This window comes from Nicotiana tabacum, chromosome 10, assembly GCF_000715075.1.
Source record: "Nicotiana tabacum cultivar K326 chromosome 10, ASM71507v2, whole genome shotgun sequence".
Taxonomy (NCBI): Eukaryota; Viridiplantae; Streptophyta; class Magnoliopsida; order Solanales; family Solanaceae; genus Nicotiana; species Nicotiana tabacum.
Genome location: NC_134089.1, coordinates 81193842 through 81259465, shown reverse-complemented (window position 1 = coordinate 81259465; position 65624 = coordinate 81193842). Strand labels below are relative to the sequence as shown.

Below are 65624 nucleotides of genomic sequence, written 5' to 3'. Positions count from 1 at the left end.
ACATGTAGCGCATACACTGAGGATGGCGGCACAAGTGTTCGATCATCCACATCTGTAATAACAAGTTGCATCCTTCGAAGAAATCTGCCCCGGCCTTACAAGCCGTGAGGGCTCGGTATATTTCCGACACTATCATAGGAGCAAGGATGCTTTTATCATTGGTAATCAGGACTTTGACGATTCCAACCACCTTCAGATTGATATTTCTGTCTTTTCGGGGAAACACCACAATGCCCAAAAATGCCACCATGAAAGCGAACCGCCTATGCTCATTCCATTTTGCCAGATTTCCTCTACTGCAGATACCACTTTCTGGATCATTGAATCCTCCTACGTATCCGTACCTCTGGTATATGAATTGCAGGGTAGAAAAACCTCTATCCAGTTCAGCGTATGGGACTCCCTTGCTTATTTTCAACAGATCCATGAATTTGTGTGAATTCACAGCTCTTGGGGCGATCAGGTATTTGTGTCTCAAACCTTCAGTGACGTCCATATAACCTGCCACTTCTTCTAAGGTTGGGGTGAGTTCAAAATCCGAGAAGCGGAATACGTTGTGGGCCGGATCCCAAAATGTAACCAAAGCCTTTATGATGTCGCATCGAGGCCTGACGTTCAACAAATTAACCAGACCTCCCAGGTGTAGTTTGATCTTGTCTTGCTCTGACTTTTCCAGATCCTCCCACCATAATCGCACCTCCAGAGGGATTTTGCTCCTAACCGTTACTGGCAAACTTGGACTTATGCTCATTCTGCATGTTTATTGGGGTGATTAAGCAAAGATCCAGACTCATTGGACTCAAATACCAAATTGACACACCTTTTTTTCCTAAAAACGAAATTTGGTTGTTTCTGAAAAGCATGATGTCACCTTGACTATTTAAAACTTTTGTTCTTTTGGATTGTACCTATATTTTGAAAAATAAGTTGAGCCCGATGGGGGTTGCCTACGTATCTCGCACCCCGCGAGAATCAAACTGACGTAGTTCGGGCATAAGCCGAACTTTGGAGACACACTATTTTTCCTCTTCTATTTGAAAATAAAACAAAGACTCTTATTTTTTCTCTTACTTTCTAAAACAAATTAATAAGACACACATTTTCTCTTTTTCTGTTTGTTTTTTTTTTCAAAATTTTGGCAGAGTTTTAACTGTTTTCTGGGTATTGGTTTTTTTTTCAAAAATAAATAATTAACTCCCTAACCGTTATTCTTCCTCTTTTTTTTTCACAACATTCCCGATATTCAGAAACCGGTCAGCATGCAAGCCTTGAAACAAGTAAATGCATAAAGCAAACAGGATGTAGCAGGATGGTCTTTATTCTCAGGTTGCTTGTCCTAGACGGACCCAACCCCTGTGTTCAGTTCCCTAAGTCAAATGCACATGATGCAAATAAACGTTCCTACTAGGGATCCAGCATGTGGCTTTGTTATACTAAGTTCATAACCTGGGTATTTGTTCTAAACCTGGCTTACCCGAGCAGACAACTCGAGCCGAGGATGGGAGCTGTGTACCGGTAACCAAAAGGCCATCCGATTTTGCAACTCCTCCGAATCCTCGTTCTATTTTGGTATATGACACTAACAGAAAGAAGCCACGACCAACGTGCACTCCTCAAGAGAGAGAAAAGAGGGGTTTCGGCACAGTTTATATGTACAGTTCAAATAATATCAAAGCAGTAAAAGCAGCACTTAGCACATTAGGCTCAAACACGTAAAAATTAGATAATAAATAAAGCCAAATAATAACAATTATTTTAAGCTCGAATTCTTAACCCTGAACAAGTGGTTCTGGGTAAAATCCCCAGCGGAGTCGCCAGAGCTGTCACACCTCCTTTTTACGCACCCGAGGGGGTGCAAGGGAGTTTTTTCCAATTAAAGGACAATCGAAACGGGATTGGTTTATTTATTTCAGAGTCGCCACTTGGGAGATTTAGGGTGTCCCAAGTCACCTATTTTAATCCCGAATCGAGGAAAAGAATGACTCCATATTACAGTCTGTGTACCAGAAATCCGGATAAGGAATTTTGTTAACCCGGGAGAAGGTGTTAGGCATTCCCGGGTTCCGTGGTTCTAGCACGGTCGCTCAACTGTCATATTCGGCTTATTTATCTGATTTTAAACACAATTATAAACCAATGTACCAATTTTAACTTTTTACCACTTTATTATTATTATTTTTAAAAGAATGTGAACATCGCTTAAGACATGTCTTCGGACTGCGTCACATGAAATGCACCCACAATCCGAAACATATTTTATTTGATGTTTTGGGATTTGGATTTGGGTTGCATGAAATGCACACCCAAGTTTAAGAATGTAGATTATTAAACATGCGCCTAAAGAGACTATCGTGTTATTTTTTTGGGAAGGCCACGAAATTCGCTAAGCGGCCCTCCTGAATTCTAAGTAAATTTAAAACAAGTATTCACTAAGGGCCCCGCAATTTGCATTTTTTGTTTGTCGAGGCTCGCCTCATTTATTATTTTTTTTAAAAAAAAGAATTCGCAACGTCATGGAAATGCATCTCGGGCCACGCCACAATCAATGTGCCCGTGATTAGAGACGTATTTCGATCCCGTTGAGATTTGGATTTGGGTCACATAAATGTGCACCCGAGTTTAGGGAAATAACATTATTAAAGGCGCGCCTAAAGCCACTAGCGCATTATTATTTTGGGGTAGGGCCGTGAAATTTGCTAAACGGCCCGTCCCGGAATCTAAGTATTTAATACATATATTTTGTGAGGGCCCCGCAATTTGTCCCTTTTATTTGGCGAGGCTCGTCTCATTTTATTTTTTATTATTATTTATTTTTTTAAATTTTTTTATATTTTTAAAAGGATGCCATTTTTACGCCTTTAACAATACTAAACCTTACGGCTTCTTTACCACTAAAATCTCATAACTTGTCAAAATTTAATAAAATGAGTCTAGTGAATGAGTGTTTCGGGAGTAGTAAGAGCATGTACTAATAATAATTTTGTCCGAATGACCTAAGCAAAGGAAAGGACGAACAGATTAACGTCAAACTTGTGTCATAGAACAACTAGTCCAACTTAATTAAATGACATCGGATAAATAAGAATCGCGTAACGCAAAATGAGCAAAAATGCATACGATGAAAATATAAGCAGAAAATTATCATACCAATTTCTATATTGCATCTTCGAACATTTAACGTAACATTTCCTTATCTAATACTTGAGGTTTACTAACCTTTGAACCTCGGCAAACTCGGGACGACAAACACGACCCCGACGGGACTCAAGCCGGACCTCTCTGAACGAAGAACAATGACGGAACCTCGGACAAACACCTCGACGTACCGGACCTCGATGAACCAAAGACGACCTCGATGGAAATAGAAAGCTCGGACCCACAACTGTCAACAACCAAGGATTGTTTGGTTGTTGCTGTATTTTTCCGGCGCAACACCTAGTACGTGAAGCTGCAGCAGGAGGGGGTCGTTTGGGCAGTTGAAGAAGAAGTCGATAGGATCTTTCTCTTCATGTGGTTTTGGGCGATAGGGAAGGTGACGAGATGGAGGGAGCTGGGCGACGGTGGACGTGGGACGGAGAGGGAGCTGGGCAAGGGTGGTTGCTGGTGGGTTCGGACGTGGGTGAGCAGCTGTGGAGATCGGAGGGTCGTTTGGGCAGTGGTCGATAGGGCTGAACGACGAGCAGCAGGGGTTGTGGGGAAGCTGGAAGGGTCGTTTGGTGATGGTCGATAAAACAGTAATGGAGGACTGCTGGTGGTTGTAGGCGATGGGGAAGGCGACGGTGGGAGGTGCGACTGGAGGTGGTCGCAGGTTTCAAGCGGTGGTTATGGCGTTGGGGAAGTGGGGGCAGTGACGACGAAGACTAAGCAGCAGTGTTCGTCGGATTTAATGGAGGAAGAAGGCGATGGTCGTTCGGACGTGAGGGGGGGCATCGCGACTGGTTTTTATTGGTGTTTGGACGTGGTCGACGGATAGCGACGACGCAGCAGCAACAGCTGCTGCTCGACGGCTTTAATGGAGGTTCGCCGGCAAATGGTTTGACGGAGCTAGGAGGAGGATGAGTGGTCTGTTTATGGTGGTTTCACGGTAGGGGACGATAGGGTTTTGCTTAGGGTTTTCGATCCTGAGCTAAGGAGGAAGACGATGGTGGTTTTTGTTTGCTGTTTCGGACGTGAAGGCGTGAAGGTTTTGGAGTAGGGTTTTTATCGTTTTTGTTCTTCTCCTTTTAGGAAGAAGATGGAGGAACAGTGCCAATCCTCTCAAAATTTTCAAAAGTCCTCCTCTTCAAAATCCTTGTCCGTGTATTAATGCCCATTTGTCCAGAAAAATGAGCCCCACGCGTGGTGGGGTTCGACGCTTGTGTTCCCCACGCGTGGTGGGGTTCCCCGTGTATGGGATTCCGTCCGTGTTCCCCACGTGTGTCCCCTCATGTGTGGTGGACTCGGATTATTATGGGCTAGGTCCGAAAATTAGGCCTAACAACGGGTAGTTTGAACCCGAATATTATTCTTTTGCCCGGGCCCGATTAAGAACACGACGTTGTTCGACTAATCCTATGTAAGCAAAATAACTACCAAAATAAGACTAATATTTAAACAAAACTATATCTTTTTTTAATATTTTTCAAGATTAAAATAGCTAAGAAATATTAATAAAACTATTTTTTTTTGTAATTTTCGTTTTTATATAAAGATAGAATATAAAGTAACATTTTTGTATTTTTCAAAATTTAAAATGACTACAAAACATTAATAGAACTATATTTTCTTGGTAATTTTTGAAATTATGTAAAGTACCGAAATAAAGTACAATTTTTGTATTTTTTCAAGTTTATGAGAAATACATAAACTAAAATTTATATATATATTTTTTGTAATTTTTTCCTTTTGCAACGAAATATGGTAAAAATAGTCAAAATGGCTATATTAGACCCAATTTCACATATCCACGCTAAAAATGTGAAAATTCTCGGGGAGGGTCAAAAATCCGGTGTCTACAATAAGGATATATACATGTATAACAATAACGAGATAAAAGTAATATCTATTTTTAAAAAACAAAAGATAAAGATACCATATGGTTTAAAGTAATTAATTTTTTTAAAAACAAATCCTAAAGTAAGCAATATCTGCATAAGAATTCTTACATTATTATTTACGGCATATCAATATCTAATCTCATCATAAATAGTATGTAAACCAAACAACCCCTAATTTTACTAAAATACAGATGTAACGATGTAAGTATTGCATAAGCATGTAGAAACGAACTAAACCAAGTACTATATAAAAGCAACGGAAAAGGGAGGCTAGCTAGAAACTAATAAACGGATTTTATTTGGTTATCTGCACGGTCTTTGATGATCATGTTGTTGGTATAGTTCTTGAAACGAAAGTCAAGAAAAAGTAGCAAAAGTGAGGTATTAAAGGTCATATTAAAGCACAAAGTTCCAACCCAAGAGCACCCAATCTCAGTTGTGAGGTGATAATACATTGTTGTCACTGCACATAGGAAGTTAAGGATGAATTGAAAAATTTGGCAGTTTGTGACCAACCTCTTCCACCGTGTCCTCTTTCCCATTGTACAAAGGAAGTAATAAGCGTACATTATAACATGAACTGAAGAATTTGTAATCACCCCTACATGGATCATCGACTGTGAATTCGCACTAGAAAGAGTGAGGTAACAGATAACAGGCACCGTCGCATGGTGGTACACGTGGAGGAACGTGAGCCTTCGTGATCGAGAATTACTGAGGATGATCAAAAGGGTGTCTATGAATTCAAAATTCTTGGAAAGGTAAAAGAATTTAGCCCAGAAGAACAAAGGTCCACGTGGAAGAGTATGATTGGCAGGGAAGCAGACTATTCATTTCCAATCATGACGTGGCATTCGATGAATGACGGAGAGGCTGCAGCCGACAGCCATGATGAGAGAGAGGAGGCAGAGAATGAGGCTGTGCACGGTAGTGATGCGGTGGCGGAGAAGGTGGGAAGAAATGGCGTGAAGCAAAGAGCTAATAGATTGAGAATGTGAAATAAGGATATATGCATGTATTAACAATAACGAGATAAAAGTAATATCTTTTTTTTAAACAAATGATACAGTACCCTGGTTTAAAGTAATTAAAAATTAAAAAAAAAAACTTAAAGTAAGCAATATCTGCATAAGAATTCTTACATTATTATTCACGGCATATCAATATCTAATCTCATCATAAATAGTATGTAAACCAAACAACCCCTAATTTTACTAAAATACAGATGTAACTTTATAGGCAGTGAATTTCTCCAAACTTCTCTTCCTTAGAGAAGCGTTTTACCTTTAATTCTTTTGATTAGCATTTTCATACTTTTGTCACTCAAATCATTGTCTGAATCCGAAGAAATATCACCAATCTCATTAAGCTTTTACGGATCAGACTTGGAAGAAAGTTGAGAATAAAACTTCCTTTCGTCTTTGTCATCACAGAGGCTTATGATCCCCGTTTTATGGGAACTGCCATGAGCAACAGACAGCTTTCCATTACCATCAACCTTGTCACTCTCAATTAAACTTCTTTTCCTCTTGGAAAATGAAGTAGAGAATTCCTCTATAACCTCTTCTTTTATCTGCTTAGGAATGTTAAATTCGTACCTACACCATCACTGTTTGAAACACATGTCATTGCCTTCTCATTATCATTATCGCTAATGAGAACAACAATTAAAGACTCACTCTGCCAGGTACTGTATCTAAGTTATTCTTGGTGGAAGTTCCATTGCATGTCTAATAAAGTCATCAACCCCTTCTATAAAATCCTCCCGCAGTCCCCACCGATTAGGATAATTCATATTGTACATCCAAGTACGATGTTCCATCTATACAAATAAAATAAGAACAAATTAATTTAGTTAATTCACATCCTAATCTTTTTTAGTTAATTAATTCCATATCTTAAAGGTTCAACTCATATCCTAAAAAGTTCAATTTATATCCTAAAATTTCAATTTATAAACTAAAATTCCAATATATAAACTAAAAGTCCAATTCATATCCTAAAAGTCCAATTCATATCCTAAAGGCTCAATTCATATCCTAAAAGTTCAATTCATACACAAAAATTTCAATTCATATCCTAAAAGTTCAATTCATATCCACAAAAATTTCAATTCATATCCTAAAGGTACAATTTATAAACTAAAATTCCAATACATAAACTAAAAGTCCAATTCATATCCTAAAGGTTCCATTCATATCCTAAATGCTCAATTCATATCCTAAAAGTTCAATTCATACACAAAAATTTCAATTCATATCCTAAAGGTTCAATTCATATCCTAAAATTTTAATTTATAAACTAAAATTCCAATACATAAACTAAAAGTCCAATTCATATCCTAAAGGTTCAATTCATATCCTAAAGGCTCAATTCATATCCTAAAGGTTCAATTCATATTCTAAAAGTTCAATTTATACACAAAAATTTCAATTCATATCCTAAAGGTTCAATTCATATCCTAAATTTCAATTCATATCCACAAAAGTTCAATTCATATCCTAAAATTTCAATTTATAAACTAAAATTCAAATACATAATCCTAAAGATGCAACTCTTAGGGTTTCTTCTCTTCAAACAATTTCTTCCCCAAATTAGTAGGTAAAACTAAATATTTTGGACTGAATGTATTAATAAGAACCCTAAAAATTGCAAATAATATATAACTTTTAACCCTAACATGGTTGAGCTAACTTTGAACCCTAACATGGAGAAATTAAACCCTAACATAGAGAAATTAACTTTAAACCCTAACATGGTTGAACAAATAATATATAACATTGAATCATCACTAGGTTATAAGACGATGAATCAATTATAACAGATTAATTGATATAAGTCGAGAGTTTTGTTTTTAATATTCAACAATGCATCTGAGTAGGTTATAAGTCAATGAATCAATTTACACACAGATATATTTGATGAAAAATTATATATACTACTTAGGATCTTGACAAATCTATCAATCCCTAAAAGAACCTCGAGAGCAATTGTATCTTCTCTTCTTGTTCATTGACACTTATCTTGCATAGTACTAACACATACAGGTCCTTTCAAGACTTCTTCAAGAAGTTTTTGTAAATCCCAAGACTACTTTTAAATAAAAGACAACACATTAATTTTGAAAAGAAAAGGCTACAGATTGAATGCCATAAGCAGTGAGACTTTTTCTCTGACCAATAGTCTTTTCTTGTCAAAAATAATATATGCGTATATTTCTTTAAATAGTATATAATATAATTTAAAAGCAGTCAAGACACTTTGATTTGTCAAAACTAGAAACTTTGATTTGCACACATAGGGTCCTTTGGTTTCCAGTTAGATTTATGCAGGTATTAGTTATTCATGTATTAGTTATGTATGTATTAGTTATGCAAGAATAAATAATACAGGGATTAGTTATGCATATATTAGTTGTATATGGATTAGTTATGCAAGGATTATTTTTTTGAATATTAGTTGTATATGGTCGGGTTCTTTTAGGGATTGATAGACTTGTCAAGATCCTAATTAGTATATATAATTTTTCATCAAATATATCTGTGTGTAAATTGATTCATCGACTTATAACCTACTTAGATGCATCGTTGAATATTAAACTCTCTCTCTCTCTCTCTCTCTCTCTCTCTCTCTCTCTCTCTCTCTCTCTATATATATATATATATATATATATATATATATATATATATATATATATAACACGCTTCGTTGTACTACTTTAACTACATATATAGCATGTTAGAGTATATTTTAGTGTATTCATCCCTTACAAAAGTGTTAATGGTTTACATTTATATTATTTAGATAGTAAATACAAAAGTGATTTTTAATTTTGACCAATATTGACACTACTAGAATTCCTGTAAAAAGCGACCAAAAAATAGCGACCAAATTTGGTCTATGGGAAAAGATCAAAGTTGGTTGCTAAACTAGCAAAAATAATAAAATAAATTGTGGAAACAAAATAGCGACCAAAGTTGGTCACTAAACTAGCAAAAATAATAAAATAAATTGTGGAAACAAAATAGCGACCAAGGTTGGTCGCTAAAGTAGTCAAAATATTGACTCGATTGGTCAGACTTGCTTGGTCAAACGTTTACTGAGATTAACGACCAATATTGGTCGCTAAAGTGGGACCCGCTTACAAAATTTTAATAATTATATTATTATTTTGAAAAAACTATAAAATATAAATATATATAATATAAAATTGGCGACCAACGTTGGTCGCTACATAAAGGCAAGAAAGGTAGCGACCAATTTTGGTCGCTTAACTGGGTCCCAGTTATTCAATTTTAATAATTATATTATTAATTTAATTATTATATGAAATATAATTAAATCTGATTTAAATTTAGCGACCAACTTTGGTCGCTAAACTAAATTCATGAATAAATAGCGACCATAATTGGTCACTATTCTGGTCAACAATGGTCAAAATTAAAAATCACTTTTGTATTTACTATGTAAATAATATAAATGTAAGTCGTTAATACTTTTGTAATACAAGGGATGAATAGTACTACGAAGCGGGCGTGTGTGTCTATATATACAATATATGTACTTACGCTATACTATGCACTAAGTATAAGTGTATGAGGTAATACCGTATCGAATATAGCTTATATATATACATAATATGTACTTACGCTATATTATGCACTAAGTATTAGTGTATTAGATATTACCGTATCGAATACAGCTTATATATATATAATATATGTACTTACGCTATACTATGCACTAAGTATAAGTGTATGAGGCAATACCGTATCGAATACAGCTTATATATATAATATATGTACTTACGCTATACTATGCACTAAGTATAAGTGTATGAGGTAATACCGTATCGAATACAGCTTATATATATATATAATATATATGTACTTACGCTATACTATTCATTAAGTATAAGTGTATTAGGTATTACCGTATCGAATACAGCTTATATATATATATATATATATATATATATATATATATATACTTACGCTATACTATGCACTGAGTATAAGTGTACGAGGTAATACCGTATCGAATACAACTTATATATATATAATATATGTACTTACGCTATACTATGCACTAAGTATATATAAGTGTATGAGGTAATACCGTATCTAATACAGCTTATATATATATAATATGTAATTACGCTATACTATGCACTAAGTATAAGTGTATTAGGTAATACAGTATCGAATACAGCTTATATATATATATAATATATGTACTTACGCTATATTATGCACTAAGTATTAGTGTATTAGGTATTACCGTATCGAATGCAGCTTTTATATATATATATATAAAATATACTTACGCGTATAAGTGTATTAGGTAATACTATATCGAATATGGCGTATATATATATAATATATATATACTTACGCTTTACTATGCACTGAGTATAAGTGTAGTAGGTAATACTGTATCGAATATAGCTTATATATATATAATATATATACTTACGCTTTACTATGCACTGAGTATAAGTGTATTAGGTAATACTGTATCGAATATAGCTTATATATATATAATATATATACTTACGCTATAATATGCACTGAGTATAAGTGTAGTAGGTAGTATTATATCGAATATAGCTTATATATATATAATATATATACTTACGCTATACTATGCACTGAGTATAAGTGTATTAGGTATTACTGTATCGAATATAGCTTATATATATATAATATATATACTTACGCTTTACTATGCACTGAGTATAAGTGTATTAGGTAATACTGTATCGAATATAGCTTATATATATAATATATATACTTACGCTATACTATGCACTAAGTATAAGTGTATTAGGTAATACTGTATCGAATATAGCTTATATATATAATATATATACTTACGCTATACTATGCACTGAGTATAAGTGTATTAGGTAATACTGTATCGAATATAGCTTATATATATATATATATATATATATATATATATATACTTACGCTTTACTATGCACTGAGTATAAGTGTATTAGGTAATACTGTATCGAATATAGCTTATATATATATGATATATATACTTACGCTATACTATGCATTAAGTATAAGTGTATTAGGTAATACTGTATCGAATATAGCTTATATAATATATATATATATATATATATATATATATATATATATATATATATATATATATATATACTTACGCTATACTATGCACTGAGTATAAGTGTATTAGGTAATACTGTATCGAATATAGCTTATATACTGTATCGAATATAGCTTATATATATATATATATAGGATATGAATTGAAAGCTTTAAACAATTAAATTACTTTAAATTCAATTTAAAATTATATATATTAAATTGAATTAAAATTAATTGAATTTTTTAAATTGAATTAAAATTAATTGAATTAAATAAATATAAATTTTAAATTGAATTATAATTAATTTAATTTTTTTTATATAGCGACCAATGTTGGTCGCTATTCTAGTAAAATGGTCAGAATTTAGCGACCAACTGTGGTTGCTATTTTGGTCAAAATAGTCAACACATATTTGGTACCAAAAATAGCGACCAAGGTTGGTAGCTTTTTGTAAAAACAGAGTTAAAAACGGGTTTCCCCTCCCATTCTCTTATTTTCTTCAAAAAATTCCCCAAACCCTCTCTTCTCTCTCTCACACTCAAACCCCCCCACCCCCCACCCTTCCGTCTCCCTCCAGCAGCGGCACCACCGACGCCCGCCGGCGGCAGCAGCAGCTCCGTCGGTGTCCTCCACTGCCCAGCTGGTAGGTTTCTCTCTCCTTTATTTATTTTTTTTCGAAATAGACTTATTTTAATTTGTTTAATTCCTTCTAGTTTGAACCCTAAAAATTAATTGTTCATAGCTAAATTAAATCTATGATAATTGTTAGTAGCTAAAATATTTGGTTTTACCGATTAATTTGGGCAAGAAATGGTTTGAAGAGAAGAAACCCTAAACTTTTAGGGTTTATGATTTTTTTCTTGTGAATCGAACTTTTTAGGGTATAAATTGAACTTTTAGTTTAATCTTGATTAGTTTATAGGTAGATATTTAATATAGACACGTGATAGTATATATATTTGGATTTTCTCTTAAAGTTTAAGACAATGTTAATGTTTAAGGCCTTAAGCGAATCGTTGCGTGGCTCTTGTTTGAGAACAACGAGTCACCCACATAGAGGATAACTAACATTAGCCGTGTAATAATGCTTGAAATAACAATGAGTTGAACCTTTAGGATAAAACTAGTTTAGTTATAGATAGAAATTTTAGGATATGACTTGAAGCTTTTAGGATATGAGTTGAACTTTTAGGATATGACTTGAGACTTTTAGGTATGACTTGAAGCTTTAGGATATAAATTAAACCTTTTAGGTATGAGTTGAAGCTTTTAGGATATAAATTGAACTTTTAGTTTAAGTTTAAACTCGTAGGATATGAATATAACTTTTAGGATATAAATTGAACCTTGAATCTTTGTATTGTCTTGATAGTTTAGTTATAAATAGAAATTTTAGGATATGACTTGAAACTTTTAGGATATGAGTTGAACTTTTAGGATATGACTTGAGCCTTTTAGGTATGAGTTGAAGCTTTAGGATATAAATTGAAGCATTTATGTATAAGTTGAACCTTTAGGATATGACTTGAACTTTTGTGGATATGAATTGAACCTTTTAGGATACGAGTTGAATTTTTAGGATATGAATTGAATCTTTTAGGTATGAGTTGAAGCTTTTAGGATATGACTTGAACTTTTTACGATATGAGTTGAAACTTTTAGGATATGAGTTGAACTTTTAGGAAATAAATTGAACATTTAGGATATGTATTGAACCTTTAGGATATGACTTGAAGTTTTAGTTTATGTTTAAACTCGTAAGATATGAATATAACTTTTAATTTTTAGGTTTTGTTCTTGTGAATTGAACTTGTAGGATATAAATTGAAGCTTTTATGTATGACTTGAACATTTTAGGATATGAATTGAAACTTTTAGGATATGAGTTGAACTTTTAGGAAATAAATTGAACCTTTAGCATATGTATCGAACATTTAGGATATGACTTGAACTTTTAGTTTATGTTTAAACTCGTAGGATATGAATATAACTTTTAGTTTTTAGGTTTTGTTCTTGTGAATTGAACTTGTAGGATATAAATTGAAACTTTTAGGATATGAGTTGAATTTTTAGGATATAAATAGAAATTTTAGGATATGACTTGAAGTTTTGTGGATATGAATTGAACCTTTAGGATATAAATTGAACTTTTAGTTTATGTTTAAACTCGTAGGATAAGAATTGATGAACTTTTAGTTTTTAGATTTTGTTCTTGTGAATTGAACTTGTACGATATAAATTGAAGCTTTTATGTATGACTTGAACTTTTTACGATATGAGTTGAAACTTTTAGGATATGAGTTGAACTTTTAGGAAATAAATTGAACCTTTAGGATATGACTTGAAGTTTTAGTTTATGTTTAAACTCGTAGGATATGAATATAACTTTTAGTTTTTAGGTTTTGTTCTTGTGAATTGAACTTGTAGGATATAAATTGAAGCTTTTATGTATGACTTGAACTTTTTAGGATATGAATTGAAACTTTTAGGATATGAGTTGAACTTTTAGGAAATAAATTGAACCTTTAGCATATGTATTGAACCTTTAGGATATGATTTGAACTTTTAGTTTATGTTTAAACTCGTAGGATATGAATATAACTTTTAGTTTTTAGGTTTTGTTCTTGTGAATTGAACTTGTAGGATATAAATTGAAACTTTTAGGATATGAGTTGAATTTTTAGGATATAAATAAAAATTTTAGGATATGACTTGAAGTTTTGTGGATATGAATTGAACCTTTAGGATATAAATTGAACTTTTAGTTTATGTTTAAACTCGTAGGATAAGAATTGATGAACTTTTAGTTTTTAGATTTTGTTCTTGTGAATTGAACTTGTACGATATAAATTGAAGTTTTTATGTATGACTTGAACTTTTTACGATATGAGTTGAAACTTTTAGGATATGAGTTGAACTTTTGTGGATATGAATTGAAGGTTTAGGATATGAATTGAACTTTTAGTTTATGTTTGGAATTTTAGATTGTCGGATGATTATTAGAAGAGGTTGATGACGTTATTAGACATGCAATAGAACTTCCACCAAGAATAACTAAGACACAGTACCTGACAAAGTGTGCCTTTAATTGTTCTTCTCATTAGCGACAATGATGATGAGAAGGCAATGACATGTGTTTCAAATAGTGATGGTGTAGGTAGGAATTTAGTATTTCCTAAGTAGATAAAAGAAGAGCTTATAGAGTAATTTTGTACTTCATTTTCCATGAGGAAAAGAAGTTTAATTGAGAGTGACAAGGTTGATGAAGACGAAATGTATTCCGTTGGTCATGGCAGTTCCCATAAAATGGGGATCATAAGACTCTATGATGACAGAGATTATAGGAAGTTTTGTTCTAAATTTTCTTTCAAGTCTGATCCGTACAAGCTTAATGTGATATTGGTGATATTTCTTCGGATTCAGACAATGATTTTACCGACAAAAGTATGGAAATGCTCTTAAAAAGAATTAAAGGTAAAATCTTTTCAGCATCCTTCTCTACCAAGAAAAACGTTTTACCTTTAATTCTTTTTAAGAGCATTTCCATACTTTTGTCGGTCAAATCATTGTCTGAATCCGAAGAAATATCACCAATATCATATTAAGCTTGTACGGATCAGACTTGGAAGAAAGTTTAGAACAAAACTTCCTATAATCTTTGTCATCATAGAGTCTTATGATCCCCACTTTATGGGAACTACCATGACCAACGGAAAACATTCCGTCTTCATCAACGTTGTCACTATCAATCAAACTTCTTTTCCTCTTGGAAAGTGAAGTAGAGAATTCCTCTATAACCTCTTTTATCTACTTAGGAAATGTTAAATCCTACCTTTACCATCACTATTTTGAAACACATGTCGTTGCCTTCTAATTATCATTGTAGCTATAGAGATCAATAATTGATCAAAGACACACCCTGTCAGGTACTGTATCCAAGTTATTCTCTGTATCCAAGTTCATCCCGAGTAATAGTACCACGAGGATAATCACCAAAGCCACCAGACAGCTTTATGATGCCAATGAAGCAAGATGAGCTATTCAATGAAACTCGTATTGTAAAGAAGAAGAAAGAGACTGATTCAGAAAGGAGGGTCGAGCCTCGACTATATACATGTAAGTTTTTTACTTTTCATTAAGTATTTTGATTTACTTTTATATAAATTTTGAAATACTAATTCAATATATATAATTTTTCATATAGGTTCGCTTCACATGCAGCTGACGTGGGGGAATTCATACGCAGTCAACCACCTAATGAATCGGGCGAGGCAATCCAACTTTCGGACGAGGATGCTGAAAGAACACTCCTTGAGTACTTTATATACTTTGAACTAGACAAAAAAACTTAGTTCTATTGTGTTAGTTCTTTTTAGTTCGAATGGGCTTGTAATAAGCGTTAACTTAGTTTTGTTAGCTTAATGTGTTAGTTCTATTGATTGTTGCTTTTAATTGTTGTTGTTGTTGTTGCTGGCATAAAATGCCTGTTTAGGATGTTTGGTAAGCTGACAGGTGGTGTAGCTGCCAAAACAGGCAGTTTCTGCCAAAAATATACCAAGAAAAGCGACCAACTTTGGTCTCTATTTGATCGTATTTCACTATAAAAAAAATAATTTTCTGGGCAATAGCGACCAACCTTGGTCGCTACCTGCCCAGATTTGTATTAAAAAAAATATAATTTCTGGAAATATAGCGACCAATGTTGGTTGCTTATCTTTAAAAAAAAATCTTGAATTTAGCGACCAACTTTGGTCTCTATTGTCCAGATTTTAAAATATAATATTTGGATTAGAGACTAAAGTTGGTCGCTTTCTAATGATTAATGATAAATTAAAAACAACGTATTTCATATGTAGAGACCAACTTTGGTCGCCAAATTTATATTATTAAATTAATATAGCAACCAAAGTTGGTCACTAAAGTCAAAATCAGAATATTTTGCCCTTTTAGCTTAGAGACCAAAGTTGGTCGCTAAATAGCGACCAACTTTGGTCCCTAAATAAAAGGGACCATCAATATAGCGTTTGGTCGCTTTTTGGTCGCTTCTTGGGCCATAAGCGACCAACTTTGGTCGCTTTTTGTGGTCGTTTTTTTCCGAATTTCTAGTAGTGTGACCTGAAAAGAGACCAACTTTGGTCGCTAATTATCCAGAATTAAAAAATAGCGACCAACGTTGGTCGCTAATTTTAAATAAGATTTATTTATATTTTATAAAATATTTTAAATAATAATATAATTATTAAACGTTAGAACTGGGTCCCAAAATAGCGACCAAAGTTGGTCGCTACTTGCTTCCCCTTTCATAACCGACCAACTTTGGTCGCCAATTTTAAATATTATTTATTTATATTTTATAAAATATTTTAAATAATAATATAATTATTAAAACGTTATAACTGGGTCCCACATTAGCGACCAAAGTTGGTCGCTAATTTCAATATTTCTTTGACCAAGCAAGTCTGACCAGTCCGGTCAACATGTTGACCACTTTACCGATCAAAAAGCGACCAATCTTGGTCGGTAAATTATTTAAAATAATTATTTTAATAATTTTCTCCACATTAGCGACCAACTTTGGTCGCTTTTTTTGACCGGCCAACTTTGGTCGCAAATTTTTGGTCGGTAATTCCCAGATTTCTAGTAGTGGGTTAATACTAGATGACCATAGAACAGTTCTCTAAAGTTGCTATTTATTTATGAATAATGAGTGGTGTTTTCTCTAAAAGCAAAAATCAGCTTCAAATAAGAATAAAAATCGAATCCAATTTCAAATACAAATGAAAAGCTAAAGAGAATAGGATTAGATCATTAAGTGTTTGGCGGGACAATATATGCATGGGCTCGACAACTTTGAAACCAGCATAAATAGAAATGGGTCACCCCATATAAGTAATATGGGCAAGTACGCATGATGTAACCAACATATTTTGTACCTTCATTAATGTTGAATTAATGGCCTTCAATGGAGGTTGAAAGTAATTGAATTTCGCCTAAAATGTCTCTAGTTTCTTTCCTGTTCTTGCCGATAATTATTTTTTGGCTTGCTTGCAGTAAATAGGACACTACTGATAATTAGACTATCCCGGCCGATTTTTATTTTTTTATTTTTTCCCTAATTAAAAAGCTCAGTTAGGATTAGCTCAAGCGACTCGGCTTGATACTGGAGTAGGCAGCTCGATTCGGCTCAGCCTAACGCCCAGGCGGCCAGGCCTATCCACCATCCTTGTACTAAGTGGAAAAAAACGTTTATTTTCAGCAAATATTTGCTTACTATGTTCTTAATAAGTGAAAATTATTTTTTTATCTCGCGTTTGGACATAGATTTAATTGAAACTTGAAAAAAGAGTTTTTGAAGTTGTGTTGAAAAGTAATTTTTGAAAGTTAGAAGTTGTGTTTCGACATGCATTTATTTGAAGAAAAATTAAAGTTCTGTGCGTGTAAGAAAATATTTCACTGGAACTTGAAAATATTTAAAATTTCATTTCTCAAAACATGTTTATATTTCATAAAGAGCCAAATCTATGTCCAAGCGGGAGCTCTTCTTCAATGCCAAATTACATGATTCACCTCTTTCTCATGGAGAATTTATTCTTGAAAATTTTCTTACTGACTTAATTATTAGCCTAGACTCCGCTAGTTCATCAGAATTTTAATTCGTTAGGCTTTAATTACTGCAGACAAAAGGATTTTGCTGGTTATAGAATGATTCCTCAGTATAGATGAAATTGCCTTTCCGAAGGCTCTCTCGGCTGTGAATTTATGAATATTGTGTAAGAACTTTATGAGATAAGGATGCTCTATATATAAATGAATATTTCTGGTTCTGCTACCGTCAGTACATATCCATTGGAATTTCTACAAGTTTTGAATAGTGATTTGGAATGGTTAGATTTCGGGTTAACTGATTTTGTGGCTCTTAGCAAACTTGTTTTAATTTTATGATCCTACCTCTTTTCTTACACATTGAAGATTTAGTTTTACATGTAAGAGATCTGTTTTTTATACAAAAAAATCTAAAAACGTCATTTTCTTAAATTATAAATTGTAAAGGGACATAATATACAAACACTGCACGTTAGATTCCCTTTGTTATTTCATATTTTATTAGGTCAGATTTGCTTCACCGCATTAACAAAAATAATTTTAACTTACAATTTCGCATAAATTAGTCTCACCATTTGGTAGGTTATACATGAAAATCAGATATTTGTTATATAACTTAATACAACATTTGGTTGGTCTCATTAAATTTCGCATTGCTAGTAGTTGCATAAATAAGTTATGCATGTGTATTATTTATTTTAATGTTGGAGGAATGTGAAATAAGAATGTATGCATGTATTAACAATAACGAGATAAAAGTAATATCTTTTTTTTAAAACAAAAGATACAGTACCCTGGTTTAAAGTAATTAAAAATTTAAAAAATCTTAAAGTAAGCAATATCTGCATAAGAATTCTTACATTATTATCGACGGCATATCAATATCTAATCTCATCATAAATAGTATGTAAACCAAACAACCCCTAATTTTATTAAAATACAGATGTAACGATGTAAGTATTGCATAAGCATATAGAAACGAACTAAACCAAGTACTATATAAAAGCAACGGAAAAGGGAGGCTAGCTAGAAGCTAATAATTAAACTGATTTTTTTTGGTTATCTGCACGGTCTTTGATGATCATGTTGTTGGTATAGTTCTTCGAACGAAAGTCAAGAAAAAGTAGCAAAAGTGAGGTATTAAAGGTCATATTAAAGCACAAAGTTCCAACCCCCGAGCACCCAATCTCAGTTGTGAGGTGATAATACATTGTTGCCACTGCACATAGAAAGTTAAGGATAAATTGGAAAATTTGGCAGTTTGTGACCAACCTCTTCCATCGTGGCCTCTTTCCGATTGCACAAAGGAAGTAATAAGCGTACATTATAACATGAACCGAAGAATTTGTAATCACCCCAACATGGATCATCGACTGTGAATTCGCCCTAGAAAGAGTGAGGTAACAGATAACAGGCACCGTAGCATGGTGGTACACGTGGAGGAACGTGAGCCTTCGTGATCGAGAATTACTGAGGATGATCAAAAGGGTGTCTATGAATTCAAGAATCTTGGAAAGGTAAAAGAATTTAGCCCAGAAGAACAAAGGTCCACGTGGAAGAGTATGATTGGCAGGGAAGCAGACTATCCATTTCCAATCATGACGTGGCATTTGATGAATGACGGAGAGGCTGCAGCCGACGGCCATGATGAGAGAGAGGAGGCAGAGAATGAGGCTGTGCACGGTAGTGATGCGGTGGAGGGCGGTGGCGGAGAAGGTGGGAAGAAATGGCGAGAAGCGAAGAGCTAATAGAGTGAGAGACAAGTAGATAAAGACTGAAACTGTAGGGAAAAGTAGGGAGGAACCTAAAGTGTAGCCATAATTCCATTCGAACTGGCTGATGCTTGGGTGTTCAACAAGCCAGTAGCGTATGCTTGAATATAGAGCCTCCATTTTCATGGAGATATGAAATTAGGTCCAGCAGTGGATCTTATTCAAGACTTCACTCTAGTACGTAATTGATTTGTATGATATATACGTGCACTGAGCATGCATATATATGCAATGTAAGTGATGCTTGCATATTTGATGTGATGCTTGTCGGTTGTATGGACAATATTAGCCATTTATACCATGAAGACTCCAGTCTTGGAGCCATCTAGAAATATTTTATAGATTAGTTTCAATCTTTATACACGTGTAAATATTATTTGTACTGTAAAGCTTCAATTCTTAAAATGTATACTTTAACCTCGTAACTAATGAATACTCTGCAGAAACAACGTGAAACACAAATAAATATTAATTGAATGTAAAAAAGATATACAAAAACAAACCAACCTTCAATTATTAAAGAAAAAATTGGGCTAAAAGAAAACAACAAATTTCGCAACTTATTAGAGTGATAAAGAAAACGTAGAAAATAAGAGACAAATTACAAATCTTATTACTAGAATAAACAAAATAATTTAAAAAAAATATAGTATCAAAGTAATGTAAAGAGAATGAACCTCATGTTGAGGCGCGAGCAATAAAGGTGTGAGTTAAATTTGAGTTCTATTTAGCAATAACCTCGGTTGAAAACAAGTGCAAAACATGCTTCTTGAAGGGTTCAAACTTGTGACCTCGGTTAAATTGTTTTAACGCACATATTATTTACAAATTTTATGTTTGCTCACATAATTAAATTTTAATTTGAAAATAAAAGAGACTTTGGCGCTAAAGCAAATGCAATTGACTGATCATCTACCAACAACGTACGTAGCAATACCTTACATAGGTTCGTCACAGTTTCTGTAAGAAGTGATTCAACTGGCTTTGCTCCAAATCTTAATGCATGCTCTACTATATGGCCTAGTTAAAGTGACTCCAAATCTTAATGCATGCCTAATTTTTTATTTTGGCACTTTAACTCAGTCTTGTTTTATTTTGGCTCTCCAACCCTATTTTTTTGTTCTACTTTGACACAAAAAAATTTCTCCCAGGTAAAAATACAGCGCGTGCAAATACCCAGTTGCTACCCCCACCCCCCCCTCCCCCCTCCCCCCAGAAAAAATTAATTTTTTTTTTTACTTTTTTTTTTGTAATTTCAAATTATTATTATTTTTTTCGTTTTTTCTTCCCACATCCGGGGAAAAATATTTTTTATATATATTTTCAGTAATAACTACGGGTTCAACTGAACCCATAACTTTCGACGCGGAGTAAAAATTTGTATGTAAAAACTCATTAAAATTGTAAAAAAATAAATATAAACCCATAACATTTGTTCCATTTGACACAAAAACTTTTATCCCAGGTGAAAATGCAGCGCGGATAAATACCCAACTGCTACCCCCACCCATACCCCATTGCCCCTAACCCCCAAATGTTTTTTTTTTGTAATTTCAAATTATTATTTTTTTCATTTTTTCTGCCCCCTCCCGTGGAAAAAATATTTTTTTGTATATATTTTCAGTAATAACTACGGGTTCAACTAAACCCATAACTTTCGACGCGGAGTAAAAATTTATATGTAAAAAATTATTAAAATTGTAAAAAAATAGATATTAACCCATAACTTTAAAAATATAATGGGTTCAATGTTAAAAACATTAAAATTGAATCCATAGGATTTAAATTCTGGATCCGCCTCTACCTTGAGAGTATGAAATTTGGCTTAAAAATGGCTCTCACGCGCCTACAAGGGTGAGACAAATCACACATGGAATCTAGTCAGCTTTTGTGTCAAAGTGGAACAAAAAAAATGGGGTTTGGGGGCCAAAATGGAACAATATTGAATTAAAGTGCCAAAATAAAAAAATTGGGCCAAATTTAATGGGCTATCTATGTATTTGGCCACTAATATAACTAGGAAGCAGCATACATACTTCATAAGTAGTTCATAGGATAGACTTCTTATTTAGGCATCATGACTATTAATGGACAGAAAATTATACTAAAGAATTAAGGAAATTTTACTGCTATATAGTATACATCCTATTTATTATAAATTAAAATTATTTTAAAATATTATTTTCTACAACTATCTTTTATATTTTATAGCAAAATAAGTATTTATGATATATACTACCATTGAGGCATGAAATACGTTATTTATGTTTTTCCTCTCTCTTAGACAGCTGGACATACTTATTTTTAAGGTGATTGTCGTTACTGTGTTCATGAATACATGACGCGAATACATATAAATACATGCGCATACACTGGACTGCCATGATTTTAGGCGTTTTTTACTGATGTATTCATGAATACAGGAGCGCGAATACATGTGAATACATGCGCCTATAGCTGCCCTGATCTAGGCGTTTTTTGTTGTTGTATTCATGAATACATGGCACGACTACATGTAAAATATACGTGCGCGTACAGTTGGACTGCGTTGATTTTAGGCGCTTTTTAATGCTGTATTCATGAATACAGCAATGCGAATACATGTGAATTACATGTGCAGCTGATCTGCCTTGATTTTAGGCGCTTTTTGCTACTGTATTCATGAATACAGTAGGGCGAATATAGCGAATACATTACCATAATAACTGAATAGTAGTTATATGAAGTACTTATGTATATGATAGCTATAAGAAGTTAATAGCCACTAAACAATAGTGGTTTCCGAAAATTCCTCAAGATTAATTCCTTGACCTTCAAGATTTGGCCCAATAAAAATCGACCCAACAATATATATGACTTGTTCGTGGCCTAAATTTATCCAAGTTACTGAATTTAAGCTACAACCACCATTTTGCTAGTCTTATATGAATATGTGACTTGCACGTTTTGAATCTCATTGCAAACACTAGCTGTTAACGTGCAAGTGTCCTCCACCCCCAGTATGCCCCTTTCCTTGTAAGTTTCTCCTCTATTTTAAAATTGATTTTTTTTTTTTTACTAATATATACTAATTAATTATATATATAGATACAGAATGACAATTTAGCTTGCATCCATAATTCACTGAGCAATTTATTAGCTCCTATATTTCGCAAGATACAATCAGGCATTACGTTGAATATAAGAGTGTGTTTTGGGAGGAGCCGTATGGTTCCATGTCCCAGAACCAGGGGCATAGGCGCCTTGCCCCAAGCGTGTCGCATGACATCGTTCTGTAAAACTATTTTACTGAAAATATATGTTAGATAATAAGAAATATAAAAATATTAGGTAAAAATATATAAGTAACACTGCTTATCATTATAGTAATTTATTCATGTGTTTTATATTTTCAAGTGGTGACTCTGCTTATAAAAAAATTTGTGTACGCCACTGCCCAGAGCCACATGTGGCGGTGTGAGGTTATGTCTATTCACTATACGATAGTAGATCACTACTAAAAAAATGGGGAAAATCGACTGCAAAAACCGACCGATTCATGGTGGTCGGTAATTGTAAAGTCGGTAGAGCTAATCAACCGACTTTGGTCGGTATTTTCCGACCGATCGGTCGGTCAATTAAATTCAAAAAATAAATTGCCGAAAAAAACGATCCGACCAAAGTCGGTCGGTATTTTAATTATGTAATTAAAAAATACACTATCTAGGAATCGAACCGAGATATGTACTGTGGCAGGATACTATTCTATCACTAGATCATTGGTGCATTTTGTTTTAAGACTATCTATTATTTTATCTATTCTCTTTAATTATATTTTCGTACGAAAATAACCGACCGATATCGGTCGGTTTTATTAAAAAATAAAATTACCGACCGAATTCGGTTGGTTTTTTAAATGACCGGCTGAATTAACCGACCGATTTTGGTCAATTTTTTAATATTAATTTTAAATGAAAAATTGACCAAAGTTGGTCGGTTTCTTGAAAAATAAATTTTGCTGGACTCAAAAATAGTTTCCTGCATTTTTGCGCTAAATAAAAACCGACCAAAGTTGGTTCATCAAAAAAAAATTAATAATAAAATATTTTGAAAAATCGACCGACTTTGATCAGTTTTTTGTCGATCGATCGCGGTCATTTTTTTTGTATTTTGCTAGTATTCCCTATCCTTCTCGTACTACATTACGAGTTGGTCTATATTCCTTGCCGATCAGTTGCCATGATGTACTACACATTGTGTATTGTGTGTCTAGAATATGAAACCTCCAGTATTAAGAAATATTTTTGTTATGACCTACTTGTAACATTGGATTGCACAAATAATTTTTCTAATGATTTGCCATATTCTTTTGATGCATTTGGGCCTTTTATGGGATGCTATATATTATTGGGATTTTTACCTAGCTATACTATATTAGAAACTTATTTACTACTATTCTTTATATTTTGTAGTTTTTAATAAGTATTTAGGTTTTTCTTACAAATTGTGTAGATTTCTCCTTAAAAGGCTCTCATCTCATTATTAGTGCCTTCAATTAAGGGATTCAATTATATCCTTTCCTTTTTTCGCTTTCCTCTTCTCTCTCCTTTTTTTTTTTTACATCAAAATCCCTTAATCTACACCCAGAATCTCCACCTTCTCTCTTTCCCCTATTGGCGACAGCTTTATATTATTAAATCATCAATTGCATCGTTCTTTTGTTGGGAGACCGGACAACACTGAAAATGAAAAAATATTCAGGGATTGTATGATAACTGTATCATAATTGTATTAGATATATTAATGCATAAAACATAATTGTATCATACTTGTATCACAATTGTATCTAACTTGCAGATGGTACATTAATATCCAAAATAATATCTGATACAATACTAATAAATTATTATATAATTATCACATATTTGTGATACAAAATGTGCAATTTGTCATGAACTCACAACTACTCATTATTCAGATACAAATTTGATACAATCCCGAAAGTATTCTTACACAATTCTAATGCAATTATGATACAACTTAAAACCGATTCTAAACTTAAACTAATACAATATCGTATTATATTTGTATTAGCATTGTATCATATATTATTTTAGGTACAAATTGTGATACAATTCTAGATTATGATACAACTTTGATCTTCATCTTTTTCAAGTTTCAATTTAAAACATCCACCTAGAACCAACTCTAAACTTAAATTATGATACAATATTTTAATAGTATTAGTGTTGTATCAGAATTGTCTTAGGTATTGATGTATCAAATACAATTCAGATACAATTATGATACATTTATCATACAATCATAATACAATTCCGAAACTTCTTCTTCCTCGAGTTTCAATCAGAAATTCAACCTAAAACCAACTTTAAACTTAGCGAATCTCCCTTAAAATTCAGATATAAACTCTAAAGGATATTTTCAATCGTTTTCAAGAACACCCAATCCAAAAAAATCACAAATTCGTAAAATCCGAATATCTAATTCAAAGGTTCGGAGCTTTTTAATGGTATATCAATGGCAGACCCCTCCACCTGCAATTTCAGAGATAATGTTGATGGATTTGTCAATAATTGAAGCTTTTTAATGGTTGTTGGTGGAATTGATCATTCAGAGAAATATATGATGCTACAATTTGTTTTAGAGATAATAGTTTGATTTGTATGGGGGGGGGGGGGATTAGTTGATTTGTATGAAAGAGAGGTGATGATTTTGGGTATCAGTGAGTTTCTTACGGTGGGTAAGTACAAAGACAGATGATATTTTGTAAACCTTTGAAAAAGTAAGAGTATCTTAAATGTAGGGGGATTTTGTGTAACTGATACCCGATATTTAAGGTATGCTTTATTTTCTCCTTTTTATGGTTTTGTATAAAACTGATAAATATAGGTATATAAAGTAATTAATAAGGAACCTAAATAAAGAAAGTAAATAGGTTGCTATTATAGTATAGCCAGATAAAAATCCCTATATTATTTAGTTGATATGACAGGGAGAATGGTTGGTTTAGCGCCATGCTCATGCTTGTCGTGTCGTTGTCTTCTGCTTTCACTGCTAGAAATTTGGCAAAAACCAACCAAGAAAAACCAAGCAACTTTGGTCGGTCAAAAAACCAGCCAAAAACCGACCAACTTTGGTCGGTTTTTCAAAATATTTTAATTTTAATTTTTTTTTTTACGAAATCGACCAACTTTGGCCGGTTTTCTTTGGCGCAAAAATGTGGGAAAGTATTTTTGAGTCCCGCGAAATTTATTTTTCAAAAACCGACCAACTTTGGTCGGTTTGCAATTAAAATAAATAAAAATTAATATTAAAAAAACCAACCAACTTTGGTCGGTAAATTCGTCCGGTCATTTTAAAAAACCGACCAGCTTTGGTCGGTAATTTTATTTTTTAATAAAATCGACCAACTTTGGTCGGTTATTTTCGTGCGAAAATACAATTAAAGAGTATAAATAAAAAATAAGACAATCTTAAAACAAAATGCACCAATGATCTAGTGGTAGAATAGTATCCTGCCACAGTACGCACCCCGGTTCGATTACCAGATGCTGAATCTTTTGATTACATAATTAAAATACCGACCAACTTTGGTCGATTTTTTTTTGCATTATTTTTTTTGAATTTAATTGACCGACCAACGTCGGTCGGTAATTTCCGACCAACTTTGGTTGGTATATTAAAACGGCCATCAAAATACCGTCCAAGCATATTTGGTTGGTAATTGGCCATACCGACCAAAGTTGGTTGGTTTTTTTGGTCGATATTTACCGAATTTCTAGTAGTGTTTGGTCATGATCAGAGGTGGATTCGGAATTTAAAGTTATGAGTTCTTCTTTTAAGGGTTTTAACATTGAGCACATTATATTTTTAAAGTTATGAGTTCATATCTACTATTCTTATAATTTTAATGCATTATTAGTTTATTACGTACAAATATTTACTCCACGTCGAAAATTAGAGTTTAATTAAATAGTTATGCGTAGACTAGGTACGCCCCTGGTCGTGACACTATTAATTTGTCTAACTTCGCCCAAATGATTTTAAAATCGTATATCATCTGTTAGATGGAAATAAAGTTTCAATTTGTTACCAGTTAAAATTGTAACTACGTGCGGTTTGATCCTATATTTTGAACCAATTATGTGAAGTTTTTTACAAAATGATAGATGCTACTGAGATTTCTACTTATTAAATTTATTTATTTTATGTCTACAACAGATATGAACAATACATCATAGTTTAAATCACCTGGATATTTTCTATAAGTGCAGAATGTAATTGCATTTGCATTAAATTGAGTACCAGCCAACCATATCTTTTGACGTCAAGTTGCGACTCTTTGGTAAATGATTTGTTTTTATTTTCTATAATTTGAAGATGCTCCTCTCCCTTTCAAATCATCTGTATTTCTTTTTATAATTTACAAACAATACTCTCTCAAACAGTCAAAACTAACTGGAATACCGCATCATGGCTGCAACTGCATTGACTGTCGTCTTGCATCTAAATGTATCTGATATTTCTCAAACTGTCAAGATTAGTATTGAAACAGTCAAGATCGTACGCTGTCTTCATCATTTAAATGACAAAAATAGACTACAAAGAATTGTTATTGTCATTATATTGATGACGATATAATGAGTTCGCAAGTTCCTACGCTAAACTTGATAAACAGAATAAACAACGTTGGTTTAAGTCCAATTAGGGATGGATACACTTCTGCTGTCATGCGAAATAATAGAAAGATTAAGACGGTTACTAGGTTATAACTATTTATAACTTTAAATGAGGTAATATTGATAAAACATGATAATCATAAAGCGATATCAATATAATTAAAATATTCTATATTTTGGCATAACTGTTTATAATTTTAAATGAGATATCATTTGTGAAACATGACAATCAGGTAAAGTTTTTAGTTATCCAGCAAGATAGCTAAATTGAATAAATTAAAGTATGATTCCTACCGTTTTGTCATGAGTTGCCTGGTATCCTTCTGACATGTTTTTTTCTTAATCTTTTGTTTGTAGATTTATAATTATAGTAACCCGATAAATTTTGTGTATTACGCAACATGATAGATATGTTGAATGCAATATAAAGTCCTACCAATTTATCATAACTTGTGCATGGCGCAGTTCTCCGATTTTAGTTGCTCTTGATGCCATCTCTGCAACTCAACCTTAGAATTTTAGTCCAGATTATTTCATTAAACGCACGTCTATACATATCGGAGTCATTCTAGCAGTATTGTTAATTTCGGGGATAAAATTTTAAGACCATGCCCAAAAGGTCCTCTTTGTGTCAATATCCCTTAAACCTTAAAGGGTTGCCCGTATTTCTTTATTTTAACAACAAATAATAAAAATAATAAATAAGCAAAAAACCCAAATAGCAACCTTCTAGTGGCACTTAAGCCCTAAACACCGCTGTTTTCATGGCTCACGAGTAAAATAGCAGTGAGTTTAACGTTAATCAGTAAGATAGATATTATGCGAGCGTCAATATAAATGAATCTTAATTCATAACATAAAGAACCAAAGAAGCACTAAATATTAGTAATTTATTTGTTTAACAAACCAATAGATGCCTTTAAAGAAAATTGAAAACCACAATTCTTTTCTGACGGCGACAAATTGAAAAAAGGCTTTAATCAAAATCCTTAAAATTACAAGTAACGAACTTCTCTCTTGACAGAAACGTTAAGCCGCAAGAACAGCGCCTAAATCAACAAATAACCAAATGGAAAGCTCTCTGGCAATAATACTTTTTCCAAATACATTTGTCTAAAGAAGGGTTTTCAATGATTTAACGTCATACGTGCTCTTGATAATATAATTGTTAGAGTAAAACTTTATATGAAAACCGTACTTCCCAAAAACTATTATAGACAATAATTGTAAGAATAAAACTTTATATGAAAACCATACTTCCCAAAAACTATCATGTCAAATTAAGAACAAATATTATGTAACGTCTGAGACTAGAATTAGGAAAGTGAAGTAGTAGGTGTTGCTATATTGGGGAAAGGTGTGTAGAAGATTCTATGGGCTAAACAAAAGAATGAGAAGGTATTGGGCCAAGGTCATTACAGATTCGGTGGCCCAATTAATTACTCCAGCCCAACCAATAACTACAACTAATAAATAAACGGAAGGGAGATGGAAAGAGCAGTCAAAATCTGGTAAATCAGTTACACCTTCTTAACTACTTCTTTTTCTCTCTTCGATCCTAATCTTCTTTTTCTCTTCTCAATTTACAGGTCACATTCATGGAGTTATTAACTAGCATTTGTCTGTAATTCCATTGAAGTAACTCAATTGTTCCCCATTGAACAATAAAAGCTTCAATTCTTTCGATTTCATCTCATTTTCTATAAAAACTATTAGTTCATTACAGATTTGGTATCAGAGCAAGTCCTGACACCATGACAGTCCCAGAAACTAGGGCTAAGACTACTGAAGAAAGCATAAAAAAATTGGAGAATCAACTACAAAATTACATGTCAGAGACGAACAAGAAGCTAGCGTCCAATGACTCTAAAATGGACGAATTACATCACAAGTTCGACATAATGATGGACAAAATCTTCGTCAACAAGGATGGGATTCTGGGGAGTGCACCAACAGGAAGCCACCATGTGGAAGGATCTGGAAGCAGGATAAGAATGGTAGAGCCTCATGAGCAACCCATATGAAGATTTCACTCGAGCAATTCTGCTTCAAAGGTAGACTGTCCATGCTTTGAAGATGGTGATCTCAAATCTTGGCAAAGAAAATGTGAAAGGTACTTTCATTACAATCACATCTCTGATCCCCAGCACAAACTTGAAACTGGTGTTCTTCATTTAAATGGAAAGGCTGAGTCGTGGTACTTTTCATATCAAGTGAGTCCAGGTGTTGTGAGATGGCCTGATTTCGTGGAGGAAATCTGCAAAAGGTTCAATGATTCAGATAATAGTAATCTCAATTTGTTAGAAAGGTTCAAGAGGATTGAACAAATTGGTAGTGTTACTGAATACTTAGAAAAATTTGAGGACCTAAAAACTTGGGTGTTGATTAAACACCCTACTATTCCTGAAGAATTCTTTCTAGGGTTCTTCATTGAAGGGATTAAAGAAGAAATTTGACACACAATTAAGATGTTGGATCCCTTTTCTTTGAGCTAGGCTGTTGAGAAAGCTAGACACAAGGAGGAACTAGTTGAATCAATGAGCAGAAAGAGTAGGGGCAAGAGCGCAACTCAGTATAGTATGGCTTCTGGTGCTTCAGGAAGCAGAACTTCTAATTTCACCCCAAAAGAAGGCAACCCTAACTCTGCCATCTCAGGAAATAAATTATTTGAAGCCAGAAAAGCTAGGGGATAATGCTACTGGTGTGGAGAAAAGTATTTTCCAGGTCATAAATGCAAAGATAGACAGTTGAATACATTATATGGGATAACTGAACAGGAGGAAGGGGAAGAAGAACCAAGGGTGGAAGAGATAAAAAGATCATTGGAAGCTCCTGAAGAAGTAATTGATAAAGCAATAAGCTTGAATGCATTATCTGGCACTATCACTTCTAACACTATCAAATTGAAGGGAATGTATGGGAAGCAATGGCTGATTATATTAGCTGACAGTGGTAGTACTCATAGTTTTGTTGCCATTAATATTGCTAAACAGATAGGTTGTGTAATCCAAGAGGATGCTCCTATGAGGGTAACAACTGCTAATGGAAGCCATTTGATGAGCTATTCTGCATGTCATCAATTTAAATGGAAGATACATGGTATTGAGTTTGAGCATAAACTCAGATTGTTGGATATTGGTGGATGTGATATGCTGTTGGGTGGTGATTGGATGAGAAAACACAACCCGATACTCTTTAACTTCATTGAGTACAGGATGCAAGTTAGTGTCAAGGGAAAAAGGGTGGATCTGAAAGGCTTCTCTGAAGAAGGAAAGCTGCAAGCTATGACAACTTCTGGGGTCAAATAACTCTTGAAGAAATGGCAGGTGATATGGGCACATTTGTTTACAATAACAACTACAGAAGTGAAGAATCTTACAGTCATACCTGCTGAAATCATATCTGTGTTGGAGGACTTTCTAGGAGTATTTGCAGAACCCAAATCCTTGCCACCAAGCAGGAATCATGATCATTTCATCCCCCTGAAATCTGATGCAGCCCCAGTTAGTATCAAACCCTACAGGTACAACTATTTCCAAAAAAATGAAATGGAAAAACAAGTCAATGAAATGCTTACTAATGAGATTACACAACCAAGTTATTCCCCATTTTCATCTCCAGTTCTTCTTGCTAAAAAGAAAGATGGAAGTTGGAGATTTTGTATTGACTATATAGAGCTTAACAAAATGACCATTAAGGATAAATTTCCTATTCTTTTGGTAGATGACCTAATGGATGAGTTTAAAGGATCTTGCATCTATTCTAAGATTAACCATAGGGCCTTTTACCACTAAATAAGAATGGGGAAGAGTGACATTTTCAAAACTACATTTAGTACTCATTTAGGATATTATGAGTTCAAGGTCATGCCTTTTGGCTTGACTAATGCACCTGCTATCTTTCAAAGTCTTATGAACCATGTTTTCAAACCTTACTTGAGGAAATTTGTGTTAGTATTCTTTGATGACATCATAGTTTACAGCTCTTCTATGGAAGCTCATGCTTTACATCTTAGAAAAGTAATGGAAGTACTGCAAAAAGAACAGTTATATGCCAAGCTGTCCAAACATTCTTTTGGACAAGACAAGGTTAAATACTTGGGTCACATAATCTCTGGCAAAGGGGTATCAACTGACCTTGCTAAGATTGAAGCCATGGTGTCCTTGCCTGTTCCAAAGAATATGAAGGTTCTCAGAGGTTTTCTAGGGCTTACTGGTTGCTACAGAAGGTTTGTTAAATCCTATGGCATCATTAGCAGGCCACTGACTAATTTGTTTAAGAAGAACTCATTCCAATGGAATGCAGATGTAGAATTGGCTTTTCAGCAGTTGAAAGAGGCCATGGCATCAGTTCTAGTATTGGCTTTAGCAGATTTCACCAAGTCATTCATTGTGGAGACAAATGCCTGCTCCACTGGCATGGAAGCTGTGTTGATGCAAGAGGGCATGTCTATAGCCAATTTCAATAAGGCCTTAGCTCCCAAAAATAGGAGCCTCTCTACATATGAGAAAGAATACATGGCTGTGTTAGCAGTAGTGGATAAGTGGAGACATTATCTCCAAGGAGGACATTTTATTGTCAAGACAGATCATCAAAGTTTGAAATATATCCTAGAATAAAATGTGACTACAGCCTTCCAACAAAAAGGTCTCAGAAAACTAATGGGGTTAGACTATAAAGTACAGTATAAAAGGGGGTTGATAATAAGGTAGCAGATGCTCTTTCAAGAAGGCAAGAAGAAGAGTGCACACTACTACCTATGTCTACAACTCAAGCTACTTGGTTACAAGAAGTGAGCCTAAGCTATGAAACTAATCCTGTGTCATTACAACTATTGAGTGAATTGGCTATTGCCCCTGATAGTAATGCAAATTATTCATTACATCAGGGAATTATCAGATACAAACACAAGATCTATATTGGAAGGAGTACTAAGTTAAGACATAAGATCCTAGAAGCACCACACTAATCACCATTAGGGGGTCACTCAGGACAACAGGGTACCTACAGAAGAGTGCAATCTATATTCTACTGGCCTAACATGAAGACAGAAGTATGTAAATGGGTTAGTGAGTGTGATGTATGCCAAAGGGTGAAATTAGAACAAGTTCACCCTCTAGGATTACTACTGCCCTTACTCATACCCAACCAAGCTCGGGAAGATATTTCCTTAGATTTTGTAGAAGGTTTACCTCAATCAAGCCAGAAAAATGCAGTCTTGGTGGTGGTTGACAGATTGACCAAGTATGGGCATTTTCTACCTCTTAAGCATCCATTCACAGCTCCAGATGTAGCAGAATTATTTCTTAAGGAGATTTATATACTACTTGGGCTTCCTAAGACTATTGTATCTGATAGAGATGCTATTTTCACTAGCCATTTCTGGCAGCATCTCTTCAGGACCTTGGAGACTAAACTCAATATGAGCTCAGCTTACCATTCCCAATCAGATGGGCAAGCTGAGATGCTCAACAGATGCATGGAGACCTATTTGAGGGCTATGTTTTTTCACAATCCTAAATAATGGGATAAGTGGATTCATTTGGCTGAATGGTGGTACAACACAAATTACCACAACTCACTAAAAACCACTCCTTTTAAGGCCCTATACGGCTACCCCCGACTCAGTTACCATTAGGCTCTTTGCCTAACACTGGTCGACATCCAACAGGAGTATGCTTAGCACAGAGGCAACACTTATTATAGACACTCAAAGATAATTTGACTCAAGCTCAATCAAGAATGAAGTTTTATGCAGATAGACTCCGGACTGAGAGATCCTTTGAAGTTGGGGATTTGGCTTACCTCAAATTACAACCCTATAGACAGGCTTCTATTGATGTTCGCAAGAATGTGAAGTTGTGTGCTCGCTGTTATGGACCTTATAAAGTTTTACAAAGAATTAGTTCAGTGGCTTACCGTGGAGTTTCCAGCAGAATCCCAGCTACATCCAGTATTCAACATCTCTCAATTGAAGAAGAGGGTTGGACCAGCTATAGATCCTCAGCCACAACCTCCGATTTGGGACAGTGCAGGCCGGGTCTTGATTCAACCTATGGCAATTTTGCAGCGGCGAATGACTAAGGTGGGCAATGGGGTTCGCGTGAAGGTCTTGATTTACTAGGCTAATTTGAGTGAGGAAGAAGTTACATGGGAAGATTGGGGGGCGAACGACACAAATAGCTACTAAAAGTTGTGGCTTTTATTTTAAAACCACTGTTTTCAATGTATTTAGACTTTAGCCACTCTTTTTAAAAAACTTATACCTGACTGGACGAAAATACCCTTCTGGTATAACTTATACCTACGCTATCAACACAAGCAGCAGTTACACAAAGAGAAGAAGCGAGCAACAGCAGCAGCGGCGATCAACTGAGGACGAACCACCATTTCTCTTCCCGATTTCAAAAATTCAGCAATCTAATCCAAAAAAACAACATAGATAAACAGTAAGTTGTAATTTTATGTGTTTCTATCAATTTTTATTTTGCTATAGTTATACTTTTTAGATCTGTATTGATTTGATTATATATTAGATAAGAATTTGATTTTTTTTGAATTTCTGGATTGATAAATTTATAGACACCGCCTCCTATGATAATTCTGTATTCCGGACATAGTGTCTTCATTTTGGAAATTGAATTCAAAAAAATAAGAACACTATGTCCTTAACTTTGATTCTACTGGCCTCATTTTGCAAATTGAATAAAAAAACTTAAGGACAAAATGTCCTTCACTTTGTTGTTGTTCTTCTGTATACAAAGTCCTGTAGCTTGAGTTTCAAATTGTATGTTTTAATTTCTGGTTCAAATGTTAAGGACTGACAGTCCTTAACTCTTAAATACATGTTTAAATGTTAAGGACTAGCAGTCCTTAACTTTTAATTCCATGTTTAAATGTTAAAGGACAGGCAGTCCTTAGCTTTTAATTTCTGGTTCAAAAGTTAAGGACTGGTAGTCCTTAACTTTTAATTCCATGTTTAAAACTTAAGGACTGACAGTCCTTAACTTTTAATTTTAATTCCATGTTTAAATGTTAAAGGACAGATAGTCCTTAGCTTTTAATTTCTGGTTCAAAAGTTAAGGACTAGCAATCCTTAAGTTTTAATTCCATGTTTAAATGTTAAGGACTGACAGTCCTTAACTTTTAATTCCATGTTTAAATGTTAAAGGACAGACAGTCCTTAGCTTTTAATTTCTGGTTCAAAAGTTAAGGACTAGCAATCCTTAAGTTTTAATTCCATGTTTAAATGTTAAGGACTGACAGTCCTTAACTTTTAATTCCATGTTTAAATGTTAAAGGACAGACAGTCCTTAGCTTTTAATTTCTGGTTCAAAAGTTAAGGACTGGCAGTCCTTAACTTTTAATTCCATCTTTAAAAGTTAAGGACTGGCAGTCCTTAACTTTTAATTCCATGTTTAAATGTTAAGGACTGACAGTCCTTAGCTTTTAATTTCTTGTTCAAAAGTTAAGGACTGACAGTCCTTAACTTTTAATTCCATGTTTAAAACTTAAGGACTGACAGTCCTTAACTTTTAATTCCATGTTTAAATGTTAAAGACTGGCAGTTCTTAACATTTAATTCCATGTTTAAATGTTAAAGGACTGACAGTTCTTAACTTTAATTACATGTTTAAATGTTAAGGACTGGCAGTCCTTAACTTTAATTACATGTTTAAATGTTAAGGACAGACAGTCCTTATCTTGGTCTTGCACTTACAGTACACTTGTTCTTAATTCTACAAGGATTGCTTTATAACGTATGTCCTTTGTTTCCCATTCTCTTGACTTGTAGGATGGAAACAATATGCATAATAGTTGCTTTTAATGGTAGATGGACTGAAGACTATAAATATCTTGATCATCAAACAAAGCTTTTCCTAGCACCTGAGTCAATTCAGTTTGAAGATTTCGTTAAACAGATTTTTGAGCTTATTGAATTGGATAGTGAAAAGTTTGAAATAGTGATATGGTTTGATATCAACCTTGGAACAAGCAAAGGAATGCTTGTATCCAAAGATTTAGATTCTTCACACATGTATAGAGTTGCTAAAAACTCATTCACTCTTCAAGAGCTGTCATTTCATAGTTGATATTTCGGAAAGAGTTTTTGCATCAACAAGCAATGAACATGCCAACACAAAAACTCAACATGACAATCAAGAGCGATGCCAACAGATAGTTGAAGTAGATATGGTTGAAGCTCAACCATTAAATGAAGAGGTGCATCAAACATTTGATTCTATTCAAGTAGAAGGACAAAGCATTATAGAGATTGACAACGAACAAGCTTTGGGTATTCAAGTCTTAGAGAGTGCACCGGTAATCGAAGTAGTTGCTGACAAAACCTGCACTCAAATAACTAAACGAAGATCAAATTTGAAACAAAAAGAATCCCCAACTACGATATTAAGAGAAAATGCTTCTTTGGATCAAATAAAAGTCGGATCAGTATTTGACAAGAAGAAGAGCATAATTAATTGTTTTTCTAATGTAGCAATCAAAGGACATTTTGAATTCAAAGTTGTTAGACCAAGCTCAACAAGATATTCATTGACATGCAATGATGATAGGTGTCGTTGGTGTGTACGTGCTTTCAGAATTAAAGACTCAACATTATTCAAGATAGTAAAGCTTGAGAAAAAGCATGACTGCTCTGTTAACACTAGGAAAGCAGATCATAGGCATGCTACTTCAAAGTTGATTAGTGGTTACATTATCGATAATCTTCGGGACCCAAGATTTGAAGTTACACCAGCTTTTGTCATGGCAGAGATGCAAAAATTGCATGGACTAGACATTGGATATCACAAGGCGTGGCGTGCTATTCAACATGCTTCCGCTTTAATAAGAGGAAGTCCCGAAGAAAATTATGAATTATTGTGTTCATACTTGTATATGATGACAAGTAAAAACCCGGGAACTTATACTAACATAAAGATAGACGACAACAACAGGTAAACAATTTAGGACATGCTGTATTTAGCCTTGTTAACTTTTGAGTTATAACCAGAAGTTGAGGACTGTCTATCCTTAAGTTTTGAACTTGTAATTAAAAGTTAAGGACTTCCAGTCCTTAAGTTTTGAACTTTGAAATAAAAGTTAAGGACAACATGTCCTTAACTTTATAACTTGTAAATGTAAGTTAAGGACTGACTGTCCTAAACTTCGGGTATTTTAACCTTGTTTTATATTGTATTTTCAGGTTTCTTTATATGTTTTACGCATATGGATCATCGATAGCTGGTTGGAATCATTGTAGACCAGTGATTGCTATTGATGCGACTTTTTTGAAGTCAAAATATCGTGGTGTTTTAATGATTTCAGTTTCAAAAGATGCAAATAACCAAATTTTCCCATTAGCCTTTGGAATAGCAGAATCTGAAAACAACAATTCCTATGAGTGGTACTTTAGTCAGCTTCGCAATGCAATTGGGAGCCATGAGAATTTGATTTTTTTATCAGACAGGCATCAAGCTATTGCAAATGGCATTGTAAAGGTATATCCTGAAAGCCATTATGGGATTTGCATCTATCATTTGGAGCATAACCTAAAGTGAAGAAAGGTAAAAAGTGAGGTCATAAAACTTTTCCAAAGTGCTGCAAGAGTATACAAGCGTAAAGAATTTGACATATACATGTCAGATATTGCAAATGTAGATAAGAAAACTTATGACTACTTGATGGAAGAACCACCGGAAAGATGGGCACGTTCTTGTAGTCCACAACGAAGATATGACATGCTCACAACAAATATAGTTGAGTCGATGAATTCAGTGCTATTAGAAGCAAGGGAGCTTCCTATACTAAGAATGATGGATTTCATTCAAGTGAAACTACAACATTGGTTTTATGAAAGAAGAAATAAAGCAGAAGGAACATTTTATGATGTTTCTTGTTGGGTAGAGGAGGAATTGAAGAACAGAATAGATTTAGCATTTACTTTGAACGTAAGTATTATGTTTTATGTTTATATTATGATTTTGACATTTTTTAACATAATGTACTCACTTATAATTTTTCAATATTGAAGGTCTTCCCTGTTGATTCATGGCGTTCTAGAGTTGAAAAAGAAGGAATAACTTTCTTGGTGGACTTAAACAAAAGAACATGTGATTGTTTTCAATTTCAACTTGATGAATTACCATGCATACATGTAATTGCAGCTATCGAGAAGAGAAACATCAAGAAGTCTGACTTTTGTTCGCACTGGTACTTAAAGGAATCTTGGCTGAAAACATATGAAAGACAAATACATCTTGTAGGACATACTGTTTCATGGATTGTACCAGAGAGTGTTAAGTCACAAATTGTTAAACCTCCAGATTTCAAAGTGCCACCAGGTAGAAGGCAAAAGAAAAGGCATATTCCTGCTACCGAGCCATTAAAAATAATATTCAAATGTGGTCATTGCAGAAGAATTGGTCATAATAGAACAGCTTGTATATATTCTCCGGCACTCCATCCATTTTCAAGAAAGCATAGAGAAGAGTAGAAATATACACTTATGTTTATCGACTCTTTTAAGTTTTTGCTATAGATTGTATTCATTATTATTCTAATTTAAGCGGATGCCTAGATTTTCAATATTTATATCTTGTTACGTTCTTTTAATTTCTTTTGAGTTCAACAATTAAAAGTTATTAACAGGAGTCAGTAAGTTCAACTTGCAATTTTGAAAACGTAATGACTGTTTGTCCTTAACTTTGAATTTCAAGTTCAAAAGTTAAGGACATGAGGTCCTTAAGTTATAGTCTCATGTTAAAAAGTTAAGGACTGTCTGTCCTTAACTTTGAATTTTAAGTTCAAACGTTAAGGACATGAAGTCCTTAAGTTATAGTCCCATATTAAAAACGTAATGACTGTCTGTCCTTAACTTTGAATTTCAAGTTCAAAAGCTAAGGACATGAGGTCCTTAAGTTATAGTCCCATGTTAAAAACTTAAGGACTGTCTATCCTTAACTTTGAATTTCAAGTTCAAACGTTAAGGACATAGGTCCTTAAGTTATAGTCCCATGTTAAAAACTTGAGGACTGTTTGTCATTAACTACAGGAGTCCTTAAGTTTGAAATACAAGTTAAAAACTTGAGGACTGTCTGTCCTTAACTTTAAATTTTAAGTTCAAACGTTAAGGACATGAGGTCCTTAAGTTATAGTCCCATGTTAAAAACTTGAGGACTGTCTGTCCTTAACTTTGAATTTTAAGTTCAAACGTTAAGGACATAGGTCCTTAAGTTATAGTCCCATGTTAAAAACTTGAGGACTGTTTGTCATTAACTACAGGAGTCCTTAAGTTTGAAATACAAGTTCAAAAGTTAAGGACATGAGGTCCTTAAGTTATAGTCCCATGTTCAAAACTTAAGGACTGTCGGTCCTTAACTTTGAATTTCAAGTTCAAAAGTTAAGGACATTTGGTCATTAACTTTGAATTTGAAGTTCACTTACACTTAGTCATGAACAAATACTAACAAACTCAATGGACAAATCAACAATTGAGAGAGAAACAACGAAATAAATAACAAAATGCCTTGACATAACTTTTGAAATTGTAATTTTGCATAGCTGATACAAAAAATTATGCTATGCCAACAAACCAAAATATAAGTGCCTTTTCACAAATTTACAGAATATTTCAGAACTATCCTAAACTGGCATAATTCAGATGTCACCTTTACAACAATTTTATACAAAAATAACACCACAATTTCTTTACAACTCCTTTGGACAGAATGTTTCATTTTCACTCTCATAATCATCACCAACATTTTCTGGTGGAGTATCATAACCAGAATTTCTTTTCCATTCACCATGTGCCCAAAGATTTGCAGCAAGTTCTTTTCGAAAGTCTTTTATGTCTTCGGGTTGGAATTGCTGCACGTCCTTTCCAATCATCAGCAACTCGACAAATTTGATCAGGAATGCACCACAATCAGTCCTAAGAGAAATGTAAGATATGCAGTGAATTAAACAATAAATCTTAAGTACATATAAATAATATAAGAAATAATAACACGTACGATCCAGTTTGGTGTGGTGATATTTGCCACTGTATATCAAATTTGTTGAAGACATTCCCAAAAGACTTGTGATTTTTGTCAAACTGTGAGAACTTTAGCAAATGGGGGATCATGCGTGCATAAATTTGCATGTAGTTCATTCCTGCTTCATATGGCTCACTGTATATGGAATCATATACATCAATCTTTTTTTGATTCAAGTCAAATACTCCCAACAAAAAGTGTGTCACAACTTCATCATCTTCTGAAGGAAGCCGACATGGAAAAAAGATTTTGTCAACCTCAGTCCATGCAATTCCACATCTACGGCTGTCCCCCCACACATATGGTGTCAGAAATAACTGATTATCACCAGCACACCAAAACTCATCACTAGCATCTTCACTGAAATCTTTATACACAAGTGCCATATAATTATCAAAAAGAACATCAGTAGTTGTGCATCGAAAAGGATGATCGCGAGGGTGGTAGCATTCCTTCTTTCTCAGATAATAGAGAGCAATGTCAATATGCTTCATAAAAAGGCAAAAAATAAAACAAATCAATAACAAATCAGTCATAAAATAATGAAAAAATGATAAATTAATAATAGAAAAAATAAATGCCTTGTGAATTATCTAACCTTATCATCAAGAACAAATTTGCTATCTGAAAGCTCAAGGAAAAATATTTTGCTACTGATTTTTTGATGATACAATTTGTATGGTTTTTTCCTCAAACTATTATCATCAGCATATAAATCAATTTGTCCCCTGAAAATTTTGAAAATGTCAAGTTAGAATTTTGAAAACTTTAATCTATAACTTAAGGACCAAGTGTCCTTAGCTTTTGAATTTGATACTCAAACTTAAGGACTGCATGTCCTTAGCTTATGAATTTTGAATTCAAACTTAAGGACAAGAAGTCCTTAAGTTTTAAACTTGAATCTATAAGTTAAGGACAGTTAGTCCTAAAATTAGTCTTACAATCACAGAAGTTAAGGATGTAGTGAAACACATTAAGAGACTTACTCTTTTTTGCGACCTCTCCTTTTCTCCTTGCCCAACCACACAATGAATTTCTTCACTAATTTTTCATCTTCTTTGGCATAATGAAAAATACACCTACGAGTATAGGTTGATTTTATCCAACCTGAACTCTTCAGAGTATTTTGATTGTCTGCCTTGGAACTTACTGCTTTTCATTCCTTATCAAAAGGAGATTTCAACTGCCAGCTTAACTTCTTGTTCCTTTTACCTCGACCAAGTTCTTCTTCAACATTTCTTTCACCCTCCATAGTCAAAGTCGCATCAATGTCCATTTGTATACTTGGAGGAGTAGGAGTAAGAAGAGAAAATGACGGACCATCATAACCAATACTGTCTCTCTTTCTTTTCCTTGTATATTGGTTAAGATTGTCATCATTGGTGTCCTCTTTGTTTTCCTCTGCTGGCGACACTATATATATATATATATATATATATATATATATATATATATATATACATATTCATATTAGTTTTCTGCAACAGGTCAAATGAAAAGACAAAATTTCAATTGTACATATAATAATTAGGGCACAATCAGTACATGTCTTCTCCACAGTACCTTCTTGTGTTTTTTCAAGAGACAACTCAGCTAAAATATTGCGTGTAGCATTTTCTTTTTCTTGCAATTCCACATTTTCTTTATCTTGCAGTTGTTCACCATGATCTTTAGATGCTTGTTGACAAGATTCTGCAAAAATATTTACAACAGCTAACATGTTAATAATCTTTAATTAAAACAAACATATATAAAATTAAAAAAGCACTGCCTAACCATTTGCAATATCCAAGATCATTCCAGCTACATCATCATCATCACATATTGCATCTATAGATTTGGAACCAATCTCACTTCTGCCTATGTCTTGAGATTGTAGTCCAGTTTTCTCTTGATACTGCACTCCAGCTTCTTCGCTTGCTGCTTCAAAAGATACAATATATAATGAAATAAAGATACAATATATAATGAAAATTTTATCTAACCTTGACTGGAACAAGTTTGAACTCCAAATTTTTCTTTGTATGACAGCGGTGTAGAGAGATCATACGTTCCTTCTAAGCATTTGCATACAATCTCGCTGACACTTGTCCCCAATGGACTTGTTAAATCCTCCTGTGATTGCAATCCACAAACTCTACAAATTTTCTCCGGCACTCCACAAACTTCTGCATGCACATGCATAGTTTATATGTATTAATCTATTGAATATACATTTCAACGAAAATAAAAATCAAAATCTATAACTAACCTTTCCCAATATCAGTAACATTTTCAGTTTCATCATCTAGATGTGCATCTCTAAATTCTCTTTCATACTGACCCTCTGCATGCACATCCATATAATCACGTTCAACACCACCTGCATCTTGGTTGAATATGCCAGTACGCTCAGTAGCACGACAATGATCATCAACTCCATATTTTCTAATTGGAACACTAGATTCTCTATCTGTGTTCATCTGATCAGCTTTCCCAAACATGTTCATCAAAGTATCAAGCTTTGATCCTAGAGTTTTCTTTAAATCCTGAGAAAGCAACTAAGTTACAAAGAGAAGGACATGTTTAAAACTTAAGGACAGGCAGTCCTTAAGTTTGAACTTAAAGTTCAAAACTTAAGGAAATGCAATCCTTAAGTTTGAACTCCAAGTTCAAAAGTTAAGGACAAGAAGTCCTTAACTTTGAATTCCAAGTTCAAAACTTAAGGACATGATGTCCTTAAGTTTCATTTCAAAGTTCAAAAGTTAAGGACAAGAAGTCCTTATCTTTCAATTCCAAGTTCAAATTTTAAGGACACAAAATCCTAAAGTTGGACTAACTAAAATTACCTTGATTTCGTTCTCAATCTTTTTTTCTGATACAACAATTTTCTGATTAACTCTGGTAACTTCTGCTTGCAAATCCTTCTTAAAACTCTCTGATAATCTCTGAATCAAAAAACATAATATAAAAAAAAGGTGTTCGTAAGCAATAAATAATCAAATAAAAAACTAATACTATTCAAAGGCAGAAACACATACTCTAACAATTTCCTTAAGTACGCCTTCGTCAAATTGTGTGGAAGAAGACCTTGAGCCTCGATCTTGTGAAACTGGCTCCTCCACACAAAGAGGCTCTGTATCTTCTTCTTCCACGGGAATAAAGGGTGACACCTCAATCAACTTAAACACCTATTATATAAGAAAAACTAAACATAAGTATACATAACTAAAACAAATAAACAAAAAAAGAGATAGTAATTACATTAACTTACTTTTTTATTATGGAAATATTTTCTACAAAGAGCATCAAATTGTGGAGACTTCATTTCAGAATAACATAACATTCGAGGATAACCAACTTCTTTGAAGTTCACAAATTGTTTCTCTTGGAAAATAGGAAGTACTTCCATAATCCAGACACAAAACGCAAAAGGAAAGCCAACTAAAGTGTAGCTATCAATATCTTTTTCTTTCTCTTTCTCCTTCTTCACATCATTCTCATTTGATTTCAAGCAACTCTTCAATGATTTTAATAGCGTTTCATAAGCAAGAGAGCCCCAGTTGAAGGAAGCGCAAAGTGCATCATCGTCAACAATTTTCATTATTTGCTCCAACACATTCCTATTTTTCCTCTTGCCCATCAAAACCGACTCAACAAAATAGAGTGTTGCCAACTTCAAAGCATCATCATCACTGCCAGCAAATGATGAAGTTGTACCATGTGGGCGACTAGAAATAAAACTATACAAATCAGCCAACTCAATTTTGTCCTTTCCAGGGAAATAGACTCTTAAAAGCCTATTCTCTTTCTCATTTAAACCTTTCATGTCAAGCGACGAATAAGACTTCAAACCAGTAATAATATGGAATGCATCACGAGTAAACTTAATATCGCGGTCAAATACCTTGAAGGTCATCGAATCAAGTTCATTACTAACAATTTCAGAAAGCAATACACGGTGCATAAGTTTACCCGAGAACTTCACACTTTGTAATCTGAAGAAGTTGCCAAAAATATTTTCCCTCAATTTCTTCCATTGGCCATTCGACAGAAAACTTTTAATTGTTTCCTTATATTGAAAATCTCCTTTCCAATATACCAGAAAATTACGCCAATCGTCAAAATCAAAAAAATGATCGCCTTCCATTATAACACTAGAAAAGAAGGAAAAACAAACAAAGATTAGGACTTAACTTAAAATTTCAAGTTTAAAAGTTAAGCAAATACAATCCTTAACTTTAAATTTTAAGTGCAAACGTTAAAGAAATACAGTCCTTAACTTATACTTTCAACTTCCAAAGTTAAGGACACTTAGTCCTTAACTTCAAGTTTCATGTGCAAAAGTTAAGGACAATAAGTCCTTAACTTTAAATTGTAAATGCAAAGGTTAAGGAAATACAGTCCTTAACTTATACTTTCAACATCCAAAGTTAAGGACACTTAGTCCTTAACTTCAAGTTTCATGTGCAAAAGTTAAGGACAATCAGTCCTTAACTTTAAATTGTAAGTGCATAGGTTAAGGAAATACAGTCCTTAACATATACTTTCAACATCCAAAGTTAAGGACACTTTGTCCTTAACTTCAAGTTTCATGTGCAAAAGTTAAGGACAATCAGTCCTTAACTTTGAATTCCAACTACAAAATTTAATGTCGTTTCTTCTTTACCTTTAATGAACACAGTTAACTGAAAATTCATAATCAGTAAGCTTATGAATTTCTACGACTATTTTTATGAAATATACCTACATAATCAAATATATTGAATCAACCACAAACACATTTCAAATTTCACACACTAAAAATTTATCAAAAACATAATCACACAAAATATACTACACTGCATCAACATATAATGCTAATTTTTGAAATTTCACACATACTTCACACGGCATTGAACCAACTTACAAATAAAGAAAAACGAAGATGACGGAGAAGATGACGGAGAAGATGAAGGACAGAAGATGACGGAGAAGATGAAGATGAAGATGACGGAAGATGACGGAGAAGATGAAGGAGCAGAAGTTTAACTGAGATTGCAGTTTGCATACGAGGAAGATGAAGAAACGCAGAACTCTGAACGAATGAAATAAGGGTTTTCGTCGATTTTGGGATTATACAAGAAATAGAGAAAGGGTAATTGTGTCTTTTCCCCCTTAGTAGTGGCTATTTTTGATAAGCATTTTAAATAGTGGATAAAAATTAAATACACCCTTATTTAGTGGCTACTACACGCCATTTTCACTACGAAATGGCTACATCAAAAGTCGATTTCCTGAATTTGTGGCTCAGCAAAGACCTCGAGGACAAGGTAGTTCTTTGAAGAGGAAGGGATTGTAATGTATGAGGTTAGAATTAGGAAAGTGAAGTAGTAGGTATTGCTATATTGGGGAAAGGTGTGTAGAAGGTTCTATGGGCTAAATAAAAGAATGATAAGGTATTGGGCCAAGGTCATTACAGATTCGGTGCCCCAATTAATTACTCCAGCCCAACCAACAAGTACAACTAATAAATAAATGGAAGGGAGATGGAAAGGGCAATCAAAATCCGGTAAATCAATTACACCTTCTTAACTACTTCTTTTTCTCTCTTCTCTCTCTTCGATCCTAATCTTCTCTTTCTCTTCTCAATTTACAGGTCACATTCATGGAGTTATTAGCTAGCATTTGTCTGTAATTCCATTGATGTTAACTCAATTGTTCCCCATTGATCAATAAAAGCTCCAATTCTTTCAATTTCATCTCATTTTCTATAAAAACTATTAGTTCATTACATATTAAATATGGAAGTATACCTAAATCCATAAAAATTGGCGAAATCCTTCAACTAGTGCTCTACGATATTCCATACCAAGTCGTGTGCGTCTCTACCTCTTCCAGTAATGGGGAAATCAGCAAAGAGAACTCTTTATAGACCACGATCTATTTATAGTTACAGATGTTTATATAAAATTATAATTCATTCGGGTATTACACATAAGTCCTTATACTTTAGGTGTTTTATAAACTCATTTAAATTTAAACCTTAGTAGATCACTTTTAGTTTGGGCCAACCTTTTAATAATATCAACCAACATATAATTATTCTCAATAAAATAATTGTGCAAGTCAACAAAAAATTCTAACATGTTACACATATGGATACTGCGAAAATCAATGGTAGAGAAAATTTATAACAAAACATATGGACACAAATACCTAAAACTAAAAGAAGATTAAGAAGCATGAACGAAAAAGAAGAGATGCAATCTCAAACAAACATACGACCATGAAAAAAAAATAGTCTCGTGAAGATGAAGATATTCTTTCCCTTGCCATAAAACGGATATATAACACTCACAAATATCCACTTCTTGGCCCAACATTTTGAAATAGTTTCATTTATATCTGATCTGTACTTGCATCCTAACGCATGATTTCCTACATAGCAATAAGTTCTTTATATGAACTACAATTTCACATTCACAAGTACAGACCATTGTCGATAAATAGTGACAAACATTGTCACATAGAATGCAACATATTACTTAGATGGTGTATATAAACAACTTTAGTATCTGCGCATTCAAGAAAATGGATTTTTCTCCATTCATCAAATTACATCCATGAGGATAGCCATACAAATTACATTCGCAAATCATCACTACATATTCATGTACACCAATTTCAACATTTTCAAATTGCTCTCCAACAATCTAAAGATAGCACATGCAGTCATTTGTCTTAAATATATTGTAATGCAACATCAACATGATATTTTTTTTATTTTTTATTTTTAGAAAAAGGAGAAAAAAAACTATATATCATTAAAGAGGATACCGATGAACTTACAATTAAATTACAATTTAATAGCAAAATTAATAGTAGAAACACTTTAATAACCTGTAGATTCAAGAATAGTAAAACTTTGCTCCCCTCTACAAATTACATTTCTTGTGTGTTTGTTCTTGCACACTATTCTGGAGAAGCAACACGTCAAATCAATTTACAAGAATTTAAGGATGAAACGTATCAAGTCAAAGGAGGAAACTTGAGGAAACCTGCTGGAGTTGATCTAACCCCGATGACCATGAGTCACCTTTGACATGGTTGAGATACTAAAAGAGACACTCTACAAGGCTGAACAACTATTGAAGGCTTTTCACCATTGATGGCCAGATTATATATACATGGTATAGGATTTTGACATACATATGAGCCTCAATACTGAGTATTTTAGCAGCCTCAACCATCAAAGAGCTGAAAAATGCTAAATCAATTAGATGAGAGAAAAAGTTTCACCTTTTAGTCTTTAATAGCGAAGCACATTTTCAAATAGCAGCAAGTCCATGTACTAATAAACAAAAGATGCTTGTTCACCGTATTCAAAGCAAGCTCAAAAAAAGAAGTAGCTGAGAATCATGATTCAGAAAGGAAAATCCCATTAGAGACACATCCAGAAGGAACAACATTTTATTCCTTATAGACATGAGTACTATTTATTTATTTATTTATGAAGTATGTGAGTAGCCGATAACCTTTTAGTAAGTTTTGAATTTTTATAAAGGCCTTACTTTGATTACGAACTTCGAACGTCTCCAAGCCGTTTTTTGGGTTGCCGTTGACTTCAGTTTTTGGGCACCACCTAATAGGTTTGGTACTCCCGGGATTTGGTAGCCCAGTTTATCCAAACATTTTTCGGAAGATAGTCCCCGAATAGGGGTAGCCCTTGGGCTTGATAGTCTCCGAATAGGGGTAGCCTGTGAGCTCTTAGGATCCGGGTTTTAAGAGGCAAGGAAGTGCGTAATAGCAAGACGGAACTTTCTTTCATTTCAATGTGTAATGTACATGATAAAAATTTGTATCATGGCTAAAGTGGGCTACGTGGGCACGGGTCTCATGACTGTTTAGACCTTACAATGAATCCTAACCATCGAACCTTAGCTACTTAAGTACAAAGTTTACTTCTTTCCTTGTTAAGACCCTTAACCCGAGGGTAATGGCCACCCAGTATTCGAGGTCAAGCTTGAGAGGGCTCAGATACTTTTGATACACCCATTGACTCCAGTTTGAGACCGGCCTTCGAATCTAAGTTAGCACGATTTACTGTTGCCTCGTTAAAAACCTTGCTGAAAAATCTTTTTTGGGACAAAATCTGTTCAAGAGAAAAAGAGTGCAACACATGCTTTCAGACCTAACAACCACATTCATCCTTGTTTGTTGTCTGCAATTGGTAGTCCGATTCATGACTTCCACTTTAAGTGTATCACGTTCCAGTTGTTCGGTAGTTGCACAACGTTTCTTGCTTCGAGTTTGTATGAGCCTTTGTCGGTAACTCTGATGACTCGATATGGTCCTTTCTAGTTTGATCCCACCTTCCCTTTATTCGGGTTCGGGTATGTAATGATACTTTACACAACACCAAATCCCCAATCTTGAAGTGTCGGAGGTTGGCTCTTCGGTTGTAGTATCTTTTTATACGCTGCTTCTGGATGCCCAACTAGAATAGGGCAGCCTCACGCCTTAGTTCCAGGCTCGTGATCATGGCCTCTCCATTCGACTCTTCGGTCGCATATTGAAATCGGAGGCTCAGTCTCCCACTTTGACTGGTATTAGGACTTCGGCATCGTAGACCAACAAAAATGAGGTGTCCCCGGTACTAGACTTCGAGGTCGTACGGTATGCCCACAGGACTTTGGGCAATATTTTCTTCTATTTTCCCTTGGCATCGGTAAACCTCTTTTTCAGGTTTTGGTGTATGGTCTTGTTCGTATATTCTGCATGTCCATTTCCACTCGGGTGGTAAAGTGTTGATAGTATTTTCTTAATCTTGTATTCTTCAAAGAACTTATTTACCTTGCTGCCAATAAATTGTTTCCCATTGTCACAAATGATTTCGGATGGTATGACAAATCGGCATATTATATGGTCCCAGATAAAGTCAATAACTTCTTTTTCCCATACTTTATCGAACGCTTGAGCTTCGACCCATTTGAAAAATTAATTGTTCATGTATAATATGAATTGAGCCTTACCGAGTGCCCACGGTAGGGGACCGACAATGTCTATTCCCCAATTCCATAAATGGCCATGGGGACAAAATAAAATGGAGTATCTCTCCCAGTTGATGGATCATCGGTGCGTGTCTCTAGCAACCTTCATATTTTCGTACAAAGTCCTTTGTATCCTTCTTCATTTCGGTCCAGTAATAGCGGCCCTGATTAATTTTCGAACCAAAGATTTCGCCCTCGAATGGTTCCCGCAAGTGCCTTCGTGAATTTCTCTCAAGGCTTATTGGGTCCGTTGAATGTTCTTCGAAGCAAAGTCCATTCGACCAAGCTAAATCTAGCAGCCTTGGTACGGAGAGCTCTGGATTTTTTTGGGTCTAGGGCAATTTTCCAGTCTTCAAGTAATTTGTGTACTTGTTCCTCCAATCCCAAGTCAAACTTGTTGTGTTTACTTTGGCGTGGCCATCTTCTATCACCGATTTGATGAGTCATACTATTATTCCCTAGTGAACTCATCTCTATCAATCGACGACCCTAAATTAGCCAGAGCATTGGTCTCACTGTTCTGATCTCGGGGCGCATGTTGCAGGGTCCATTCCCTGAATTGATGCAATGTTACTTGTAATTTTTCGTACCTCCACATCCGTTCTTCTTTCACTTCGAACATTCAATTGACTTGATTTACTACGAGGAGGGAGCCACACTTGTCTTCGATCACCTCGGCCCCAATGCTTTTAGCTAATTTGAGACCTACAATCATGGCCTCATACTTGGCCTCATTGTTAGTCAATTTCACAATTCTAATAGATTGCCTAATTACACTCCCCGTAGATGGTTTCAACACGATGTCGGGTCCGGACCCTTTTGCGTTCGAGGCAGTGTCTGTAAAAAGGGTCCAAATTCCTGAGGAAGTCCTCGAGGTTAACAATATTTCCCTTTCAATTTCAGGTATTAAGGCCAGTGAAAATTCGGCCACGAAGTCTGCCACAATTTGTGATTTGATGGTGGTTCGGGGTCGATACTTTATAGTATACCCACTGATTTTGATGGCCCATTTGTCCAATCGGCCCGAGAGATCGGGTTTGTGCATGATGTTCCTCAATGGGTAAGATGTTACAATACATACTGAGTGACACTGAAAGTATGATTTTAATATTTGGGAGGCGCTTAGAAAAGCGAGCCCCAATTTTTCCAGGTGAGCGTACCTTGTTTTGGCCTCTCCTAGAGTTTTACTAACATAGTAAATAGAAATAGTATACTTTCCTCGTCCTGGACTAAAACTCCACTTACCGCCACCTCGGATACCGCCAAGTAAGGGTACACCTGCTCATCTACCTTTAGAGTGTCGAGCAAGGGCAGACTTGATAGGTACCGTTTAAGTTGTTCCAAAGCATGTTGACACTCCGGAGTCCAAGAGAAGTTATTCTTCTTCTTCGATAGCGAGAAGAACTGATGTATTTGATGATCTCGATATGAACCGGCCTAGGGCGGCTATACGCCTGGTCAGCCTCTGAACGGACTTTTCGTTGTCCACACGATGATTTTTTTATGGCTTTGATTTTGTCGGGATTGATCTCGATTCCCCGATTGGATACCACGAACCTAAGGAATTTTCCCGATCCGACCTTGAATGCACACTTCTCCGGGTTCAACTTTATATTGTATTGCTCCACTATGTCGAAGGTCTAATGTAAATGTTTCAAATGGTGCTCTGCTTACAGGGACTTGACTAACATATCATCAATATAAACTTCCATTGATTTTCCAATTTTTTCTTCAAGCATACGATTTACTAGGCGTTAATAGGTGGAACCAACATTCTTTAATCCGAATGGTATTACATTATAACAATAGGTGATGAATATAGTGATAAAACAAGTCTTTTCCTGGTCGTCTAGGTCTATCCGATTTGGTTGTACCTGGAATAGGCGTCGAGAAAGCTGAGTATCTCGTGCCCAGTTGTTGCGTCGATCATGCGATCGATGTTAGGCAAAGAAAATGAGTCCTTAGGGCACACCTTGTTCAAGTCTTTTTAGTCTATACACATTCTTAGCTTGTTTCCTTTTTTAGGAACTACCACTACTTTAGCTAACCAGTTCGGGTACTTAACTTCCCGAATGGACCCTATTTTAAGGAATTTAGATACCTCGTCTTTGATGAATGCATGCTTAACCTCGGATTGAGGTCTCCTCTTCTGTTTAACCGGGTGGAACTTTGGGTCCAAATTCAGCTTATGAGCGGTTACCTCTAGTGGGATCCCTGTCATGTTAAGATGTGACCAAGGGAAACAATCTACATAAGCTTTAAGAAAATTAATGAGTTTTTTCCTGAGCTCGCGGGCTGAACCCGTACCAAGGTATACCTTTTGATCGGCAGGTGCTCTATCAATATGACTTGATCCAACTCTTCGACCGTTGATTTGGTAGCGTCGGTATCATTATGAGCTATGAATGATCTCGGAACTCCGTAATCATGTTCCTCATCAACTACTTGTTCCTCCGATCCGACCGGGACTGGCATTAGTGATTTCTATAAAATTTCGGCCTTTCTGGTCGGTCCCGTGCTCTTAAATATTGAAACGGAAGGTACCAGGAGTACTTCATCGACCACAAATATCTCTTTTGTAGCCGGTTGTTCTCCCTATACCATCTTTATTCCTCTTGGTGTAGGGAACTTCAACGCCTGGTGCAAGGCCAAAGGAACTGCCCTCATGTTGTGAACCCATGATCTTCCAAATAGAGCGTTATATATCATATCTCCTTTGATCACATAGAACTTTGTTTCCTGGATGATCTCGGCGGTGTTCACCGGTAGGTTTATTTCCCCTTTAGTAGTTTTGCATGCCATGTTAAATTCGTTCAACACCTAGACTGCTGGTACTATTTGATCTTGTAACCTCAACTGCTCGATGATCCTTTATCTGATAATGTTGGCCGAGCTAATTGGATCAATCAATACACATTTAACTTGAGATTTATTGATAAGTACAAATATTACTAGTACATCATTATGAGGTTGCACGATGCCCTCGACATCCTCATCGTTGAACGAAATGGTCCCCTCGGGATATAATCTTGGGTTTATTATTCCCTCGTGATAGATACTTTAGTGTGTTTTATCATCGGCCCTTGACGAACATCAACCCCTCCAATGATCATGTCGAGGTTCCTCATGTTCGGCCTGTTTGTTGGCGTCCCTATTTCTGAAATGGTTCTTGGCTCGATCATTCAAAAATTCTCGTAGGTGCCCGTTATTAAACAATCGGGCAACTTCTTCTCTCAATTGCAGGCTATCCTTGGTCTTGTAGCCATATGATATTTACACATCAAGTTAGGATCTCTCTAGGTAGGTTCAGACTATAATGGTCGAGGCCACTTGGATTCCTAAATGTGTCCAATGGCCGACACATACTAGCAACATCGATGCTGAAGTTATATTCGGACAATCTTGGTGCCTCCCTAGCCCCGAGTGATCCTTTGAAACCATTTTTGCTCATCAGACCTCGGCTATTAGGCCCTCGATCATTTCTCTTTTTATTCCTCGTAGGGTGATGCCCGAACCTGTTTCTCGCATGATATCCACCGTATGGTTGATACCTATCTTGGATAGATCTTTATTCATGATCGATGACTCTCTTAGATCTGTCATCGGTTCTAACGGGATAAATGGACCCAGAAGGGGTTTCGAGTTGGTCGTCCTCAACTCTGATTTTCAATTGTTATTTTTTGTGGACGTCGGCCCAAGTTACTACCAGATATTTAACTAAATTTTGTTTTAGCTACTAGGAAGCCAAGGAGCTTTGGGGGTCAAGTCCTTGAGTGAATGCCTGAACGGCCCAATCATCAGTGATCGGAGGCTAGTCCATCCGTTCCATTTGAAACCTTGACACTAACTCCTTGAGCATCTCGTTGTCTCTTTGTTTAACCTTAAAAAGGTTTGATTTTCTGGTCGCAACCTTGATGGCCCCAACATGTGCCTTCATAAAAGCATCTGCAAGCATAGCAAACAAATTAACAAAATTTGGGGATAAGTTGTGATACCATATCATTGCTCTCTTTCACAGGGTTTCCCTGAACTTCTTTAGCAAAACTGAAAAAAAGTTCAATTTTCTGGTCGCAACCTTGATGGTCCCGACATGTGCCTTCACAAAAGCATCTGCAAGTATAGAAAATAAATTAATAGAATTTGGGTGTAAGTTGTGATACCATATCATTGCTCCCTTTCATTGGGTTTCCCTGAACCTCTTTAGCAAAACTAACTCGATTTCGTCATCTTCGAAGTCGTTTCCCTTGATGGAGCATGTATAGGAGGTCACATGCTCGTTTAGATCTGTGGTTATATTGTACTTTGGAATATTGGGCATACAAAACCTCTTTGGTGCAGCGCTCGGAGGGAAAGACTTTTGGCTAAACTTCTTAGAATCCGGTCTTTTTAATATCGGGGGTGCTCCCGGGATTTTATCGACCCTGGAGTTATATGATTCAACCTTTTTGTTGTTCGCCTCAATTTTCTTGTTGCCTAATTCCACCCGCTTCGTCAGTGCTTCAAGCATTTTCATTATCTTAGGGATAGCCCCGGGCTCAGCTTCACCCGACCTTTTGGTGGTTTGCTCGTTTCTTCGGGTGTTCTCCCGAGATTGTTTGGGCTCGACCCTACCAGGGTGTGGCCTTGATTCTGTTGATGTGCTATTGCCGCCTGTTGAGTATGCAACAATTTGATGATTATCCGTAGACTTATCCCATCACCTTCGCCTTCAGGCTTTTCTCGGACTGTTGGTCGAGGGCCTCCACAGATGTTATTTTCGGGGTCAGTTGGCAAATGTGCATCGATAGCGAACTTTGAATTGACATCGATTGGATCGGCAGTCGGGACTTCATTGGGATTAGCAGGGGGCACCTCATTGCTAGGCAATAGGTTGTTGTTTTCTCCATGATGCCCAAATTCAGCCTCAACGTTCAAATGAGCAGATTGAGAATTTGACATCTTTAAGCAAGCCTGAAATTGAAAACTTAAAGAACAAGCGTAAAATAGAATGCATTATGAAAATTTATAACAAATCACCACTATTATCCTTAGCCCCACGGTGGGCGCCAAACTGTTTACCCTTAAAATGGATAACAATTAAATTTATACGCGATTTTAAAGATATTTGGATTGATTTAACACAAATGATCAATATTGTTAGATAAATGAATTAAAGGTACTGTGGATCATGATCCATACATTTAAGGAGAAGAAGTTATATGTAAAGTTCTCCAAATGTGAGTTTTGGCATGATTTAGTAGTAGTTTTGGGTCACCTGGTGTCTAGTGAGGGAATCAAGGTAGACCCGAAGAAGATTGAGGAAGTTCAGAGTTGGCCTAGATCGTTTTCAGCTACTGAGATCCCGAGTTTTCTTGGTTTGTCTGGGTATTATCACCATTTTGTAGAGGATTTCTTGTCCATTGGTGTACCTTTGACTAGATTGACCCTGAAGGGTGCTCCTTTTAGATGGTCTGAGGTGTGTGAAGAGAGCTTATAGAAACTCAAGATTGCTTTGACTACAACCCCAGTGTTGGTATTTCTTATAGGTTCGGGGTCTTAATTCATGTACCATAATTCATCGCTTATTGGGCTTGGCGCTGTGGTGATACAGGATGGTAGGGTGATTGCTTACACATCTCGGCAATTGAAGGTTCATGAGAAGAATTACCATGTGCATGACCTAGAGTTGGCAGCCATTGTTCACACATTAAAGATTTGGAGTCACATTTGTATGACATTCTATGTGAGGTTTATACCGACCATCGGAGTCTCCGAAATCTATTCAAGTAGAAGGACCTTAGTTTGCAGCAGCGAAGATGATTAGAGTTGCTGAAAGACTATAATATCACCATATTATATCATCCAGGGAATGCCAATGTGGTGGCCGATACACTGAGTAGGAAGGTAGAGAGTATAGGCAGTTTGGCATATTTACCGGTAGCAGAGAGGCCACTAGCAATGGATGTCCATGCTTTGGCCAATCAGTTTGTGATATTGGATGTTTTAGAGCCTAGTCGGGCTCTTATTTGCGTAGTTTCTCAATCTTCTTTGTATGAGTGCATCAGAGCGCGTTAGTGTAACGAACCTTATTTGCTTGTCCTTAAGGACACAGTACAACATGACGATGCCAAGGAGTTTTCTATTTGAGATGATGGGGTATTGCGGATGTAGGGCAAGATATGTGTGCCCAATGTGGATGGGTTATGTGAGTTGATCCTTGAGGAGGCCCACAATTTGTCGTATTCCATTCATCCGGGTGCCACTAAGATGTATCAGCATTTGAGGCAGTACTATTGGGGGAGAAGAATGAAGAAAGATATAGTAGAGTTTGTGGCTCGGTGCTTGAGCTGTCAGCAGGTGAAGTAGCAACATCAGAGACCTAGAGGTTTGCTTCTAAGATTTGAGATTCCTGAGTGGAAGTGGGAGCGTATTACCATGGATTTCATTGTTGGGATTCCACGGACTTTGAAGAATCAGATGCAGTGTGGGTTATTGTGGATAGGCTGACCAAGTCGGCACATTTCATTTCGATGGTGACTATTTATTCTTTAGAGTAGCTGGCTCAGATCTATATCCATGAAATTGTTCATCTTCATGGTGTGTCAGTGTCCATTATCTCTGATTAAGGCACATAGTTCACATCACATTCAAAGGGTCGTGCAGCGTAGATTAGGCACACGGGTTGAGTTGAGTACAATATTTCACCCTCAGACGAACGAGAAGTCTGAGTGCACCATTCCGATCTTACAGGATATGGTACGTTCCTATGTTATGGATTTTGGGGGTTCAACATTTACCGCCTTCAAAGTTCTCCGACAACAACAGTTACCAATCGAGTATTCAGATTGCTCCTTATGAGGCCATATATGGGAGATGGTATCGTTTTCTAGTTGATTGGTTTGATCCGGGAGAGGCTAGGTAGTTGGGCACTGATTTGGTTTGGGATGCCTTGGAGAAAGTCAAGTTGACTTAAGATCGGCTTATAACACAATCTAGGCAGAAGGGTTATGCTGATCGGAGGGCTCGTAATGTAGCATTTATGGTGGAATAGAGGGTTTTGCTACGGGTTTCACCCATGAATGGTGTGATAAAGTTCGGAAAGAAGGGCAAGTTAAGCCCTAGGTATATTGGTCATTTTGAGGTTCTTGAGATAGTTTGTGAGGTGGCCTATAGACTTGCATTGCCACTTAATTATCGATTGTTCACGTGGTGTTCCATGTTTTCATGCTCTGAAAAATATTATGGTAATCCATCCTATGTATTACATTTCAGCTCAATCTAATTATATAAGGATTTGACTTATGTTGAGGAGTCGGGGGCCATCTTGGATAGGCAGGTCCGAAAGTTGAAGTCAAAGAACATTGCTTCAGTAAAGGTTCAATGGAGGGGTAATCCGGTCGAGGAGGTGACCTGGGAGACCGAGAAGGACATGTAGATTCGTTATCCTCACCTTTTCGTCACTTCAGGTATGTCTCTATACACGTTTGAGTATTAACGTTTACTTTAAGAGTGGGAGATGTAATGACCCGACCAGTCGTTTTGTGTATTTGAGCCGCATTTTTTTGATGATTCACATATGTATTTTTGTGGTTTTGTGACTTGCGGGGTTAGTTAGTTTCGTCCAGGAAGGTCTTGGGTTGATTTTAACCGTTTGGTTTTGATTTTGACCCTTTGGTTCCAATAGGTTCGTATCATCATTTTGGACTTGAGCGTATGCCCAGAATCAAATTCGGAGGTCCATGGGTTGATTTATCTTATTTTTTCAATAGTTAGCAATTTGAGGTTCAAAAGCTTTTCCAAGTTTGACAATAGGTTGACTTTTGGCTATCGGGTTTGGAATTTGGTTTTGGCACTTGGAATAGGTCCTTTTTTCTATTTGGAACTTGTTTGCAAAATTTGATGTCATTTGGAGTCGTTTTGATAGGTTTGGAGCTTGGTTGCAATTTTAGAGGTTCTTGAGTTTTTCTTTCAAATTCATGCGTTTTAATATCTGATTCGTAGTTCTAGATGTTATTTTTGTGTTTTGATAGCGCGAGCGAGTTCGTATGATGTTTTTAGACTTGTGTGAATGTTTGGTTTGGAGCCCCGAGGGCTCGGGTGAATTTCGGACGCATTTCAGATTGGATTGAACTCACTTTGGGTTGATGGTGTGCTCGTGCTACAGTTATCACAATTGCGAGCACCAGCCTCGTAATTTCAAATTGAACAATGGGGAGACAGGTATCGCAATTGTGATGCTCGACTCCTAATTGCGAAGACAGGCTAGTCTGGATAGGAACGCTGTAGACATCGAAATTTTAACGGATCAAGCTAAATCCTAAATTCAAGATACTACAAGATGACTCTTAAAATTCTAGGAGTCTAATAGGGTTGCTTGGAGGCTACTCTATGGAAACACTATCTTGGTGGCTACTCTATCATAACTCTAAGTCACTCATATAAAAAGAGTTACACATTCCCTTAACAAGGGTCTAAAAAAAATCCCATAAATTCTCGAGATATTCATAAAGGGATCAAGGCATAAGATAATGTCGTGATCAATAGATGTTCTTCTTGATAATAAAATACTTCAGGAAGAATATTCATACAATGATCGACTTTCATGAAGATCAAATAATCTAGAGAGGTCTGTATCATCCTACGTTCGAGAATACGCTGATCCAGCTCTCGAATCACGGAGAACAATTTGGAGAAAGAATTAAGGGATAAACAGAGTTGTAACCCGCAATGTTTATCAATAATTTTTTTTCTTTATAGTTGTTTGTGATTGCAGTTTTATTTTTCTCCACAAATTTATTGCAAACAAAGTGGCACGCCCAATGGGATCAGTTCTGCCCTTCATCTCCTCCTCCTGCAAATCGAAAACAACAACTTCCAAAATTATATGTTGCGATGATCGGATACTTCAAGTCTCGTCTTCAAGTTTCGGCAATCCTACACCCCGACAAACCTTGAAGTATGGGTCATTTGTAGACATCGAAATTTTAACGGATCAAGCTAAATCCTAAATTCAAGATACTACAAGACGACTCTTAAGATTTTAGGAGTCTATTAGGGTTGCTTGAAGGCTACTCTATGGAAATACTATCTTAGTGGCTACTCTATCCTTAACCTAAGTCACTCATATAAAAAGGGTTACACATTCCCTTAACAAGGGCATCTCAAGAGATCATCTCAAAAATCCCATAAACTCACGGGATATTCACAAAGAGATCAAGAAGTGGTCGTATAATTCTTGATAAACAAATACTTCAAGAAGATCCACAACATACTTCATGGATATCAAATAAATCAACGAAAGCCCGCATCATCCTACATTCAAGAAATGCACTACTCCAGCCCCCGAATCACGAAGATAATCAGGAGAGAATAATCAAGGGAACAAACAAAATTGTACCTGTATTATTTTATCAATAAAATTATGTTTCTTCATATTTATATTGTGGTTGCAATTTATTTTTGTATTACAAATAATTTATTGCAAACAAATTTGGCATGCCCAGTGGCAATAAAATGGTTGGATGTTAAAGAATAGGCTTAGTAGATGTGAAGTTTGTTGGGCCTATCTACTCTCAGCAAAATTGGGCACGTCTCACAATTCTACATGAGTTGTCAGCATTACAAAATCAAATGATTTCGGGGTAAAGCTTGAGGGGCCCCGAGGCTGTGGTGAGGCTATGGGAAACTTACCACACCTGTTGGAGAGGCACCATCACTTTCGTAGAAATGTGCCTACTGGGCTTTATTCCAACACACAACCACTTTATTGCCCCACTTCCTAATTTCTTGCTTGTCGTACCCGTTGCGAGGTTCATAGATGGGCAACCTTTCATTTCCAACAGAGGCCATGCTTAATTCCATGTCATGGGCACGAGTTGCAAATTCTTCAAATGTTCTAGGCTTGATACCTTGCAAGATGTAGCGCAATCCCCAATGCATGCCTTGGATGCCCATCTCTATGCCAGAAACTTCACTAAGCCTGTCTTTACAGTTGAGGCTTGCATTCCTCCAATGATTGATAAAGTCAATAACTGGTTCACCCTTCCGTTGGCGAGTATTTGTGAGTTCCACCATGCTCACAATGCGCCTTGTGCTATAAAAGCGATTGAGGAACTCTTGCTCTAGTTGATCCCAGTAATCAATAGATCCACCCTCGAGGTCTGTGTAGCCGTGAAAAGCATTACCTTTTAGCGAGCGGACACACTGCTTGATGAGGTAATATCCATAAGTCCCAGCATTGTTTCACGTCTTAACAAAGTGCGCCCCATTATCGCTTTGGATTTCCTTTGCCATCAAACTATTCAAATTTTGGAGGTTGATAGCTAGCAGACATCTTCAATATATCGATCCTTGAAGTGTAAGACTTTGCGTAGGTAAATGAGGACTTGGAAGCAACTTCATATTTGTTTTTTATAGTCCCTTCAATGAACTCCTTTTGTTGATTGATTGGAATCATCCCTTCTGAAGAGACTGGAATTTCCTTAGTGGATGCAACTTGTCGTGGGGGAGGATCAATCTCTTGAACTTTTGGGAGTTTGCCAATTGCATGGGTGGATTCTTCGTCAATCAAGATTCCCACCCTATCTGTTAGCTTGTCGATTCTACCATCTTGATTTTGTATGCACTTGGTCAAGCCAGTGATTGCTTCCGTCAAGTTTTCCAGCTGCTCCTCCACAGATGAAGTGTTTGTCACCATGGCTTGCATGATTGTCATGGACGATGGAGAGTAGCATGGATTTTCACACAGATTGATCCTTGATTGGCTCACGCTATGTGGTGTAAGCGGGGGAGGATCCATCACTTGAAGCATCGTCATCTTCCTTCATAGTAGAGTGCTTGGATCCAGAGAGGTCAAGCAGAGCAAGATTTTTCTTGATCTTTTCAGCAACATCGCTTCCTCCATCAGGTGCGTTTGTGAAAGATCTTGCTCCTTTTGAGGATGAAGATCCGAAAATAGGGGTTGACATAGACGACACTTGGGGTGCTTTCTGTCCCAACGAGCTTGCTTTGCTCCTCGTAACTTATCCAAAGCTTCCAAAGGTAACATCGAGGATGCTTTCCTCATCAGCACAGAACCTGAAATTAGCAGCCTTGGTGGAAGTTGAATCGGAGTTAATTTTCTTTGAAGCCATTTCAATATTCTTAACTTTGGTGATTGAAAAGTTGAGATGAGAGGTAGAGATTGTCCCACTAGGTGTATATATTTGTTTGCAATAAATTTTTCAACATACGAAGAATAAATTGCAATCACAAAAGAATAAAGTGATTTTATTGATAAACATTGCGGCTCAAATTTACTATGATTCTTGTGATATTTTTCGGTCTTGATTTTATTTTCTCGATGCGAATTTAATCTCTTTTACGAGGTCGCCAAGTATTTTCATTGAAGTCCGCGGATTCGCTATGCCTTCATGTTCGCCAAACCTTCAAGTTTTTTGGTGAGCTCACGACGTTTCAAATTCAGTGAGACTTGAAACCAAGATATTTGGTGAAAATGATGATCTTGAATTTCAATTTTTGGCAATTAAAAAGGTCTTGCAATCTCGAGGCTTCCACATCAAGATACATAATTTTGGTGAAGTCATGCTAATTTGGGATTGTCGACATATCAGAAACCAAAGTCGATATCGAACTATCATCTGAAACTATACATAAGGTATTAAATTTTAAATTTTGGATATGTTTTAGATTTTGAAGTTTAGTTTTCAAGAAATCAAATGGTTCATGATTTTGACGTCCCTACTTCTAGATACAGAACTTTTGGTGAAGTCGCGCAAATCTAAAACTATCAACGTGTCGGAATTTAAAGTTAGATTCAAAATAATATCTGGGATGATTCTCAAAGTATTTGATTCCAAATTTTGGATATGTCTTAGATCTTGAAGTCGAGTTTTCATAAAATCAAGTGGTTTGTGATTTTGACGTCCCTACATCAAGATACAATTTGTTTGGTGAAACTGCACAAATCTAAAACTATCAATATGTCTAAATTTAAAATTAGATTCAAAATAATATCTGGGACGATTCTCCAAAATGTTTGATTCTGAATTTTAAATATGTCTTAGATTTTGAAGTCTAATTTTCATGAAATCAAATGGTTCATAATTTCGATATTTTTACACCAAGATATTAATTTTTTGGTGAGACTGCACAAATCCCAAATTTTCAACATGGTAGAATCTAAAGTTGATTTCAAAGTAGAATATGGGGAGATTCTGAAGGTGTTTGATTCTATGTTTTGGATATGTTTTAGATATTGAAGTCTAATTTTGGAGAAATCAAATGGTTGTTATTTGGACTCTCCCACGATAAGATATGAATCTTTTGTTACAAGCGCGTATAGCTGAAAATTATGCGACTAAGATAAAAGTCGGACAATGTAACGCAAAAGAGAAGATGAAATATTTAAGCCCTCGAAGTCTCCAAGTTAAAGTCTTCAAATCCATCGGTCTTCAAGTTGAAGTCTCTAAGTTGAAATCTTCAAGTCCATCTGTCTTCAAGTTTCAGTCTTCAAATTCGCCGGTCTTAAAGTTGAATTGTTTAAGCCCTCCAAATGTTCAAGTTGAACTCTTGTCCGCTAATTTTCAAGTTGAATTTTAAAAGTCAACCACTCTTCGAATTGAAAAGTCTTCAAGGAAAGTTGGCATACCTTAGGAGATTCATCTCAAACCTAGCTGGGAGGTGCCAACCATTCAGTCGCCTTAGGAAGAAAGGCGTCCCTTTCAAATGGGACCAAGCGTATTGCAATGCCTTTGAGAGCATTAAATCCTACTTGATGAAGCCTCCAGTTTTAGCAGCCCATATACTTGGAAAGACATTGATACTATACATTTTAGCACAAGAAAGGTCTGTTGGAGCAGTGTTGGCCCAAGAAAATAGTGAAGGGAAAGAAAACTCCCTTTACTACTTGAGCAGGATGATGACACCAAACGAGCTGAATTATTCGCCAATTGAAAAGTTGTGTTTGGCGCTAGTCTTCTCAATTCAAAAGTTGAAGAACTACTTTCAAGTTCATGTTGTCCGTCTCGTTTCTAAAGCAAATCACATCAAGTTTGTGATTTCAAAACCTGTCCTTAGTGATCGACTAGCGAGATGGTACCTCCAATTTCAAGAATTCGAGATTTTGTACATCCCTCAAAAGGATGTAAAAGGACAAACATTGGCAGAATTCTTGGCAGATTATCCGATACCTGATGACTGAGAGCTAATTGATGAACTACCTGATGAGGACGTAATGGTCGTTGAAGTTCAACCTCCATGGAAGATGTACTTTTATGGTGCTGCGCATCATGGAGGAGCTGGTGCTGGCGTAGTATTTGTCACTTCCCAAGGTGAAGTCCTGCCCTACTCCTTCACCTTGACACAACTTTATTCCAACAATGTTGCTGAGTATCAAGCATTAATACTTGAGCTTGAAATGGCCGTTGATATGAAGTAATTGCAATTTCAAGTCTTTGGTTACTCCTAGTTAGTGGTCAATCAGCTTTTAGGTATTTACGAGGTTAAGAAGCCTGAACTACACCCATATCATAATTACGCTAAAAAATTAATGGGGTGGCTCGGTGATGTGACTATTCTGCATATTCCAAGGAAAGAAAATAAGAAGGTTGATGCTTTAGCTGCCTTATCTTCATCGTTAACCCTGCCTGATCAAGCGCAAGTTACTGTCTGCCAAAAATGGGTAGTACCGTTGCCAAATGAGACTAAAGGTGAAGAAAATAAACTCAAGCATCTTGCCAATGTTTCTGAAGTTGAGTAAGAAGAATGGTGACAACCCATTATCGACTATTTATGTTATGGGATACTTCCAGAAAATCCTAGGAGAATGACTGAAATCCGTCTCTGTGCACCTCACTTCCTTTACTACAAAGATACTATATGCAGAAAGTCATTCGAAGGAATACTCTTGCGATGCTTAGGGGAAGAAGAATAAGCACTCCAAGCTTTGCAAGAGGCACATTCTGGAGTATGTGGGTCACACCAGTCTGGACCAAAGCTACACTTCTATATAAAAAGGATGGGATATTATTGGCCAACGATGGTAAAAGATTGCCTGAACTACACTCGAAGATGCAAGGCTTGTCAATTCCATGCGAATTTTATTCATCAACCTCCTGAAGTGTTGCACCCGACTATTGCATCCTGGCCATTTGACACTTGGGGATTGGATGTTGTTGGACCACTGCCAAAGTCCTCTGGTGGGCACCTATACATCTTAGCTGCAACTGACTACTTCTCGAAATGGGCTGAAGTTGTTGCTATTAAGGAAGTAAAGAAGGAAAATGTTGCAAGTTTCATCCGAGTAAACATAATCTATCTCTTTGGCATTCCTCGTTGCATAATAACGGATAATGGAAAGTCGTTCGACAATAGGTTGATGAACAAGATTTGTGATCTCTTTTGCTTCAAGTAACGTAACTCTTCGATGTACAATGATGCCGCCAATGGTCTAGCTGAGGCATTCAACAAGACTCTATGCAACTTGTTAAAGAAAGTCGTCTCCAAATCCAAACGAGATTGGAATGATCCATATGGAAGAAGCTCTGTGGGCATATAGGACAACTCACCGCATGCCAACACAAGCGACCCCTTATGCACTCGTTTATAGAGTTGAATCCTTCTTGTCACTCGAGCGTCAAATACCTTCATTATGATTAGCTATTCAAGAAGGCATCACTGATGAAGAAAATGGTCGACTTTGATTAGCAGAGTTGGAGGCTCTTGATGAGAAAAGGTTGGAAGCTCAACAGAGTCTTGAATGTTATCAAGCTTGATTGTCTCGCGCCTTCAATAAAAGAGTTCGCCCAAGATCCTTTCAAGTAGGTAATCAAGTCCTTGCCATACGAATGCCCATTATTACTTCCCATAAACCTGTAGGGAAGTTCACTTCAAAATGGGATGGGCCATATGTCGTACAAGAAGCTTACTCAAGTGGGGCTTACAAGCTAGTTGATATAGATGACATGAGAATCGGTCCTATCAATGGCAAGTTTTTGAAGAAGTATTATCCTTGAAGTGCCACGCTCCTTGACGTACGAGCCTAAACTACAAGTCATGATGCTCCTTGACGTACGAGCCTAAACTGCAAGTCATGACGCTCCCTGACGCATGAGCCTAAACTGCATGTTCTTACACTCTTGGCTCGCATGAGTCTAAACTATGTACAAACCACAAAAAAGATTCCGCTAGGTTGAAAACCTCGAAAGAGACAGCCTAGGAAAAATTAGGACATAAAAAAAAATCACTCATTCTGAACTACGGTATGACTTGATCCTCTTCACCAAGGTACGTAGGCAGCTTAGAGTTTCATTCTGAGTTCATTCGCATGATTTAAAAAGATATATAGTGCCTCAATTGTCGTTCGAATGAACTACCATGGAATGTAATCCAGACATTTGAAAAATCGAGCTGAGATACCATTCTTCTATTAAAATTTAAATATCATTCGATTTAAAGGGGGCATTTGTAGGCATATAAATTTTATTGGAAATAAATCCGTAAAATAATTTGGAATATATTTTAAATTTAAGATATATTAGTTCAAATAAATTTATTGGGCTATATGATTAAATAATTCCAACATATATAGATTAAATAAATAAGTCTTAATCCATTGGGCTAGCCCATTTAATTGCGCTAAAGTGATGAGCCCACTTCATTAGGCCCAAGATGACATCTTCTTATAGGCCTAATGCCACGTGTCGAATGATGTGGCATGCCACGTCAAATGGAAGATCCAGTAGGACCACGCCACGTGTCAAAATGGCAAGGCATGCCAAGTCACATTAAAAGGCTAATAACACTTGTGCAAGTGACATGTTCTAGTTAATCAAATGCGGCCATGTCACACTTCAATTTGATTGGTCGAAAAGAGTTTGTTCTTATCACAACTTCTCCCTTCCACAACTATAAATAGGGGTCTTCATAACCCAGAAAAGACACCAGAAGTTATAACAAGAAGCAAGAAAGAGCTCGTGGATCAAACGCTGCAAAGTCCTCCACAAGTTTCAAGCTTCAAGCAATCAAGTTTAAGTTCAAGAAATCAAGTTCAAGCTCAAGAATGAAGAACAAATCAAGTTCAAGCTCAAGTTCAAGAACGAATAACAAATCAAGTTCAAGAACAAAGAACAAATCAAGGTTCAAGGAGTACGAGTTCAAATCAAAGTTCGTGCTAGTTGAATTCAAAATCATCATTCGTGGCAACAACTACATATTCAAATTCAAGCTCAAAGGCCTTTGAATTTATTTACTAAATTTGTTTGCAATAAATTTTCAACATATGAAAAATAAACTGCAATCACAAAAGAATAAAGTGATTTTATTGATAAACATTGCGGGTTACAACTCTATTAATCCCTTGATTCTTCCTCCAAATTATTCTTTGTGATTCGAGGGCTGGATCAACATATTCTCGAATATAGGATGTGCAGACCTCCTGGGATGTATTTGATCTCCAACTTCTTAAACTATTTGATTTTCAAGAAGTATCCGGCCATATTTTGATCTCTTTGTCAATATCCCAAGAGTTTATGGGATTTCTGAGACACCTCCTTAAGGGAATATCTATTCCTTTATATAAGTGTAAGTTAGGGTTTAGGGTAGAGTAACCTCCAAGAAACCCAGATAGATACCTAGGATTTCAAGAGCCCTGTAGTGTCATGACCTGGATTTCCCACCCTCGGGAGTTGTGATGGCGCCTACTAGAAAAAGCTAGGCAAGCCGACCATTTGCACAAAATTACTTTTTTTTCTTCTCATTTTAATTCTTTAACAAGTGTGGAACAACAGTTATAAACAGCGGAAATTTAAAACAAGCGGAAGAAACAATTAAACCGCTTAAATAGTTCTAACATGATTCTTAAACAAAATCTACCCAAAACTGGTGTCACGCTTCACAGACAGTCTAGAATTAATACAAACAAGATCTGAAAAATAAATGATACACTGTTTCTGAAATAGGTAAATGAAATAGGATGAAGGGATAGGGGGAGACTCCAGGGCCTGCGGACGCCTGCAGGGCTACCTCGGAATCTCTGACTGGACTAAAGGCAGCCACCCATGCTAAGGTCCGAATGCTGCTGCTCCGGGATCTGCACAAAGTGCAAAGTGTAGTATCATCACAACCAACCCCATGTGCTGGTAAGTGCCTTGCCTAACCTCGGCAAAGTAGTGACGAGGCTAGGACCAGACTACCAAATAAACCTGTGCAGTTATATCATATACAGCGGGAAATAAACAGAAATATACAATTAAGGATGGGAGGGGGACATGTTATGGGGGAATATCATTTACCAAAAGTGACTCAGGGAAAAACATAAAGAACAATCTAAATTTGCAGCAGAAAGAATAAGGAAACTGTAACCAATCAACAACCACTTTTA

At 35.7% G+C, this 65624-nt stretch overlaps 3 protein-coding genes and 1 pseudogene across 3 annotated transcripts; 2 read left to right on the top strand and 2 right to left on the bottom strand.

Moving 5' to 3' along the window:
* Nucleotides 1–5317: 5317 nt before the first annotated feature.
* Nucleotides 5318–6051, bottom strand: LOC107825622 (uncharacterized; annotated as a pseudogene).
* Nucleotides 6052–18670: 12619 nt separating this feature from the next.
* LOC107807029 (uncharacterized) lies at nucleotides 18671–19786 on the bottom strand. The gene has a single exon (XM_075223602.1). The coding sequence runs from the start codon at nucleotides 19658–19660 to the stop codon at nucleotides 18803–18805; it is 858 nt and encodes a 285-aa protein (XP_075079703.1). The 5' UTR covers nucleotides 19661–19786; the 3' UTR covers nucleotides 18671–18802.
* Nucleotides 19787–35406: 15620 nt separating this feature from the next.
* LOC142165197 (uncharacterized) lies at nucleotides 35407–36773 on the top strand. The gene is made up of 2 exons (XM_075223806.1): nucleotides 35407–36170; nucleotides 36419–36773. The coding sequence occupies exons 1-2, from the start codon at nucleotides 35407–35409 to the stop codon at nucleotides 36771–36773; spliced, it is 1119 nt and encodes a 372-aa protein (XP_075079907.1).
* A 78-nt stretch (nucleotides 36774–36851) lies between these two features.
* On the top strand, nucleotides 36852–37708 carry LOC142165196 (uncharacterized). The gene is made up of 2 exons (XM_075223805.1): nucleotides 36852–37163; nucleotides 37247–37708. Exons 1-2 carry the CDS (start codon nucleotides 36852–36854, stop codon nucleotides 37706–37708), a joined length of 774 nt encoding a protein of 257 aa, XP_075079906.1.
* The last annotated feature ends 27916 nt before the right edge of the window (nucleotides 37709–65624 follow it).

Coding starts and splice junctions, on each gene's coding strand:
- LOC107807029 (XM_075223602.1), bottom strand. CDS start 19,660: ATGAAAATGGAGGCTCTATATTCAAGCATACGCTACTGGCTTGTTGAA.
- LOC142165197 (XM_075223806.1), top strand. CDS start 35,407: ATGGTTGAAGCTCAACCATTAAATGAAGAGGTGCATCAAACATTTGAT. Junction 36,171..36,418: donor AAGATAGACGACAACAACAG/GTAAACAATTTA, acceptor TTGTATTTTCAG/GTTTCTTTATATGTTTTACG.
- LOC142165196 (XM_075223805.1), top strand. CDS start 36,852: ATGTCAGATATTGCAAATGTAGATAAGAAAACTTATGACTACTTGATG. Junction 37,164..37,246: donor ATTTAGCATTTACTTTGAAC/GTAAGTATTATG, acceptor TCAATATTGAAG/GTCTTCCCTGTTGATTCATG.